Below are 58,724 nucleotides of genomic sequence, written 5' to 3'. Positions count from 1 at the left end.
AAATAGTATACATATAACTTTATTTTCAATTAGATTGATGTTAAGTACTTCCTGTATGGGAAACATAGATTTCTGTCCCTCCAAAAGTCACTTACAATAGAACACTCCACATAAAATGGAAAAAAAAAAGTATGTTGAATCTTAATGAAAATAAAAATTCTTTAAAACTTTATAAAGCATAAATTATACATACCATTTCTTGAATAAAGAAGTATTTTGTTTCCTCATGTATAGTTTATTGGGTCTAGTTTGCATATTTAGTCATAAAAAATGTCTTTTTTTTCACTACACCAATATTCTTTCATTGAAAAACATTTATGAGATGTCTTTTACATAATCTTTACTGTTCTAGGTGCAGGGAACACAAAGGTGAAAAAGATAGTTCCTATTTCTTTATTTCATATATATACACACATATATATACATACACACACACTCCCATATATGCAGACAAAGACAAATAGAAATATTTATGAAGAGATATATATCTTTAACGGCTTTTATTGCACTCTCGAAACTATAGCAAAGTGACATAACAATTAGTCATGATAAATCTGAAGGTATCATGAAGAGAAAAGCAAATTATTTTATTCTAAATGACCATTAACACTCCTCTATCCTATTTTTATTTTCCAGATGATTCTGAGGTGGAGGAATCCACTGGGTCATTTCAGGTATCTTCAGCAAAAAGAAAATGCATATCCAGTAGAAATTGGTGAATAGATATTCAATAATTTCTATGATCGTGATCAGACTGGCCCCACAAAATAGACCCAACTGACCACCAAGATCTGCTGTAATAAAACCAGTAAAGATTGAATGTCATTATTTTTCATAAAAAAAAACAAATATTATCAGAAGTTAAATTAGTTGAAGCAAAATATCATCATAACTGAGATGAAGATTGGTTAATTTTATTTTAACATTTGATACAAATAAGGTAATAGCAATTGGTAATATCAAAGCAATATTCATACAAATCATCATAAAAAGCAGAGAAGAAAAGCAAACATAAAATCTGATTCCAAACATGTAACTCTAAGACTTTGGAGGATATAAAAGCTAGGTAAATTCATTAGACATTCTAGATAATTACAAACTCATTTTTAGGTGCTAAATGAAGAGCAGAAAAGTGCCATCCAGATGGCACTACTGGATGATAATGTTTTCCAGAAAATTAATTTCCAAGCAAGTTGTGACATCAAGTGTCAAAACTGTATTTCTTTTTATGCATTCATAATATTGGCTTTAAACAAAGTATATTAACACAACATTGCCTTTTTTGATATTTTTAAATTGATACTTATATTTACTGTTTGTGCTTTTTTATTGTGGTGAAATATATATAACATTAAAACTACCATGCTAACCACAGTACTGTGGCATTAAGTACATTCACATTGTTATGCAGCCATTCCATTATCTTTATCTATTTCCAGGATGTTTTCATCTTCCCTAACTGAAACTCTGTATGCATTAAACTTTAACTCCTCATTGCTCCTCTTCTCGGCCCATGACAACCACTCTTTTCCTTTTCTGTCTCTGAATCTGACTACTCCAGCACCGCTTTCATAAATAGGTTACATTATTAACCATTATCTCATTGCCCTAAGCCATTCTTAGGACCATTCTGTTTTTGTAAAGTGCGATAATGAAGTATAGGCTTCTCCAAGAGCTTTGGCGAATTGACATATTTCCTCCATATTCAGGGTCTCAGCTGCAATGTCTGACTGCTGTCGCTTTTGCCTGAGTCTAAGCCCTTCTTCTGTCTCCGACACGGCTTCCTCTAAGATGCAGTGAGATCTAGGAAATCAGCCACTATGTTTATTAGGGACTGTGTGGAGAAGGCAAGTGAGCAGGCAGTGATTGTAAACGAAATGCCTAATTTTGCTTTCTCAGGTTCTTCTTTTTAAGCCACTCTGGGATAGAGCCCTATGTGGAGGTATGCGGTGGCTGACATTTACCTAGGTGTAGGATAGATGAAACATTCTACAAGAGTCACTTGATGAGGGATCTAACGGTAAAGTTTGATGTGAGTGTGAGTGGAGATGAAACACCACCAGCCTTTTCTTTATAAAAGTCCATGTGAGGTTGTACAGTGTTTTCTAGGGAGCGGAAATATGACAGATTTAAATAGCAGCTGAATGACAAGTTTAATTGAATTCTTGTCCTCCATTGATAAGCTAAACCTTAAATATGAAAGAAAAAACTGATAAAAAATTTTTAAAAATAAGGAGCAATTAGGCCAGGAATGGTGGCTCACGCTTGTAATCCCAGCACTTTGGGAAGCCGAGGTGGGTGGACCATGAGGTGGGCAGATCACGAGGTCAGGAGATCGAGACCATCCTGGCTAACATGGTGACACCCTGTCTCCACTAAAAATACAAAAAATTAGCTGGTCATGGTGGCAGGCGCCTGTAGCCCCAGCTACTCGGGAGGCTGAGGCAGGAGAATGGCGTGAACCCGGGAGGCGGAGCTTGCAGTGAGCCGAGATCGCACCACTACACTCCAGCCTGGGCGACAGAGCGAGACTCCGTATCAATAAATAATAATAATAATGATAAGGAGCAATTAAATAACACTTACCAAGTAACTCAGGCACACTCACTGCCTTTTGCTGCTGGGTTATCTTATAGTTTAGGTCACTATAGTTAATTTCAATTTTTACAAGATTCTCTCTAGGGATAAAAAATAGAGTTAATATAGCTTAAGATTGTCAGCATTACTTTTAATTCCCATCTAATAAAAGTAATATTCATTTTTGTTTTATATGTTATTTAATGTTAAACTGGACACAGGATTGTTTTTATATTAATCACCATTAGCAGGATGTAGAAGGCATTTTGTCATGTGGTTTTTAAGAAAAAATAATTTTCCCCAATAATTTTTCTGTACCTCATTCCTGAGAAACTAGAAAAAGACATTAAATGTAAATATCTACTGAATAAAGTATTTACAAACATTTAAATGTGTGTTTGTTTTTCATTCAAATCTTGGTTCTGTCTTTTATTACTTGCATGACCTTCAAGAAATCACATTGTATTTTTTGAGTCATGGTTTCCTCATGAGTAGTCAGGATTTTAGAGTTGCGCTCACAGAGTTGTAGTGAGGTGAAATTAAATTATGTATATGCAAAATTGACACAGAGCCTGACGTATATTGGGTGTTCGATGAATACTAATTATTAACTATATGTCATTAGTATACTTAGGCAAAGACTCTGTTTTCTTAATGCCTGTTTGAAATCTTTATACGTGACCAGAGTGGCTAAACATCTTTTAAAATGATATTTATAGCTCGTTACATGGTCTTGGAAGCCCTCACTTTCTCTATCTCCAGCCCAGACTCCTACCTTGAACTTCAATAATATATTCAGTTCACTCTTATATTTCTACTTGGATGTCCAATAGATGTTCCAACTTTAGCATGTTCCAAGTCAAATCCTTCACATTTCCCTTATTTATAGTGTAAATTTTCAAACTCCATAGCGAGTTCATCAGGAAATCCCATTTTTTCTGTTACCTTCAAAATATATCTGGACTCCTACGACCTCTCACCCCATTCAAAGCTACCACCTTTGCTCAAGCCTTCATGACTTCTCACCTGGATTTTTGCAATAGCTTGCTAACTGGTCTTTCTGTTTCCAACTTTAATGCACCCCCACTTCAACAGGAAGGAAAGTCCTTCCTGACAATAATCCACAGACCTGAGAACAACCCTCCCTGACCCTGGCTTCCCCAGACTGCTTTTCTGCTGCCACTCCCTCACACTGCTTTATGCCATCTGACAAGATCAGTGATCACCTATTTCCATCCCAATGGACAGAAGCACAGCAAGGCAGGATTTTTGTCTTTTGTACACTGAGGTATCCCTAATGCCTAGACTACTCCTGAATCTTAACAAATAATAGGTTGTTCCTTACCTATATGTAAAATGGACAAATAAGGGAGCAAATTAAAGATGAAAACCAATAAATGAATGGATCAATATTACCCTCTCAGTGTTATAAGCTGAATCTGAAACCAAGCACCTTCTGATTTTAAAACGGCAATAATAATAATAGTATCCATCAAGCATGGATACTATTAGCAGTTTCCTAAATTATGTGGTGATCTTTAACACGCCTAAGGAACATGGCTGTAAATCACTCTTCTTAATGTTCACCATTTTTGAAATCAATAATTACAAATATACTTAATTCAAAATATATCATTAATATGTTTACTTAATTTCCATTGGTTTAACCCTGAGTAACAGGAGAATGTACTATGTTTAAGTAGATAATCAGGGACTGCAGTAATATTTACAAATGATAACCCAGTTCCCAAAGTAATGGAAATAATAAAGTTGTCTTGGAAGTCCAGAAATTTTAGTAATATTCCAATCTCTTTGGCCTCCATTGTGCTCCTAATTTGCATGTGCACTGATAATGTTGTTTAATTTTCCAAGCACAACATTCAGAATCATTTCCAAGCATTATCCACCTGCGATTTTGAGAGAAGATAAATTATTCCCCTGCAAAAATATTGTGATATTTGCTCAACTTCTCTCAGGCAGTTGTTTTGTCCAATTGTGTGTGTCTCACTGAATCTGTGCCTCATGGCAATAGTGAAATTGTTCAGGATTTAACAGGATTTAAGTCCAAAAATATTTATTTGTGTCAGGAGAAGCACAATTATAAAATAAAAACTAAATTGTTTGTTCTATCACAAGATAGTTTTTAAAGAGCTTCCAGATGCTTGAGCAGGAGTGCTGCATTAGAGGAATTAATTAATTTGGCGTAAAGGAGATAATTTTGTACAATTTTTATTTCAAAATTTGTTAAGTTAAAACAGAACAATTTAAAAAATTAACTTGTTTTACTGATGAGCTTGGCCTAACTTCAGACACAATTTACCCTTATCTTCAAGGGTAAACTCCACACTGCCTGCTACGGTCAAGCTAAGCCTCTCAACAGGTTGAGGTCCAGCAGCAGCCTCATGAGGCCTGGATTGACCATGAAGTAGCATTTATTTCGGTCCCAGGAAGACACACATGCAACTTCATGATTAAGTTAGGGGCTGCTTCTTTTAAAATGACTGCTGTTAACATTTCACATTTGCCGTCCTGACAACCTGCATTTCTGTTTTCTGATTTACCATTCTCTGATTTCCAGTACCTTTGCACAAACCAGTTATTTAATTATATGTGTGACTTCTGTCTCTGTGTAGGAGCTGAACAATCCCTGAATCCAGCCACCTTTGTTCAGCTGCTTACCTTAGTCTTCCTGATAATGGCCTCTACTATTTAAAACCATGTAAGATCCCCACATGTACATTATGTGATAAGATTAATTGGAGAACTATTCGTAATTATATGGACAGGAAACAGAAAAATATTGGGTAGAGGAGGGCAGTTCCCTAGCAAAGGCCCACCCTCAGGCTTGGATACCATGGCTCTAAATGAGAACAGGCATTTCTGTTTTTGCACCCAAAAAATTGCCTTTTGGCCTACTATACCCCTTATCCTGCCTCCATATGAAACCCAAACCCCAAGCTCTGGAAGATACCAGCAGACCAGAAGATGAACAAACCAGTGATGGCAAAATGATGCGGCAGAGAAAGAGAGAAGAGGAGGCACATCTGAACACCAAGGGGAGTTCAGCCAGGGGTGTTCAGAGAAGAGTCTAACCATAGGCTGCCCGCTTCCACGCGAAGATCGCAATCCCTCTCCATCACTCCTTCTGGCTCCCGATCCATGTCAATGAGAGCCACCTCAACCACACAATAAAATCTCGCACTCATCCTTCGAGCCCGTGTGTAATCCGATTCTTCTGGGTCACTGGGCAGGAGCTTGGGATACAGAAGCTGTCACACTGGCCCTCTGCCCTTGCGATAAGGCAGAGGGTCCATTGAGCTGATTAACCCTCCAGCCATCTGTAGACAGCAAAGCTGAAAGAGCTTTGCAACCCTAGGGTTGCAGACACCCACCCCTAGACACTACCATGGGGCAGGAGCCCAAAGCGCTCCCCCGGCCTCTGCACCTGCCCCTCTGCATGCTCTCCATAGGAGTTTGAGCTGTGGGGACACCGAATAGGCAAGCCACACCCCTTTTGCACATTCTGCAAGGGGAAATCAGAGAACTCTCCCATTTCAAGAATAATCTGAGTTTTGCGGGAAAAAAAAAAGAAAAAAACAGCATTCCCTAAGATCCTCTTGTTTCATACACGGCTTTCTTTTCTGATTCACCAGTATGTCTCCAAAATCATGCCTACTTTCTCTGCATATTAAATAATTATGAAACTCAGGAGATTTCTATCAACCAAAAGACACAGGAAATGCTCTTCTAAGTCATATTTAAATATATCAGGAACAATATTAAAAGCAAATCAGTTTCCCACATTAAAACAAAATATATGAATAGATGTCTGTGCTGGAGTTGGAAGTGTAAACAAATATAATTGTACATTTTACAGCTGTTTATCATTTTATCTGCTGTTTGGAATCACTCCATTAGCCCTGTTTTGATGAAAATACTTTTTCTTTCTGATCTGTAAAGACCACTTTATTATCTTAGCATTTACATGGGAATATCTTTTTTTATTGTATTAAAGTAAGTACAAGGCTAACATTGGAATCAAAGCATGCTTTCCAAATTATGTACGCATCTGTGAAAATGTACATCAACCTTAAGTTAGTTAACTTATTTTTATTTTAATAGATATAACTACAAACACCAGTATACTATATATATTGCTGCTTCATGTCCTAGTACTAAAAATACAAAGAAGAAACACAGAGAAATGCTAAAGTTGCCTCCCTGTTAAAAAACAAAGAGTTATTTATAAAGCTTGATTTGTAATGTTTAAGAGGCAGTATGGTATAGCAGAAAGAGGACTAATTTAATTCTCAGTTAATCAGGGGGCATGGAATCATGTATCTGGGTCGCAAAGATATGGGAACCAGCGTTAAAGTTCTTGGGCATAACTTCTTTCTGGGCCCCTGACTACCTTCATAGAACCATTTCTTAAAGTACGATGGCCTTCAGTTTCCTCTTCTGTAAAAATAGAATATTAATTTCTGTTTCATCTACCTTGTACAGTTATTAGAAGACTCAAAGTGTATAATGTACAGGTAGGAAATTTTCATATTTTAAGGCATCCATTGTTATCAGTCAACATTATTATTTTCCCCAGTTTGGGCAATAAAGGTTTGATCATGAGAAAATTACTCACACAAGCATCATTTTCCTCTTCACACAATTAAAGTAAGGAGTTGAACGATATGATCTTATCTACTTTTAAAATTCTATGGTTTCATTGTTAGTTCAGTGAAAAAAGCTATTGCCTCCCTTGATTGATCAGAATTTCATTTCCTAAGTCTTTGAGGGTTTTCAATAAAGAAAAAAAAATCTATGTTAATTATCAGTAGTTTAAAAAGCTAGTAAGATTACCTGATGTATTTCCGGCTTTGATTCAACTTCTTGGAAAGATATTTCAAAGCTTTTTGACATGGAAAAGAGGAATAAGAAATAGTGGCAGGGTATTCTGTTTCTTCACAAGAAACAGGGCAGCTAGAGTTATGTGTGCCCACTGTACATAACTCCTTAAGTTCAATGTGGTCTGAAATGAAAATCAGGACAGGGAATTCAGAGAAGAGAAATATTTCATCACGGGTAGGGTAGTTTTATAAAGTTTATCATTTCACTTTCAATGTTAAAAAAAAGTGGTTACCAACAACAAATGGTGTTTATATATTACTCTGAATGTAGCAGAAGAGATACAATATAAGGCCTGGAAGTTTTTATCTTTGAATTTATTGAGTCACTGGATTGGGATCTTTATTGGATTTAAGAAGTTATTTTCAGGAAGTATCTGGGTCTATTTCTGTAAAATATCAGATATTTGGACAGAAGAAAGATGGAAAGTGTGTGATTTCATGTCACTTTGAGAGGGACAGTCAAACAATCCTGCAAACCAATGTCTCAGGTTTACACTAAACATCTTCAGATTTCTCTCAACATACAGTGGTATGAAATGTGCTCCTGGGTATTTGCAGTCTCTTATTTCTGTTGGCCCGGTCACTTCCAAATCAACCCCTGAGGTTCTCTGTTCAATGTTCTCTCTTGGCTCCTTCAGAGCAACCAGGCTATCCATGCAAATGCATACTGGGAAAAAGTCTCTGCAGCAGGCAGTGTTTGTCTCCAGCTTCCCTTTGGACCACCTCCCAGTGCCCATTCTCACTGCTCCTCACCCATGCTAGATACTCAGGTTCTTGTTTTTCCTTTGGCTTTGATACTGAAACCCTTTGTTCTCATGAACCAGTTGTTTACCAAGACCTCCTGGTTACCGACAAACTTTGGGTTTGTTTTTCAGACTCTAACTTTGACTTCTCTGGGAGATAACTTTTGCATGCATCTGCTAGTTCTTTAGCACTGCTGGTAAAGACCACCACTCTTCCTCTACACTCATATGCACTCACACACTCCCATATACACATAAGCTCACACACACACACACAGTTACACACATATACTCTCATGTACATAATACTCTCTCGCACACACAAACACACACACTCTTCTGACCCCCTTATCCCACAACAGTCCCTGCTGAACTGCATGCATGGTTTTTTTCTCCAAGCTCTCGCTCCAGCCTCCAACAGGGATAAGGAATCAGAAGAAATATGGCAACATCATTTCAAGTCTATCAGTTAGTAATATGACTTTTGCATGTTCAGTCTGTGATCTACATAAAAAAGAGATTCCTTCTACCTATAGCCATACCTTGAAATATTTTACAACCATTGAAAAGAACCTTTTCAATCTATTCCTGCTATCCTGGAGATATTTCCACAATGGGTTAGAAAAGCAAGTTATATAGAAGAGTATATACTGGGATTCTGTTTTAATAAAACAACCAATGGCTTCAAGTGATAAATATGGAGATGTGTATGTGCAGAAAGTGATGGTAGGATATACTAAAGTGTTAGCAATTGTTCCAGGTTAAGGTAAAAGGTGTGAAAGCAAAAAAAAAGAGGGGGCTCTTTAATAACAACTTGTCCCCAATAAATATGGCATGTACAGTTATAATTACATTTATGAAAAAATTTTATATGCCATGTACATACAATGAAATGAATGAATGAAAGATTACTCCCAAACAGTGAGAGGAATTCTCAGTAATAAAACTTCCACTTATTTTTACATGATTTCCTTTCTATTCTGTAGTATTTTAACTATTCACAATAAACATGTTTTATTTGTGAAACAATAAAAAAACAACTAGGATGTTTTGATTATAGAAAAGAACAAAATTTGAAAATTCAGATGTGTCTTAGTATCAGAGGGTTTTTGTTTGTGTGTGTGTACTGCCTGTGTTTGTTAGCTACTATTTAAGAACACTTACAAAAAGATCTTCTCGTATATACTATATTCTGTTTAATTTCTGGGCTATCCATAGTTCGACTTAATGTCTTGTATTACTTTGAGCAACTTTAATATAAATCCTGAAAATAAAAGTAAATTAAGCACTTACCAAGTACAGGAGAAACACAGTTGAGGTACTTTTGTAGGCCACATTCTATCCCATTTCCTTAAAAATAATAAGTGTAACATATAGAGACTTCACATTTTGTAAAATAAGTGATCTAATGACAAAAATACCTTTTTTACCTACATCTGTCCATCCATTCATCCACCCACCCATTCATCTATATGAGCATTACAATATATCTTTCTAGATATGCTGTGGGAGGGGGATGTAAGAGACCTGAATAAAAATATCTGACATGTATATAGACTGTATTCTGTGCCAGGCACTATTTGAACCACTTACATACCCCTTTCATTCTTACAGCAACCCTATAAGATGGAATTATTATCCCTTCCTCCATTTGACAGCAGAGTAGAGAGGCTAGGTCACTTGTTCAAGATCACCTAGGGGAGAAATTGTGGAGCTGGCATGAGCAGCCTGGTTGAGATCTGGCTCTTATTCCCCCTGCTCGATTGCTTCCTTGAATGCTTGCTTCTCACCCATGGTTCTGGAAAAGTTGCAAATTGTATGAAAAGGAGGCCCCGGAAGGTAAGTTTACAGTCACAAAGGAAACAACTTCGCAACAGTGAAATCTTCAGGCTTGGTAAGACATATCCATGATCTAATTTGTCTTTCAAAATTAAGAAAAACTTGGTGTGTTGTTTTAGACATTTGAGACCATCAAATTTTAGCCTTTGGGAGTAAGTATTGGGGCCCCACCCTGATAACACAATTTTCTTTTCCAGAAATCTCTGCTATGATTTTATAATGTAAAACTTGTCAGTCGAAGTTGTACTTGGCAAGTGGATAATTTTCCAGTGAAGAATTTCATAAGAGTGGAAAACAATTTAGTGACACGTTGATTTGCTATGTTTCAAATTAAGTAAATATAAACATAAAATTCAAAGAAATTTAGGACTGAACTTCTGGTGATTTTGTCATTAGTTGTCATTTTAGGCTGCAAAGAGAAGGAACAGGCTTAAGAATATAATAATTTTCTGTGAATGGGTTAGCAGCATCTGTAATTACATTTAATAATACTTAATATTCCATTTGTATTTCAATACTCTATTCCTCCCAGACCTTTTGTAACCCTGTAAAAAACACTTAACTGTCTAGTTAAGTAAGGGGGCAGTTAGTCTTTACTTACCAGGAAGAAGAAAAGGCACACATCCACATTGCTTTTTTATGTGCTGGGCTTTGCATTCCTTCAAGCAACCAGAAGTGCTGTAGTTGCTAAAATTCTGCAGCTTGATGTTAGGATTGCATTCTCCCCAAGGGTATTCTTGATGAACTGTCTTAAGATAAGATAAATACTTGGTTCAGGAGATTTATTTACATCAATTTTCCATCAAGAAGCTGATACACATTTTTATTTTACTCTCAGAGCTCATTGATTTCCAAAACCAAAATTGGTTACATTTGTCTATTTTGCCTACTCTATTGATCTGAAATTCCCTGAAGCTAAGTATAATAGTGATCCTTAAACATATATCCCAAATGTGAATTAATAAAGTCAGACACACTGAGTATTCTAGAAATCAACTCATATAAGGAAAAAAAGATCACTTACATAAATGTTATATTAGTGTAGTAATCAGCTCACCTACAAGACAGCAACCAAAATCACATTTTAAAAAGATCCTTTAACAAGCAACTATTATGTGCCCAGCAACATGGTGTTGCAGAACTTTCTCCTTAGTTCAGCTAAAACTGAGCTCCTGTCACATGACCAGGAAAGATGAGTCTCGCGGACACATAGAAGGGTAAGGAAATGGAATTTATTGAGTAAAAAGAAAAAAAAAAAAAAATGACTCCTTCAGGCTGTTTTAGACTCGAAGGTGGAGTTTCACCAGGGGCCATTGGCTGTCTCTTGTGTCTATCAATGGTAAGTGCTTTCTTTGCAGTACTTCACTTAAACTTCCTTACTATGAAAGGAAAATATTACCCCTGTCTCATTTGTGCAGAGAGGAGATGCAAATTCGGGAAGCTAATTAAAGAAAGTTACTGAGCAAGTAAGTGGCTGGCAAACAGAAACCTACCAGACCAGCCTGACTCCAAGGTTCCTGCTTTTCCCACTAATTTTCTCCTTCCCAGATAGTCTCATTGAAGAATCATGGCTCAGCAACTTAGGTACCTTTTTATACTTAATGACCCTTTCCATTTCTAATGAAAGGTAAAGTTACTTTGGATTTGATAGGCTTCCCAGCTTTCACTTGTATCGTTTCTGTTTCCACTAATCATGTACCTTCAGATAAAGGAAAAGAATCTGAAATGAAATTTTGGAATTTCTAATGGTGTTTTACAGGCATGGGAGAAAGGAATTTCTAGTGAAAAGCATTACTTATGTGTTTGATGCATTCACTACCCCACCTAATTTCCTCAGACTCGACTTCTCTGCAGTATTTACCTTCACTTGGCGGATGGTTACCCTTGCGTGCATTCCCACAGGTGACAACAAGCCTAACCCATCAAACTGTGGCACCGTCTTTGGTGAATGGATAGCAAAGATGATCCCAGCATCAACGAAACCAAGGTCTGGGTTATCAGTGAATGCCTCCTGAAACAAAAATATGTTTTTGCCCAAATCGCAAATTGACTATATCAGTTCTATACAAGTTTAGGATTTCATTTTATCATCTCATGATAGCATTTGACTAATCCTAAATATTTTATGTTATATTTCAATCTCTTTTTGCCTAAAGTGTGTGAAAATTAAACATCTAAGATATACTTTAGTGGTTGAATCTGTGGAAGGAAAATATCTTGGGTCCCTTCAAGCTGGGGTCTACTCAGGGCAGTCCTGAAATAATTGAGGCTTGTCTCATTATTTTTCTTGATTGACGTCTGGTAACCACAAAGGGATCCTGAGTGAAGGTGACCTGGCCTGCAGCAGCTAGCCTATCGGTGCTTGGTACCAGCTTGGGCACCTTATAGCCCAAACCAATAGGATGATTGCTGAAGTCCAGGAATTCTTTCCTCCAGGGATCCCTGATCATCCATTGTTTTTCATTTGGGGGTCTGAGGTTCATTCGCTGTTCAAAAAAAAAAAAAAAAATTCCTTTTGTTGTGGAAGTTTCCACTTGCTTCCATCAAGGAAGGTGAACCTGCCTGCTTCTGCATCGGCAGAGAGCAGTTTTCAGCTTGGTCCCCATCACTAGGTGAGAAAACTGGTTTGGGATTCTTTCTTGCAAATTCTTTTTAAAGAACTAAAGTTAGCATTTACAACCAACTGGTAGTAATTTCTGCTTAAACTTAGAGCGCTCAGAAATCATATAATTTGTGTGATCATTGTTAGTTTTGCTTAACTGTTTTGTTGTTTGTTTCTGTCTTGTTGGATTTGTGTGTGTGTTTTGGCTCTTTCTCTCATTGGATTTGACCAACTCAGAATCCTCTAGCTCATGAGTATGGAATTTTACACTCCAAAGAAATAGAACACCTTGCTCCCCTAAGCCTTTTGGGGCATTCTCAGGTGACTGAGAATCACATGGAGGTGTCTGGGAGGAATGCTCCCTAAAATGTGTAGTGGCTCTAAATAAGTATCCCCTTAGAAGAATATACTTAGGGTCTAATCTCAGCTGGCAGGTGCATAGTAGGAGCCGACCCCTCCTGCATCTTGAGCCCCTGACACACTGTGCCAGGGAGCCGCAACACAAGAGGACCAATCTGGTTCAGGGGGTAACAGCCCTGAAAAGCTAGGTCTGTTAGCAGCACATTTTGGTCAAACACACGTCCAAACTTGGTTAAATCCAAAGGGGAACTCTAAATTATGGGGAACAAGGCCTCTGAAGTGGAAAGAAAATAGCAATCAAAAGGAAAAAAAAAAAGGAAAGATTTTTGATTTTGACTAGTAAAGGGACTTTATTTACATAACAAAACCACCTTTTTATCAGCCAGACCAAACTGAAAGAGCAATGGCTGTACTTGTGAAATAGCAGAATTTTGTCCTAGCTGAAATATGGTAATGAGATCTAAAAAGAATTTTTTTAAAGGAGCTCTATGGTTCAAAGTCAACTTAATTAAAAGATTAACATCCCAGATGTGTGTGTGTGTGTGTGCATGGGTGCATGTTTGTATTTAAAAGGCCTTCAGGTTTTTGGGTTTTTTGTTTTTCTCTCCTAAGACTTTGTCATTTTTTTTGAGCGAAAGTTTTTTGTTTTTTTGGTTTTTTTCCTTCAGTTGACTGAATTCTGTTTTCATCTGAGCTTTTGACTAAAATAGTTATTGCAACAGAGGCTACTCTTGGGTTTTTAAGGAAGAGAGTAATTTAGACACTCAGAAATGTCTTTGTTAAAAAAAAAATAAGTGCACTGTAAAAGCATCACATGGTCTAATCTCAAAATAATTCTACTTTTTTTTGGAGACCCAGGATTCAATGTGAGCTCTGCTCAGAGCTTAGAGATCCAGTTAAAATATAGGTAGTCCCTATCTAAATAAAACTGGTTTCCTTATATAATACTGTGGTAGAATTCTATAATTTTAGGTTAGATTTGGCTCAAAGAAAATTAAAAGTATCTCCCTCTAGCACCAACAGACTTTTTCTCTCTGTACCTTATGATATAAAGTTTTCTATTTTATTTTCACCTAAGTTGTTTCATTTAATAAGCAAATTTAAGGCTATTTAGCTAACAACTGCCTAGGGTTGCAAAACAGGTTATCAAGAATCTGAAAGTCTAAGATAGGAAAAAAATAATAAAAGGGTCTTTATGAATCTATAAAATGTACCTTTATTGGCATACCTAACATGTCTATGTATTTATATGTCATGTACACAATGTTTCACTATAGAAAATATATAAAAGAGCTCTAATTAATTGGCTTAAAGAAAAATAAAAGTGTTTAAATCAAATATTTTATCAGGAAAAAAGAAAGGACTAGTCAAATTCTTTTTCAAGTTTATGTAACTTAAGTAAAATCTTTAATAAAAAAAAAAACCTAGCTTTAAAATTACTGGTAAAGTAATATCAGAAATATCTTAAGAATTGCCAGCATACTTTTTTTGTTTATATTTATTAATCAGACAATTTCAACTTATCCCTGCCAAACACTATAAAATGTCAAAATTTGGCAGAGAGGTTCCAAAACTATAAACCTAGCCCCAAACAGAATGATTGTTGCTTATGCAGTTTTTAATAAATAAGATATTGATATTGGTTTAATGAAAATAGCTGCAGCTTAAATTTTCTAAGATTACCATAACTTCCAGTCTTGTGACTTTAGGCAGCCTATTCCACAGGCAGTAAAGGAGGTTTGTTTTGGAAAGAACTGCTATTGTCTTTGTTTCAAAGCTAAACAATAAATTAAGCAAGATGGAGTCAGTTAGGTCATATCCTTTTTACTGCCTCAGTTATATTTTTGCAATGGCAGTTTCATAACTTTAAATCATGACTATTGCAGTTTTCATAAATAATCTAGGTGAACAATTAAAATAAAAGAGTTAGGTAAGGGATAAATACTTGTATAAAAGTTATCATAATTTAGAATATAAAATTATGTTAATTTAATAATAGATATTTCATTATGTGGGTATTTTCCAATAAATATATATTAGAGAAAAACAGTCTTGCTAAAAAAAAAAGTGTGTCCTTTTTAAATAAAGATAAACAAATCTTGTCTAATTCAAAGCTTATCTAAAGGTTATGTATAACACAATTTAAAAAGAACAAGGAAACAAAAAAGGATGTAAAGAAAGTTATAAAAATAAAGAGGCTTTTTTGTGGTAAGACAGCTTAAAGAGAAATAATATGGTAAATTTAGTCCTAAAATAAAATGACTGGTTGTTTAAGAAAGGAGAGGTGTTCAGGACAAGCCAGAAAGTCCAAGCATGTCATTAATAGTCAGTGGAAGTAACAATAAAGATTTAATTTTTAAAAAACCAAAAACTTTAATATGATCAAGTTGTCACATTATTATTAAGTTTTCGTTCGCTTAGGAAAAACACTGAGAGAATTTTTTTTTAAATAAAGTTATTATATCCATGTATCTTCTTGTATGTGCTTTTAGAGTCCTTGTGACGTTAAATTACAGGGCTTTGACTCCAGGGTGTAAAAAGGACACCAAGTCCTACTAAATCGTAAACACTAACAGCAATTAAAGCCTCATCTTCAGGCCCCACAGCAGACTCCAATCAAAATAAAATGCATTCCTGGCCAGCACAGGAACTCACACCTGTAATCCTAGTACCTTGGGAGGCTGAGCAGGTGGTTCACCTGAAGTCAGGAGTTCTAGACCAGCCTGACCAACATGGTGAAGCCCCATCTCTACTAAAAATACAAAAAATTGGCTAGGCATGGTGGCACATGCCTGTAGTCCCAGCTACTTGGGAGGCTGAGGCATGAGAATCACTTGAACCCATTCAGCAGAAGCTGCAGTGAGCCAAGATCATGTCACTGCACTCCAGCACTCCAGTTTGGGTGACAGAGTAAAACTCTGTCTCAATAAAAAAAAATTAAATAAATAAATAAAATGTATTTTTGAGACATAGGGCCAGAAACTAAAGCCATTCAACTCCTCAAGGCCACGTGACTATTGAGGAAATGGTGGGCATGTGAGATTGCAAGTGACATTAAGAGACAAAGTAAGTTCAGTTTCTCTATAAATTAATTATGAACATCAAAGGCACAATGACTCAAGACCAGCATATGGACTCCTGTGTCAGATTAACAAGGTTTTCTTGAAGCATTAACTAACTCCTTAATAAAGATCATAAAGGTTATAAAAGGCTTATGGAAGTTATATTTTATGGTCAAGATTAAATTTTATAGATTGTTTACAAAATTTTGAAAAACAAATTTAATTGGCTTCATGCTGTTTTTATTAAGGCTTCTTATTTGGAAAATTAAGTCTCCTCTCTCAAAGAATGAAACTTTTTTCTTTTTTTAAAAAAAATTCTTGAGTTATCGCTTTGGTTAAATGAATGACTTTACAATGACCTGTAATCCTATTTTATAATATCAAGTGTTTTAAACTTTTGATATTTGATGATCTTTCTAAAATCAAATAATAAATTATGTCTTTTTCTGACCTAATTAATCCTTTAAGATATTAGTTTCCCTAAAGTCCAAAAATGACATAATTTGGCTTACTTGGTATAAAAATTATACAGGAAGCATTGTCAAATATGAAATTGTGTTTAGTTTTCATTGGGCTGTATATAAATGTTATTGGTATGTGTTCCAGAATTAATGGAAAGGCCTGTAATTCTGATATGACTTAGTGTACATTATCAATAATAATCATAATCATTATGTTAAAACGATTGTGTACCATCAAGGTAACAAATTTCCTTGTCAATTGTGTCTTTGACTATGTCTGCTCTAGAAACTTTTATCATCCAAGGACAATTGTTCTCATGTATTGGTCCTTGTTAGAAGGTGTTTTTATAATCAGCTATAAAACTCTAACAGGTGCCCTTAAATGCAGGTTTCTGATAACTTTGGAGATTGTAACATCAGAAAAGAGGAAAAACTTTCAGGACTCATGGAGAGCTAAAATGTTCATGAGTATTAAGCAGAACAAGAATTAACTGCATGGACTCAAATAATCTTTTTGACTTTTTACTTAAAATGTTTGCTGATCCTTTGTTTTGTTTTTCAGAGTCTTAAAACTTTTATTTTGAGCTACTGACAGCTTTTAACAATTTAGTATACTCCTATGAACAAAATGTGGAGCTTACTCAATTCTCTCTGCCTGATTTCTCCAGAATTTGGAAACTATTTGTGAGTATTCTTAACTTCTGGTGATACAATTATTTGCATAAGTGCAATAAGAATCTGTTTTCATTTGTAACAGGACACAATTGGAGAAACTGGTTATTTTACCAAGGCTTTTACTGGAATGGTGTGCTTTCCTTTAAGGACTCAAACTTGGCTTATGAAACCAATAATGTCCTTGGAAAAACTGACCTCATATTTTGTGTACAGAGTCTCTGTAAAGGGTTTCTGACCTGTGGTAAGTAAAGAATGTCACTTTCTGACAGGCCCAGAAGCTCCAGGTTTATCTTGGAACCTCAAGTGGAGAGCAAATTCACCCAACTCATAGATGCTTGATGGCACAAATCCATGGCTGAACTTGGCTTTTAAAACGTCTTATCTGAGATTCCTTCTATGGAACAAAGTTCCACCAAAGGCAATTTAAAAGCCTATGTAAAAGTAACTTTTCTTGCTGCACTGTATACAAATAGTTTGGCAAAATTAAATAAAGCTAACTATTCCTAATATGATTTGTCTTTAGCAAAAATGTGAAATTTTATGTCCTAATTAATCCTTTAATTAGGATTAGAGAAGAGAGAAAAATTATGTTTCCAAAACTATAGTACACCTGTTGTTAGATTCTAGTTTTGCCCAGTGTTTTTCAGTTTTTACTGTTTTTTACAGTTTGGACCAAATTCTGATTTTTCTTGGCTACAAGCCTTCAAAATAGTGTTTTCAATTTTTTTCTTTTTTTTTCCCTATTTTTCCTAATTTGGAGTCCCTGAAAACTAAGCTGTGCTTTCTTAAAGTCCTGCAAACTGAAGCCTGTCAACTTAAACTTTAGAAGAAAGTAACAGTAACCTATTTGCATACATAGCCACTTTTCATACCTATCTACTGATGTACAGACTTCAAAGTAATGTGGACTATATGAATTTTTCCAGGATTATTCTTTTGTTTGTTGTTGTTTTTCTCCCTTCCTCCCCCTATTTTCTCTTCATAGAACATGAGACTTTGCAATCTTCTAAAAATAAACTTTTGGGACCTACCCATCTGGTAATAAACCATCCTAACCATGAGAAAATCAGATGAAAACTGAGACCAGAGACGCATGTTCTCCTAAAATGCTTCCTCCTAAAGACTTTTTTTAAAGGGAGTAGACGAATGGGAAAGGAAATTATCTTGGGCCCCTTAAAACTGGGAGCTGCCTCCCATTCTATTCAAAGTTATTCCTTTGCTCACTGAGACAGATGCTTATTCTGATTGCCTCCCTTGGAAAAGCCAATCAGAAACTCAAAAAAAAAAAAAAAACACACAACCATTTGTCTCTCACCTACCTATGATCTTGAAGGCTCTTCCCTGCTTCGAGTTGTCCCCACCTTTCTGGATGGAACCAATGTACATCTTAGGTATAATTGATGTCTCACGTCTTCCTAAAATGTATAAAGTCAAGCTGTGCCCTCACTACCTTGGACTACCTCAGGACTTCCTGAGGCTATGTCACTGGTGCCTGTTCTTAGCTTTGGCAAATAAACCTCCTAAAATGATTGAGACCTGTCTCATCATTTTTCTCGATTGACAATCATTTCTCAAGACCTCTATAGGTTTCCATGGATCACATTTCATCTTACATAGGTGCAGGTAAGTATTTACAATTACTGTTAATGATCTTGTTTCCTCTGGCCTTAGTTTCACCTAGTTGCCTGTTAGTTGCTTCCTTCTTAGCTGCTTTCTTTGACTCATTTGCTTACAAAATCATTTGGCCCTCTTCATTTTGCAATTAAAATCCCTGCCTTTATGTAAAATTCAAATTCATTTTCCCATAAGAGTGAAGATTTACACTATTCTTTAACACTAATGTTCTTTTTAATAAATCTTAGGTCAGATGAAGAAATTTAAGACTAAACTTCTGGTGACTTTGTCATTAGTTGTAATTTTAGGCTATAAGGAGAAGGAACAGGCTTAAGAGTATAAAGAATATAGTCTATGAATGAGTCAACTGCATATGTAATTACATATAATAAACATACTAAATATTCTATTTATAATTCAAAACTCTATTTCTCCTGGCCCTTTTGTAACCCTCTAAGAAACACTTAACTATCGAGTCTGGAGAAATATCTCAATGTTATTTACTTATGGAACATTGCATTGAATTTGTAGATTTTCATTGCATTCTAAAAATATTTGGAAAATTCTAGTTTGTAAAAATTGATAATATAATGTTCGAACTGACCTTATGGCTAATATTTGAATGACTCAAAAGTATTAATCAAATACATTACAAGTATAGGTAGGTACATACATTAATGTTTGCAGTGTTATGTTTGGACATAAAGAAAAATATCTTGAATGGGATACAAAAGGAAGCTATGAAGAGAATATTACTGGAAATCTTTAAAAGTAGCCAAAGGCATGATTCACTTGGATTGGGAGGTGAATTCAGGAACACCAAGTTTGTTTTCCATCTTGGTCATTAATTGTATAATTTTTGGATACTTAATCTATCAGCATTTTAGAATCCTCTTTTATAAAACCATAATAATGAAGTACAATGCCTTTAAATGTGTAATACTAGAAGTGGTTATGTAAGACAAAAGGTCAAAATTAACTAATCTTGGGTGGGAGCTATACCAGGAAACCTTGAAGAAAACACCACTGCATTTCTTAGGTGTTTGAACATCTGCCTCCCAGGGCTAAACACTTAGAACTTATTAGGTCAATTACAACTTTCCAAAAGCTGGGCTTGTACAAAATCTATTCACATAATATTCCTTATATAACCAGGATGTTTTCCATCACTTTTCCAGATGTACATTCTATAGTTTGTTAAATGTGTATGTAGAGTTTCTTTCTAAAACATGTTGTCATATTTACAATAACATATTTCTAAAATTATTGTTAAATGCAAAGAGTTCTCTTAAAATAGCTACATACATTGCAACTTAGAATCTCTGGGTTTCATTATTTTGTGGCATGAACATTCCCTGGAGTCAATCATTTAAGTCAATAAAAATCTCCAGTTTATGCCTCAAAATTTTGCCTGTTTAATTTCTAAGCCAATAGTTATATAAAATCCTTAGGAGTCTAGATTAAATTAACAAAAACTGAAATAATATCCAATGTGTGGGAGCTCTGATATGGACCAATAGTCTGATCAAATTTTTGGAACCCCCACCCATTCTTGTTTGTCTTGAACCTGGAGAAAATTCAGTACCTGATTCACACTGAAGAGCAAGCTCAAGCCTCTTCCAGAGACACTCACTTTTCTCTTTGCTTGGATAGTTTCACCATGATTAAAAGTAAAACAATTTCCATATTCAGTGAAGACATGTCCAAAATCCTCCAATATGTAAATGAACCAAAAAAATCATCAATTTGATATTTTTGTCACTTCTGAAGTTTGCTATAACTTTTCTTTCTTTAAAGCACAAATATCTAACAAGACTGCAGAAGTATCAGAGAGAATAGTCTGATTTATATGTGTTTTCAATGATAGTTTTTTTTGGCAATATACATTTATCAACTTGCATGTGATTATTTAAAGGACACATTTTTATATAAAATTAAGCATGTGTTTAAAACATTTTTAAAAATTACTTTTTTTATATTTTCCTGAAGATGTATGGAAATGTGTTTTTACCTGTGGAGCACTACTACAGCATCCTTTCTTGGAGGAGCTACGCCTTCTGTAACCTGTATGGTCACAGTGTGGCAGTCAATCACATGACCCTGCTCCTTTGGCCCTCTTTTCCCAGCCACTACAGAGTTGTGCATGGGACACAAGCTGGGCCAAGCTTAAACCTCACCTTCTTGCCTCAGTGATCGGTTCAAGAATTGATATGTGGGCCGGGCGCGGTGGCTCAAGCCTGTAATCCCAGCAGCACTTTGGGAGGCCGAGACGGGTGGATCACGAGGTCAGGAGATCAAGACCATCCTGGCTAACATGGTGAAACCCCGTCTCTACTAAAAAAACAAAAACAAAAATCTAGCTGGGCCAGGTCGCGGGCACCTGTAGTCCCAGCTACTCGGGAGGCTGAGGCAGGAGAATGGCGTAAACCCGGGAGGCGGAGCTTGCAGCGAGCTGAGATCCGGCCACTGCACTCCAGCCTGGGCGACAGAGCGAGACTCCGTCTCAAAAAAAAAAAAAAAAAAAAAAAAAGAATTGATATGTGTCCCAAGTAGAGCTAATCAGAGTCTTCCGTGAAATTAAGTGGATACTGGAGTGCTAAACTCTGATAATGAAAGTCTAGGGGCAGTCAGCAGCCATTTTGGTGAGATGGGGAGAACTCATACAGAAAGAAGCCAACCAGAATTATGAGAAGGAAACAAAGGCAGAATCTTAAAGATAGTCTTGGAGACCATTGCTTCAGCATTTTTCTGAAGCCAGACCTACTGTTGGAGTTCCCGCTTAGTTAAGCCAACTCATTACTTTTAGTCTTCAGTCTACTAGAATAGAAATGGGTTTCTGTAATATGCAACTGAAAAGTTTCTCTAACACGAAATTTCTTGGTGGTGAGTTAAACATGTTGGTGAATAAAAACAGCATAAGAGAGCTTACTTTCCAAGTTTAGAGTTTAGGTCAGAAACTCATCTCTGTGAAATGTCTCTCAGGCATTTTTTTCTGCTTACTGTGTGCTAAGGTGGCCTACCAAAAACATAAGAAATTGTATCCAAGAACCAAGAATTTGTGTTTACTTAGACTTCCTTAACAACACAGGTTACGGAATACTGATACAGGAAATATGGCATCAAATTGCCTATGTAGCTGTTTATTAATAGATTGTAGATATATCTAGTATTTTATCTTAAATGTAGATTAACTTTATAAACAACAGGATTTTGTATTTGTTATGTATTTGTTTTCTATTTGTTATGAGTGAGTGTATATTATATAATATATAATAGTTATTGTTATATATAATATATAATAATAATACATAAATTTTTCATAAACTCTAGGATCCTCTTATTTTCTGTAGTCTCTAATGCAATACCATAAGCATATAAGCAGAGTGATAGATACTTGGTGATTATAAAAATACTATGTTGGAATAGGTTGTTTGTTGATGAATGGAAAAAATTCAAATATCCTCTTGTGCTAAATTGTTTTTCTTTTGGAAGGACTACACTACAAGAAAGACAATCAAGTTTTCTCTTTTCTATCTTTCCTTATCGAACTGCTTGAAAGAGGAAATTTGTCTCATGTGTATTCCATACCCTCGATATCATAAGGCTGAGCTAATGAAATAGAATCTTTAAGGAAATTTGGATTGATTCACCATGGGAGTAAATGCCGTGGGAGCTCAATGTGAAACAGTGCAGTAAAGGAACTTATCACTTTGATTATATTTGAAGAATAGAAAATCGTTACCTTTGGGGTACATGGCTTTCCAAAAAAATCACAGTCCAACAAAGTGCTGTTGTCGAGATAAAAACCTTTGTTCCTGATAAATTCTGCAATGCTGAAGTTTTGGTGACTTGCAGCAAAATTAGTAGCCTCTGTAGAGCCAGTGAAATTGGCAGTAATTTCTCGAAGGTGGAGGACTTTGGATACAATGTGCCATAAGAAAAAAATAACACCAAATTTGGCTACAGCATCTGTTTGGAACCTGTTAGCAGGAATGAAGGCCATAGTTAGAATAATGAAAATGTATAATTATCTAGAAGAGAGATACCAACATCTGGATTCTATTAGCTTCTTCTTTCTCCTACACTCTCCCTTATTTGCAAAACATTTAAGCAAAATTTGGTTCCTAAGAAGTCTTTGACCCATTGTGCAATTAATCTTTTATTTGCACATGTAGTTTCGTTTACCTAGAATATACCCCAGACCTTGATCTGGATTACACCTAATGGATCTTCAAGATTCAATTTAAAGGAAGAGGTGGGAATGCATAGTTGTTAAAAATGCATTTAGGAGCCAGATTTCCTGTGTGTGGCCTTGTCCTGTGTCAGCTTAGCTAAATTAGAACTGCATTTCCCAGCATTCCCATCCTTGTATATATATGAATTTCACTGTCGTGCAGGAGCTGTGGTAGCTCACCCACACTGCAATCCATCTGCTGACTCAACTTGCTGGTATTGGGCAGCAGCCGGGACCACAGCTCCTCTAGCTCCTTTGTGACCTCTTCCTTCAGCTTATTCAAATACTGCGTTAGGTAAGAGTGCAACCTGGTAAAGATGACAGCTATCCTGCAGGTCATTCACACCATCAAGACTGGAGGCAGTGAAAAAGAGACCTACATTTTGAGCTTGTATTTGTTTCCCCAACTTCATATCCATTTTCCCTTCCTGCTGGCCCTGCTTACTTCAGCCCCAGCACTAGTTACAGGCAAAAGACTGTACGAAGACTGCTTAACCACCTCCTGCAACGAAGTGGGACTTAATCCCTAGAAAAAAGCCCTTTATTCTGTCATTCATGGTGATCCTGTTTCTCCAGTTAGGTTCTAATTGTTACAGTCGTTTAATGGTATGACTTAGCTAATTTTTTTCATTTCCCTGTGACTTAAGTTTCCTCTCTTGTAAAATCTGTATATATTAATATAACCTACCTCAAAGTGTTGTTTTAATGATTACATTAATTGTTCTTAAAATGTTTAGATAGCTGCCTGGAATATAGTGAGTGTTAGGTAAGCACTTATTAAATAAGTGATTCATTCTGGCCACCAAAGCAGAAGTAATCTATTTAACTTAACAACTGTATCACTTTCCAATTCTCTTATTTTGTGGGGCAATTTTGTTTTGCATTCCATATGGTTCTTTATTTGCATGCCTTCCATTCCTTTACAAACATGATCAGGACTTTCATATTTTGGATATTAGAAATTTTGAAACTGAACAAATGTTCTCTCTTTAAATTGACTGCTAAAAGCATAGAACGGAATGTATATTCCAGTCTTGGTACGTATCTGGGGTATGTGGTTTGTATGTTATACCTGAACCTCTTTTGTATCCCAGATTTTATTTCTATTTTCCTTTATGTTATATATCTTATTTAATATATAAATATATATATGTGTGTATATATGTACATATAAAGAGAGAAGAAAATAAAAATATTTACTCTAAAATATATTTTTTGACGTATTTTGAAATGGCTGCTACAGGGTCAGCTAACGGAAGTGACCTTGCAAAGCTGTCTTTTATGTGGAAAATTTGCATCTGTAGAAAACGTCCATTAATGCAGCCCGGCCTCCTCTTGCTAGGCATTTGCTAGGTATAGGAGATATTGAGATTCTGACATCTTTAAAAGTCTAAAAAGAAACATTTGCCATCTTGTCTCTCTGAAGAAGTCATCATCTATATAACAAGGTCACCTTCGCTAGGCAAACCTCTTCCTTTCTCCCTACTATAACCTGTATAACCTGTCTTGCTGTTAAAACCTGCTTTCAGTCATGTTCTGAGCCCACATCCTTTCTGTAATCTCATGATGATAAATAAGCCTCTGTATCTGGTTGGGATGTTGGGCTTTATTCTGAAGGCTCATGTGTATACACATTAAATATCATTGTAAGCCTTTTCTTCTATTAATCAATCTGCCAAATGTCACTGATTTTTCAGCATATCTTTAGGGGACCAACACCCATGACCCCCACAACATATACATATAATTTTTCTTTCAAATTCAAGCTATATTGAATCCATTCTCAGTCAAGGCAGGGCATACACAAAACACAAAAATGGAGAAACAACCTCAAGCCAACATTACATACTCTTTAAGTGATGAAAAGCTGTTTTCATAGTCAATATCTAATATTGTAGCTTATTAAACTGGCTCTGATCCTTGCAAAGCTAGCCCAGGTCCTAAAACTCTGTAAATATCCTCCTCAGACTTCCTGATTCCAAGGTCGTCTGTCATGGTGGTGTTCTGTCTAACTACAGTACATCTAATAACCTTGCTTTTCTTGGTCAAAAGTATTTGTTGGATCATTAAGGAATTAAGAGTTTACATCAGCAACAGATTTTGGCAGAAGGATGGTGTAAACCCTGTATTGAAAGATGGGCCTCCAAGCTAGTACAGGTTTCCAACTCCCAGTGATGGACAGGTTCCCAGCAATCTGCTCCAAAGCCCTACAACTGTGAAATCCTGCACAGTCAGAGCCAGTACTCCCTGACAGATGTTCATTGGATTATATTCAAAATCATTATGCAGAGAAGTAAAGGAATTACCATACATATAGGAGGAATGAATACAATCAACCAAAAGGTTAAATAGGAGGACATCTTAAAATATTTTTAAGCTTTTTTATTATACTAATATTTGAGACCGTGAGAGTAATTTATATAGATTAATTAAATTTAATAAATAAAGCCTAACCATATTAAGCCAAGGAAGAAAATTTTTTTGTGAGAAATATTGTTTTGCACTGAGTTTATTTTCAATTTTGTTTCATTTTTTGAGACAAGGTCTCAATTTGTTGCCCAGGCTGTAGTGCAGAGGCATGAACATGGTTCATTGTAGCCTCAACCTTCTGGGCTCAAACAATCCTCCCACTTCAGCCCCCCACTTAGTTGGGACTACAGGTGTGCACCACCATGCCCAGCTAATGTTTGTATTTTTTTTTTTAGAGACCGAGTTTTACCATGTTGCCCAGGCTGGTCTCGAACTCCTGAGCTCAAGCAATCTGCCTACCTTGGCCTCCCAAAGTGTTGGGATTATAGGCATTAGTCACTGCATCTGGCTTATTTTCAATTTTAATTTGAACTTTAAAACTCTTCTAAGCTTTCCTTTCAAAAACCTTGCTTAGCTAGAATTTGCCTTACTCTTTAATTTAACACAACTGGTAAAGAGCTTAGTAGAAGAAAATAACACTAAAAGTATCTTAATTTGTTTGAACAATTTAACATCTGGTAACCAGTTATTAAATCTGTCTTTCTCATGTATATCAACGGTTCTAAATGTACTTCCCCAAATTATGTGACCCAAATGATTAAGTTTCATCTAAAATCCAAGTTGATGCCTGACTCAGGTCTTATTTGAGCCCTGCCAAAGCATACCCATTTCTTGTACATTTTACAGTTAAGTTTATGGAGAAAGAAAATGAGGAACAATGTCTGCCTTTTGTATTCTTCTTTGAGCAAATTTTAACATCTTACCTTTCTCTGATTAACTAATGAAACCTTTGATATGTCTTTATATTTGTATGAGAAGCAATAATTTTACTTTTGGTTAAAAATCCTTGATCAATTTTTTCTTGCATCAAACAAATTTGAAATAAACAAAAAATCACAGTGATTATAAACATGAAGACCCAGTACATGAGTTCTCATAAACAATGGATCAAATAGCATCAGTAGTCACTACATTCAATTATTATCTCTGATTTTAGTGGAAAAAAATAAAATTCTGAAGTTTTTACCAAATTAATAGAAATTTTTGATGAATTTTGTGATAAACATATTTTAGTGAAAATTTCAGACACAAAGACATTTGAAAAGCACTAGAACTGATACCAAAGAACCAAGTCACAAATATTATTAAAAGTTCTGGAATTTTTTGTGAAATGTGACTTTTTATTAATTTCTGCCAATTGTATTCTTAGGAGTTTGTCTTTCTGTATAACCATTGCTTCGTGTGAAAGAAACTTTTCAAAATTAAAATTAGTAAGTATTCTTTAATCAACTACAAGTAAAACTAGACTAATATGGCTGTGCTCTGGAACATGAACACATGGATAAAGTTAATTTTGATGAAATCGTTGACAAATATTTATAAAGAAAGGCTAAAAAATGGAAACACAATGCTATTATTCATTTCTGTGTAAAACTAAATAAAATATCTGAGGGGAGTCCCAATCATTTTAGAGGTTTATTTTGCCAAGTTTGAGGATGAGCCTGGGGAAAAGAAAAAAATCACAGAAATATCTGTGATCCCTGATTTTTCCAAACGGGATTTGGGGACACAATATTTAAAGTGGAAAGAGTGGGCAGCAGGGGAAAAAGGTAAGAACAAAAAGGGAGGGTAGATAATGGAGGCAAGCAGCTGCATTCTTTTGAAGCTTTGATCAATTTCACTGAATTTACATTTTACCTGTGAAAGGAGTGGATAGTGGAATAGTCAACTACGTATTTGTCTGGTGCTCACTGAATCTTCATTTTTATATAGGATAAAATAAACATAGAGTAGAGGAAGAAGTCAAATATGCATTTGCCTCAGGTGAGTAGAGGGATGACTTCTAGTTCTTTGTCTTGTACCTGTGAAGATAAGCTGTTGATTTATATTCTTAGGGTGAAATTCAGTACAATTTCATTTTACGATAAGGATCTTGGGGCCCACAGGATATTTCCTGTGAGAAAATTGTAATAGAGGGCCCCTGAGAAGGTATGGGCCTTCTATCTTTGTGGTTATCTGTTTAGGAATAAAATGGGAAGCGGTTGTGTGTGACGCAGTTCCCAAGCTTAACTTTTCCCTTTGACATAGTGAGTTGGGGGTCCTGAGATTTTATTTTACTTTCACAACTGGAACAGATTTTAAAACCTATTTAAAAATATATATATATATATGTCAGTGTCCAAAAAGTATTAATGCATTACTTTTTCTTATTTTTGTATTATTTTATTTTTTAACATTTTTATTGACTTGAATATACATAGGCCATTTTCATTATTTGTTTGATTTCATGACTATTACCAAAAATGATTTTGTCACATAGAGGAGGGAAGTATTATGAAGTGATCTCTGACATACACTTGGTACAGGCTCCTGGTTCCCACTGTGAAAAGTAAATCCTTTCTGATAATCCAAAGTCATTTGGCAAAGTTTCCTCATCTCAGGTGTCCATTTTGTACTCACAAGGTGGTTTAACAAAAAAAGCGTAGAAATTGGGATCTATCAGCAGACTTTTCCAGTTTCTAACTTGGTAAACTCTAAGTAAATTGCAGTGTTAAGCTTTACTTTTTTTTCAATAGAATTAGAGACTATGCAACTTAGAACAATGGCCTTCAAACTAGAATGTGCATATGTCTGAGTGTTCTCCTGCACAGAGAATTTTAAGGAAATAAAAGTTCCCATCCTCTTTTTACAGTGGTTCTTCTCCCACGTATAAAAAAGTGTTAACCTGTCACCCATCAGAAATCTTAACATAGAATGCGCATACTGGTGTGTAACAATCTCAGGGTTCCTAATATGGACATACAAATTGTATTTTGCTTCAGGGAAAGACTCCTTTAAGAATTAATCAAAGCTCCTAAAATCTTGTCTTGGCCTGTCATACACATATTTGCAGCCAGGGTGAAGCTCTGCATTAGACACAGGGTATTTGACCCTTGCTTAAGACTAAATTTGACGGAGTCTTAAGTAGAATAATGAAAGTTGTTATTTTTAATGTAACTAAACTATTTGTTAAGACTTCCAGATTTGGGGTTATTTGAATATAATCCACAGATAAAAATTTTAAATAATTTCTACTGGTGTATTTTAGTCAATAAAGTAGTTAAAATCTTATGAAAATACACGAAATGTTTATTCCTATTACAGTAAATCCTTATCCTATTTTATCTCATAAATATAATGATATATAATACTTATATTTGTGATAATATAATTTGATATAAAATACAATATTTTTCATCTCCTAAAAATAATGAATAAATTATTAGGGTTATGGCTAAAAATGTAGACATATGCAAGTGCATATGCAAGTTAAATACACAGTTTTTCAAAATTTTTTATATAGCATATTAACTAAAATGTTTGAAGATCATTGCCTCTGAGAACTGAAATGATAGATTTCAGCATTGCTGAGCAATGCTGAATATAATGTTTAAAGTGGGACTCTGAATTATCTTTCTGTAAAATTGTACTTTGGGAGTTGGAGATATCTTTAATGCCTGTAAACTGATGTTGTTTTAGGTTTTTCTTCCCTAAGGAAGAATAATTTTCTTATAATTAAGAATTTTCCTGTTCTATCATTATAACCTCTAAAAGATTAGATCTTTTTTTGTTGGTCTGAATACTTATATCTAACTGAGCTAGGAACAATCATTTTTTTCAATGTCGTCTAACACAAAAGCTATAATCATTGATTTGGGATTTGAGCTATGCAAAATGGATTAGGTTTTCATACTAAAAATTATGAAAGTACTTAGATCATAGGCTATTAAATATTTTTAGACATCTTTTTCTTTTAATTTAGCTGTTTTCAGTTACAACTTTCCCTATAAGCACTGTTTTACCTGCATCCCATTAGTTTGGTATGTTGTGTCTTCATTTTCATTCATCTCAAAGTATTTTCTAATTTTCTTTGTGATTTCTTTGTTATTTAGGTGTGTATTCTTTAATATTTACATATTTGTGAATATCCCAAATTATTTTGATTATTGACCTCTAATTTTATTATATTGTGATTGATAAACATATTTGAATACTTTAAAATCTTTTCAACCTATTTTATCCTGTACATGGCCTTGTATATGGTCTGGTCTATTCTAAGAGAATGTGCCACGTGCACATGGGAAGAATGCATACTTTGCTACTGTTGAGTAAATTGCTCTAAGGATGTTTGCAAAGTCTAGTAGGTTTATAAGGATGTCGAGTCTTCTATGTCTTCTGTTTCCTTGTTTATTCTCTGTCAAATTGTTCTATTGATTACTAAAAGTGGGGTATTGAAAAATCTAACTATATAGGTTAACTTATGTCTCCTGATAGATTGATCATGTATTCAACATAAAATGACAATTTTTTATATCAAGTAACATATATTACTTTAAAGTCTATTTTGTCTGAGATAAGGATATCTACTCTAGCTTTCTCATGGTTGACATACTTTTTCCATTCTTATACTTTTAACCCATTTTCGTCTTCAATTCTAAATTGTCTCTCCTGTACACAGCATATAGCGGGATCTTTCTAAAAAACAGTCCATTCTGATAACCTCTGCCTTTCTATTGGATTGTCTAATCCATTCTAATTTAATTTCATTAGTAATATAGTTAGATTTGCATCTGCCATTTTACTTTTTGTTTTCTCTGTCTTATGCCTTTTTTCCTAAATATACCTTGACTTGTGGCAAAACTATATCAATCTCTGCTTCTATTTCACATGACTTTTCCCTGCTGTATCTCTGTGTGTTCTCTCCTCTCCCCGTAAGAACTTCAGTCATTGGATTTAGAGCTCACCCTAATGCCGTATAACCTCAACTTATCTAATCATATTTGTAATGGCCCAATTTTTAAATATGATCATTCTGAGGTTCCAGTAGACTTGAATTTGAGGAGATACTATTGAAATGTTTCTTTTTTAAAAGAAAAGTTTGCCTTTTAAGATAAATATTTTTTCACCATTTATGGTTGGTTTTTAGGGGATAGAATTTATGGACTTCCTCACTTTGTCATTCTGGAAGTAGTATCTACATTTTCGTTCAGTCAAGGATAACAGCAACCAATCTTTTGTTTTTTTTAGAACACATGCTACTTAAAATAGTATGAGGCAATAGTATTGAAAATCATTTTTTGGGGGGAAAGGATTGATTTGTTTTGACTTGTTAGGACCTGGACATGGATCTTGAGTTCTTGAAATATTGACAGTCATACAAACAAGCTGTAACATCTACTGTATATGGAGCACCAGTTCTAGAAGTCCCCCAGGAATGAAACACAATGGAGTACTTATTACCTTATGTAATGTAACAACAAATATGTGAAGTAGATGATATTATCTTATTTTATAAATATAAAAATTGACACTAAGAAGGCTGAGTGACTTCCCTAATAACTAAGTGGTGGGTCTTAAGAAGCCCTCCTTTCTCAGGCAAAAATCCTATGTGTGATATTTCAGGCTTCACCACAGGCAATTACAAAGCATTGCCTGGAAGCCTAGTGGTGGAAAGTTGCCCTCCTCTAAGCAGATTTGGTGTACAGTCAATAGACTGCAGTTTTCTTGAATAAGTTGCAGTCAAGGACTCAAAACAGTGACAGTAGAGCATTGAATCAAGTGTAACCCTCTTCTAAGCTCAGGGCTCTTTGCAGCTGCACTGATCACAGACCCATGGAGTTGGCCTTGCTTCTACTACATTAAATAGCTCGTCATATGTACATCAGAACATTTTATATCTTTATGTGTTTGCAAAGTAGTTCCCTCTTCCAGTTCTTCTTCATCTCCACTTAGAAAGCTCTAGTCACCTTTTAATACCCAGATTTCCATAACACCCACGATGGAGACTATTAATCTGTTCTGTGGGATTTCAGAGCCCTTGCACATTGTTTTATTTTATTGCGCAATTACCATATTGCACTGCGATTGTTGATGTTTCTCTTTTCTGCCAATGAATTAACTTCTAACATGCAGAGATCAAGACTTTTACATTGGGCTGGACGCAGTGGCTCACATCTATAAATTCAGCACTTTGGGAGGCGGAGGCGGGTGGATCACTTCAGCCTAGGAGTTTGAGAATAGTCTGGGCAATATAGTGAAACTCCCATCTCTTTTACATCTATTTAATGATAGGATTTGGGATGTTACCTAGAATATGATTGTGGAGTGAAGGAAGAAAAGAAGGAAAATAAGTGAAAGAAGAAATTAGTGAATTCTTTGATCCCTTAAATTTGTGCTTTTAAGTGCAATTTAAGAACTCCAGTGGTTTTACATATGATAATTTCCACATAAGAAAACTCTTTGTCAGTCATCCAAGAAAGATTACACTAGCAAGTTTATAGGAACTAAATATTTTTAAAAAACTAATTTTACCTGTTCAAATTACAAAATGTCACAGCTGGGAACTCCATCTTTTCCACATACTGAACCTCAATGGACGTTGTGGTTGGCCATGTGAAGTAGTTGAGCAAGCGACTGTAGATCTGCCATGTCATGAGTGAGACTGAGCCCAGAACCACCACCAACCAGAGCATCTTGCGAATTTTGCTCCGGTTCTGAACAATATTGTGTATCCCATGAAAGGAAGTAGAGATGGCAAAGTCATGGTCAAACTTCTTTCGTTCAGTGGGAGATGGCAGTGGTTTCTTTGAAAGGCAAAGCTTTATCTTTTCTAAGAGTCCTTAAGGTTTTGCCCATAAAATGATTAAACAAAAAAAAAAAGTAATTAGTTAGGAAACCTTAATGCTATCTGTAAAAAAACACAACTCACATAAATTAAAGAGGTGACTCTTTTATGTGTAATTCATAGAAACTAAAAATTCATCTTTTGTCGTATGATTTATTCAGGAATCAAGAAGTATAAGTGTTGACTACATGGGTTTATTGAGAAGATGCTAATGCTATTCATAGAATGGCTATTATTAATGCAAATGTATTAGTGGTATGGTATTAATAGGTGACTTCTAGCTTTGAAACCAATCCATCTTCAAGGGGTTGGTTACAACAACTCATAAACTTTAAATATTAATTCTTATTTTTTAAATGTTCTTTCTCTTTGAAAGTCCTTTGGAAGTCATGAACAAAATCAGGCTTATTCCTCTGAGAATCATAAGTATGGCTAAAAGTAGTCTGTTCTTAACTAATGTTTGTCCTATGATGGTATAATTTATGGTAAATGTAGCTTTCTTTCTTGTTTAATATACAACTATTTTATTTTTTGTTGGTTGTTTAGTCAGAATGTTCAGTGTTCAGTTGTAGTGTTAGTTTAGTAATCTATTTTCTACCTCTTCAGGGAATGAATTCATCCTTTCAAGTCTATCAGGAATCAATCAATAATATTTATTGATATTCACTGGTAAGAACCAGGGAAGGTAACACTACATTTTTTTGGCAATATATGATATGTTGAAAATTTTCTTTTGGTTAAATTTCTTTCCATTTTTTCATAGGAGAAGAGGCAAAGAATCCCTCTGTTGAGGGAAAGGTGCAATACAGGTAAGAGCATGAGATGGGCTTTGCAGTGGAAGATCAGGTTTCCAGCCCATTCCTCGCCTCTTATAACCTGCACAACTTTGGCCAAGTTTCTTAGTCTTATACCTTTTCTGTCAAATGGCAGCAATGGTATCTGCCTTATGAGTTTGTTATATTAAATATGATAATACCTGGAGAGAGCTAAGCACATTATCTAGATCATAATAAGTACTCAAGGGTATTAGCTATTTTTATCTTTCTGCTAATTTAGTGGTGATATAGTAAATAGCAAAATATTCAGGAATTTTAAAAAACTTTAAAAGTGTCTTAAAAAATTAGTTCTTAATGGCTTTATATATGTTCATAGTTAGGTGAATTAACTTTTATATGCTTTGCCCAAAATAATAATTTTGGAATATAGGTATTCAACTATCCAGCATTAATTTACTTACAAGAAGTTTAAAGCTCCATTTATTATTAAATCATTATTTAATACAACATAAATAACCAATCAAGTAGCTAAACTTTTTATTCAGTTATAGGACATATGCTATAAAAAGGTGTCTATTAACATTTTCTAAGGGAGTTCATTTCATGCACTTACAAATTATATGATTATTTTACAAATTATGATTATTATTCACTAAGCAGGAGAGCTTGTATTAATATAATTAGCTTGAAGTTGGACTAAAATCTTAGAATAGCACCCTCATTAATGTTGTTTGTACTATAAAATTAATGAACATGTATCAACTAGCTGGCATAATCCCAGAGAAAAATCAGAAACAAAAAAAAAGTTATTGTTACTAATTAGCAAAATATATTTAAATATGCTCTTTTGTGTATTCTTTAGTCATGACTTGCAAACATATGTGAAGAATTTACTCTGATAAAAGAACAACAGTCTCTGGATAACTTGTACCCTTCCTACAATAGGGATCAAAACTATTAGAAGGGGAAGACTAATCTAGTAACTAGCTACTGACAAAGTGTGACTAGTTGCAAGCATTACTCAAAAACATTTAACTTTCAAGTTTGCCTGTCAAAAATCAGCCCATTTAATATAGATCCAATCCTTGACAATTGGTTTGGGCTTTCTGGAGAAATACCAGCTATTTTCTAGTGTTTTAATAGAGTTTTATTATTAATATTGTTTTAGGTGAATGTATGACTGTCAGGAAGATTAAAATTGGTTTAATAAATGGTCCACTAGTTTGCAAAGCAGAAACTTCTTACTTGCCTGACTAAAGTATATACAGTGTAATTATGACAGGTAGAGCTTGCATTGAGTGCTGATCAACATAGAAGCATTCTGAGGAATATCAAATAAGTTTTGTTACATTTTAAAAATAAAACCTGCAGGCCCACGATAAATAGAAACCAAAAGAAACAAAACAAAACAAATAAACAAAATCAGATTCTAGCATATAGTAATATTTTAAAACTATTTTTGAGTCCCTTATACAAATAACATTTTTTCTAAGTAACAAACTATTCATTTTTTTAAATTTATATTAGTTGTATTGTGTTCAAGTAACACTGGAAATAAAATTTCCCAATGGAGAAAAAAAATCCCTCTTTTCTTACTTCTGGCCTCTGGAAATGAAAATTATTACTGCTCTGAGGAGTCCACTCTTTACTCACCGTTCTCAGCATACACTTTTGATTTTTCTGTCTGCTCCATTTGTGACTTCAGTTAAGCAAGAGTCCTCAGGGTAACCCAATTTTCATCAATAACAGTATTCATTTTGTGGCCTTTATATAAAATACAGCAGTTGAGGTTGTAAAACATGGAAGCAATTTAAATGTTTGTGTTGCTATGTTTGGCCTCATAAAGCACATAATATGAACCAAAAAATGTTGACAGAACCAGGTATGGGCATTTATGAACTGATGAGAAGCTAACCCAGAGTAAAAGGCAAAAAGTATCATTAGGAAACCATTTCCTCACAGTTAAAGGGACAATTCCTATCAAATATCTGTAGTTTAACAGTGGCCCCTGACCAGACTAGTTGAAACTCCAATGCCTCACCTGGGAACGTCTTCTTAGCTTTTCTTTTTACCTTTGTCTATATTCAACTTCAAATCAAAATGCAGCTGGAACAAATTTTTTTATGGGAAAGATGTCTTCTCTTGTTGATGTTTCTTTCTTAGTATCAGAAGCTGTTTCTAACAGGAATAATAGCCAATAAATATGACAAAATAAAACACCAAAAAATATCTGCTCAGGAAGCAATGATTACTGAAAACAACAACTTACTAAAACATAAAGGCTAATTTTTTTTTATGTGAGCACTTCTGGAAAATTGTTAGAATTTATTATATTGAATAATAAACTGAAAAATGTGCCTTATTGTGCATAAAGGACACCATCTCTTGACAGAACTCAGTGATTGCATGTATCTCTACCTAATAGAGCTTGTTAGAGTCACGATTTTATAAGCATGTCACCATTAATCATTAATATGGTTATGTATATTTTGCATATATTTGAAAACTTGTAAACTCAGCACTATCAGTTCAAACTAGTCTTATATGGAGGCCAACTAATTCCAAGTGATGTAAGTAAGGAACCTGGCTAGAGGTCCTCAGTCATCAAGTAAAGATTTCAGGAATAGGATCAATTTCACAATATATGAATTTCTCCATTAAAGAACTCTTCTTTGGGGTTAAATTATGTATTAGTCTGTTCTCACACTGCTGATAAAGACATACTCGAAACTGGGTAATTTAGAAAGAGGTTTAATTGACTCATAGTTTCACATAGCCGGGAAGACTGCACAGTCATGGTGGAAGGTGAAAGAGGAGCCAAGTTAGGTCTAACATTGTGGCAGGCAAGAGAGCTTGTGTAGGGGAACCTCCCTTCATAAAACTATCAGATCTCGTGAGACTTTTTCATTATCATGAGAACAGCATGGGAAAGACCTGCCCCCATGATTCAATTAACTTCCACAGGGTCCCTCCCACAGAACATGGGCATTATGGAAGCTATAACTAAAGATGGAATTTGGGTGGGGACACAGCCAAAACATTTCATTCTGCCCCTAGCTCCTGCCAAAACTCATGTCCTCACATTGTTCAAAACAAATCATGCCTTCCCAAAAGTGCCCTGTCTTAACTCATTTCAGCATTAACTCAAAATTTCACAGTACAAAGGCTTACCTGAGACAAGGCAAGTCCCTTCTGTCTATGAGTGGGTAAAATCAAAAGCAAGTTAGTTACTTCCTAGATACAAGGGGGTATACGTATTAGGTAAACACACCCATTTCCAAATGAGAGAAATTAGCAAAAACAAAGGGCTACAAGACCCATACAAATCCAAAATCCAATAGGGCAGTCATTAAACCTTAAAGTTCCAAAATGATCTCTTTTGACTCCATGTCTCATATCCAGGTCATGCTGATGCAAGAGGTGGACTCCCATGGCCTTGGGCAGCTCCACCCCTGTGGTTTTGCAGGGTATAGCCCCCTCTTGGCTGATTTCATGGGCTGACATTGAGTGTCTGCTGCTTTTCCCAGTGCATGGTGCAAGGTGTTAATGGAGCTAACATTCTGGGGTCTAGAGAACAGTGGCCCTCTTCTCACAGCTTCACTACTGAGTGCCCCTGTGGTGACTCTATGTGGGGGCTCCAACCCCACATTTCCCTCCTGCACTGTCCTAGCAGAGGTTCTCCATGAGGGCCCTGCCCCTGTAGCAAACTTCTGCCTGAACATCTAGATGTTTCCATATATCATCTGAAATCTAGGTGAAGGGTCCCAAATCTCAATTCTTGACTTCTGTGCACCTACAGGCTCAACACCACATGGGAGCTGCCAAGGTTTTGGGCTTGCACCCTCTGAAGCCATGGTTTGAGTTGTACCTTGGCCCCTTTTAGCCATGGCTGGAACAGCTGGGAAACAGGGGACCAAGATCCTAGGCTGCACATAGAAGGGGGACCCTGGTCCTGGTCTGCAAAACCATTTTTTCTTCCTAGGCCTCTGGGCCTGTGATGGGAGGGGCTGCCATAAAGGTCTCTGACATGTCCTAAAGACATTTTCCCCACTGTCTTGGTGATTAACAAATAATAAAAGGAAAGAAAGCTTCTTCTTAAACTTATTTGCTCAAATGTATTCCTCTCTTCTGTGATATTTAAAAACAATAAATGTATCTGCTCTTTCTCACACAAATCCGGTAACTCCTCATCTCTCTTTTACTTTAAAATGAGCTTTTAAACACTTTTCTCCTTCTCTATTTAGCTTTGAAAGTACTTTATTCTCACTTCTACCTTATTACTGATTTTGGTAAATTTAAATTCCATCTTCTCTGTTGAGTTAGGAAATCTCCTTCCATTTTCCCTCATTTCCCTTATTTGAAATCAAACCCAGTGTCCTCTTCAGAGTTATGCCTTGCTTCTCCTTTGTGACCTCAAGTTTCTTAACTTTCTAAGATATTTCATTGAAAACAAATATGGAAGTGCCCACTTTCCTTCCTTCTATTTCATCTGCTCACTAAAGTTGTTTTGAATAGCAAATGTGTTTGACAGATGTAGATTTTCATTGAGAGGGACTTGTAAAAATGTAATAAGAAAAAAATTTGAAAAGAGAGATTTCAAATTTTCTTCCTCTCTCCCATACCACCCAAATACTTACACACATAAAGGTAGGTAATTAAATGAAAAAACCAAACCAAGTGAAAATCTAGAGAGTTCTGAAAAACTGTTTTCCAATACCTCTGAACAGATAGCATCAACAACAACAACAACAACAACAAAAACTACCTATTAGTGTTAATAAATGCAAAGGATGAAATTAAAAAGCATGCATAGAAAAACAATGCAACCAACCTTTTATCTGACCCTGCAATTGAAATTAGAGCCTACACAACATTAAAAACAATATGCAGTGTCTAGAGAAGTATATTCTTTCTGACTCATTACCAGTTATATAGATACATAAATGTGTGTTAGTCAAATATTTCCTGTTAATTCTATTTTTAAAAAATTCTTATGCGTTTTAATATAAATTTTGATTCTGTTAAACTGGCATATATCTAAAGGTATAAATAAAACTTTACTATTTTTAAATTTAGCTTTAAATTAAAATTGTATAATTTATTTTCTGTTGGGGGTGGTACATGACCATTACTAATGCTACAATTAATCTTCTTAGATTTAGACAACAAGATACAGCCTACAAGGCCTGTAAACAAAGATAATTTAAGGAATGCTTTTTTAAACATCTGAAATAGATATTTTATTCTTAATCTCAGAAGGATAAACAAAAGCAACCTCACAGCTTAGAATGTTTTTAAAGTAATAAATGGTTCAGTGGTGTCTTGCTTTGGGTCTATAATAATACAAAAGACAGAACTAATAGGGTTATTTTCTGTTATGACTATGCATAAGTGTTGTTGGTTAGCATTTACATTACAATATTTTTATAGAGCTCTAGGAGGAATAAATTAGCCAAGGTATATATATTCAAAGCAAACAAATTTATGCATCTGAAATAATTCCATGTAGTGAAGAGAGAGACTACAAAATATCAAATCCAATACTTCTTAACATTCCCCACCCTCATCCATTTAACAAAGGAAGCTCAGAAATAAGGAGAAAGAATGTAAGTTCTACAGAGGAAGGGCTTTTTGCCTGTTTTGTTTGTTTATCTATCCAACTGCAAAGAAATATGCTGCTCATTGAATGAGTAAGTTCGTCCCTGGACTGGGTGCGGTAACTCGCACTTGTAATCCGAGCACTTTGGGAGGCCAAAGTGGGCAAATAACGTGAGGTCAGGAGTTTGAGACCAGCCTGGCCAACATGGGGAAACCCTGTCTCTACCAAAAATACAAAAATTAGCTGGGCCTTGTGGTGCACACCTGTAATCCCAGCTATTCGGGAGGCTGAGGCACGAGAATCACTTGAACCCAGGAGGCAGAGGTTATAGTGAGCTGGAATCAGACCACTGCACTCCAGCCTAAATGACAGAGCAAGATTCTGCCTCAAAAAAAAAAAATTCAAAAAAAGAAATTTGCCCTTTTTTATTATGCATTATGATGAAAATTATTGTAATTTTAAAAACATTTTATTTTAAAAAGTGCAAACTTAGCCTGGCTCAGTGGCTCATGCCTGTAATCCCAGCACTTTGGGAGACTGAGGTGGTTGGATCACAAGGTCAGGAGTTTGAGACCAGCCTGACCAACATGGTGAAACCCCATCTCTACTAAAAATACAAAAATTAGCCAGGCGTGGTGATGCACATCTGTAATCCCAGCTACTCGGGAGGCTGAGGCAGGAGAATTGCTTGAACCCAGGAGGCGGAGGTTGCAGTGAGCCAAGATTGTGCCACTGCACTCCATCCTGGGTGACAGAGCAAAAGTCCTTCTCAAAAAAAAAAAAAAAAAAAAAGTGCAAACTTATGGCAAAGTTACAAAAACTATACAAGGAATACCCACATATACTTTACTTTAATTCAATGATTTTTAACATTTTCCCACACTTGCTGTATCTTCATTATTAAATGTATGAACCTCCTATCTCTTAAGCAGGATATCCTACTGCATAAATACAATACAGTAATCTCACTTAGAAAAAATTTAACTTTTTTTTTTTTCCTGCCACAATATTTTTAATTATGTACAAAGGTCTGACATGGCACCCAGGGACCCATTTCACCCACTGCTCTGTTTGGCCGCCAGTCTTTTGTCTCTCTCTTCAGCAATGGTGAGGCGGATACCCTTTCCTCGGGGAAGAGAAATCCATGGTTTGTTGCCCTTGCCAATAACAAAAATGTTGGAAAGTCGAGTGGCAAAGCTGTTGCCATTGGCATCTTTCACGTGAACCACATCAAAAGAACCAGGATGCCTCTCTCTGTTGGTGATCACACCAATTCTTCCCAGGTTAGCACCTCCAGTCACCATACACAGGTTACCAGTGTCGAACTTGATGAAATCAGTAACCTTGCCAGTCTCCAAATCAATCTGAATGGTATCATTCACCTTGATGAGGGGATCGGGGTAGCAGATGGTGCGGGCATCATGAGTCACCAGATGAGGGATTCCTTTTGTGCCCACAAAGATCTTTCTCACTTTGCATAACTTGTACTTGGCCTCCTCAGGTGTAATACGATGTACAGCAAAGCGACCCTTGGTGTCATAGATCAGGCAGAAACTCTCCCGTCTTGTCAATGCTGATGACATCCATGAATCCAGCAGGGTAGGTTATATCAGTTCGGACCTTGCCATCGATCTTAATGAACCGCTGCATGCAAATCTTCTTTACTTCATCTCCTGTCAGGGCATACTTAAGTCTGTTCCTTAGGAAAATGATGAGGGGGAGACACTCTCTCAACTTGTGGGGACCGGTGGATGGACGAGGAGCAAACACACCGGTCAATTTATCCAGCATCCAATGCTTTGGAGCTGCTACCCGCTTCAGATGCTTCTTGGGACCACGAGCCATGGCTGCGTTAGGCAAGGAAAGAGGACCTCCGTCTTCTGGTGAATGTAGAAATTGCGAAAATTTAACTTTTATACAGCATTTTATTTAATGTGCAGCTCATATTCAAATTTTCCAAATTCTTCCTCAAATTAAATTTATGATGTTTAATTTTCCTAATCCAGAACCCAATCAAGAATCATAGCTGACTTTTAGTTTACATGTCTATTTAGGCTCATTTAATCCAGAACAGTTCCCTAGACATTAATTAATTTTTTTAATTTTTTTGTCTTGTCATTACTTTGCTATTTTCAAAGAATCCATCTCAGAGGCTTTGCAAAATGCCTCTGAGATAAGAGTTGTTTTCTTCTTCATGATTAAGTTCAGGTCAAATGCTTCCAGTAGGAGTAATACATAGGCGATATTGTATCCTTCACAGTGCACATACATATCAGGAAGCATGTGATCTCAGGTTCTCCTATATTTGGTGACAGTAACTTTGATCTCTTGATTATGGAGGTGTCTGCAAAATTTCTACTTTGTAAATGAAACTTTTTCTTTTTGTAACTAACAAGTAATCTACAGAGGCAATTATTTCAGGTTAGAGTATTTTGTTCCCAATTTTTCACACATGTTATTAGCGTAAATCAAAGAATCCTGTCTGAAATAATTACTTTTATGGCATTTCAAAATGATGATTTTTCAAATTCTAGCATTCTATTTGTTGGCACTTGTCTGTACGAAAGAACTTCATCTTCTGATGTTCCTAATTTTTAAACGTTTTTAAATGTATTTGTGGACTCATGGATTATTTCAATATTTTATGCATTATAACCTATTTTGTGGTTACTCATTTAATAAATTCTTCAAATTGGCACCTTTTTTAGAAGGACTAATTAAAATAAGTTTACTCATTGTATTAGTCTGTTCTCACACTGCTAATACAGACATACCTGAGACTAGGTAATTTAAGAGGTTTAATTGATGCACAGTTCCACATGCCTAGGGAGGCCTCATAATCATGGCAGAAGGTGAATGAGGAGCAAAGTACCATCTTACATGACAGCAGGCAAGAAGACATGTGCAGGGGAACTCTCCTTTATAAAATCATCAGGTCTTGTGAGACTTATTCACTATCATGAGAACAGCATGGGAAAGACCCACTCCCATGATTCAGTTATCTCCCATCAGGTTCCACCCACTCTTTTAGAAAACAAAAAACAAAAAACAAAAACGCGTTCTTGTCACAGGACCAGAAAATGTTAAGCACACAGACACTTTGAATGGTGAGGGGGAATGGAATTTATTGGATGAAAAGGAAAAATAAATCTCACCAAAGCAGGATAGAGTCCTGTTAGCAGGTTTCCCACCTCACAGATTGAATCCCAAATCCGCACCCAGGAACAGGAGAAGCCAGGCTCCTCTCCCCTGCAAACAGCATGCACTTCCAAGACTCCATCCCATCCTCCCAGTGCACAGGTGGACATCATTTAGAAATAATCAGTCAGGAAAGGATAGGCTTCATCCGGGAGCAGCAATGTGGTTCTTCAGCCTTCAGGCTATCTTAGGCTTGAAGGTAGAGTTTCACCGGAGGACCCTTGGCTACCTCCTGTCTCTATCATTTCCCCCTCTAAAGAAGTATACCTAACTGCCATTGGAATAAGGATAAGGACAAAGACTCATCTTAACTGCTTTCTTCTGACAGGGGGCGCTGTTTGGGGAAAACGGCAATCAGAGCTCCCACAGAAGCCTATCAAAGGGTCCCTGGCAAAAAGGGCACTCATCCAAGTCTCCGGTTGCATGAACTTTTGGAGTTTGATTGCCTAAAGGCGAGAAACAAACCGGATTATAGAAAACATGTATCAAAACAAAATGGGGGTGGGGGTGAAGACAGCTAAAAAAATTCTGAGGCCTTTTACCAGCTTACACAGGGAGAGGGAGGCCAAAAGCCTAAGTGGTAGAAAAATCTTTTACCCTTTAGCCAGCATGTCAGGCTTCTGGGTTCCCTTCCCCTGAGCCCAATCCTAAGCCAACCAGTTTAAAGTTTGAGAAATTAACTCTCCTCAGTTTGGAGAATGCATCTGGGGGAGGTGTCCCATAGTACGGAAACACAATTATGTAACTGTGAAGACAGGATAGAGGAGAAACACAAAAAAAGAAGGATTTTTTTTCAAAGTGGTCCTAGAGACTCAGGATGCATTTGAAAGGGGTACAGACGGCCAGGTGCAGTGGCTCATGCCTGTAATCTCTGCACTTTGGGAGGTTGAAGCAAGCAGATCACCTGAGGTCAGGAGTTCAAGACCAGCCTGGCCAACATGGTGAAACCCCATCTCTACTAAAAATACAAACATTAGTTGGGCATGGTGGTGCACGCCTGTAATCCCAGCTACTCAAGAGGCTGAGGAAAGAGAATCGCTGGAACCCAGGAGGTGGAGGTTATAGTGAGCCAAGATCACACCACTGAACTCCAGCCTGGGCAACAAGAGTGAAACTCTGTTTCAAAAAAAAGAAAGAAAGAAAAAGAAAAAAGAAAGGTATACAGACTGATGATGAATGGCTACTCATCTACAAAAAGGGGAGCAGATTCCTCCTTACTTGTATCCCCAAGTCCCAGAGACTGTGACAGGGTGGGTGACAAAGCGGTCTTCACTTGTGTTAACAGGGAGTAATGTGGGTGGGAGTATTCGCTTTTACCCTTGGACACCCTATCTCCCCTGCTGTCAGTAGCCTTTGGATTCTCCAGACCTCATTTATGCCATGGAGACTAGTGTGACCCTTATTCATGAAATGGGAAGCTTGGCATTGTGCCTTTTAACTGCCATTATCATCTGCATCTAGGTCCTTCAGATCTAGTTGTTGTTGTTGTTGTTTTCCCCTAGGGCTTTGATCTGAAGCTTGGAATTGAGTTTGGGACAAAAATGTGTCTCAGGGGCTAGCGTGGATTTCTTATCATAAGCCAAATGCTTAGGTGAGGCTGTAGAATTGAGTCCTCCTCCAACAAGGAAAAGGACGTCTTGTGACATGCCCAGATAACTGGTGGCTATAGTTATCCTTGCTAAGATTTGGGTGCATGGGGCTTGGCTTTGGTTAGCTCCCTTGGTCTTACTTTCCCAAAAAGGAAACCTCCAGGTGATGGGCATCCTATTTATTCCCATCACCTGGCAGGATTTGCAGGCTAATTACTCAGAACTAGAATGTTGATCCAAATTTTTGACATTACCCAGCCCTTTTATTCCTTCTGAGCTGTAGTCGGAGATTACTGGTTGGTTCACAGGAAGAAGCAGGGTTACTCTAAAATGTAGGCAAAAACTTAAAAACAACTGAGTCTAGAATTTAATAACAAATGTATGATAAGTTTTCAAACATAATTTCTCTCTCTCCAATCCTCAATTTTGTTTAAAAAAAAATCATTATAGGACTGAGTTGTTTGTAAAATAGACTTTAATCTTACACTTGGACTGATTATTTGCATAAAGTGCAGAAGGAATAACTATTTCTATGTAGGACTTTTACATTGTCTTTGATGGAAATCTGTTCCACAGGGAATCTCAGATAAGACTTTTTAAAGCCAAGCCCAGCCATCAGTTTGCATGCTCAAATACCTGTGAGTTGGGTAATTCTCTCCTCTTAAGGTCCCAAGATAAACTTGGAGCTTCTGAGTCTGTAAGAAAGTGACATTCTTTTCTAACTACAGGTCAGAAACCCTGTAGAGGGACTGTGTAGACAAGGGTATGAGGCCAGTTTTTTCAAGAAGCTCTTACTGGCTCTGCAAGATAAACTTGACTCCTTAAAAGGAAGCATACCCTTCCAGTGAATGCCTTAGTGAAACAACCAGTTTATCCAATTCCACCCTCTTTCAAAAGAGAATGGATTCCTATACAAACATCTGTATTGCCACAAGTTAAGAATATTGACAACTAGTTTCCAAATTCTGGAGAAGCCAGCCAGCCAGACAAACATGCTCTGTATTTTGTTCACAGGAGCATACCTTACTCAATTATTAAAGGTCATAAATAGTTCAAAACAAGTTTTCTTGACTCTGAAAAAAAAACAAGGATTAGCAATATTCCAAGCATAAGTCAAAAAAATTGCCTCAGTTTGTATGGATTCATGAATATTTTTATTCTTCATGAGTTCTGTATGTTTTCCCTTTATTCCAAAGTTACCAGAAACCTGTATTTGAGAGCACTTGTCAGAGTTCTACAGCTTATTATAAGCCATCTTTTGAAAAGGATTAAACCAAGAAAATTGTCTGTGAATAACAAAATGTCCAGGTTAGTTACAGTTAGAAACACAATTGACAAAGAAGCATGGTTATCTCTGTCATTTATAATTATTTAACATAAAAACCTTAATTATAATAGCATATACTGAGACAATAGAATTTTTAAAATCCCATGCAAATTTGAAACATATATTAGTATTATTTACCAAAATATAACCTAAAGAATATTGAACACCATTTTGGCAATCTCATATACGTAAATATGTCAACTAATCCTGTTTTCCTCTCTTTTGGATACTCCAGGGATTCTCTGAAGCATCCAAAAGCCAGGCATCAGGAAAGACAATTTTGAAACTGAAGTTTGATTTTGAGAAGCCTGTTAAATGTGTTAGAGGTTTAAAACACTTGATATTATGAAATAGAACTCCAGATTACCTTAAGTTATTCATTTTGCCAAAATGATGAATCAGAAATTTAAAAAACCAAAAACCTTTTATAACCCCTCACAAATTTTACTTAAGAGCAGATTAGTGCCTTAAAAGAACCTTGTTTTGCTTTTATTTTAATGCTCAATTCACAAGAAAACCATATAATATCCTTTTGAATTTAGTCAATATGTTCAAATATTGAATTTTTGCAAGATTAATTTGTACGATCCCTTTACAACTTGTTTGGACTTTTAGCTTTATCTTATCAAATTCAAAACAATCTTTTAAACCTAAGGAAGAACTTATATTTCCATTCTTTCTTATACTCTTTTACTAAAAACACATCCTACTGTTCTTATACAGCTTGCGTGTAAATCTATTTCCAGTAGTTTCAATTACATGTTATAATGGTTACTCCTAGCAATTTTTAACTGTAAAACTTGGTAAATTGTTTTGATTTTGTGCTAGGTGTAAACAAGATTTGACTCCTTCCAGCGTAATTAAGGGCATGGTTAGTTCTATATGTCCCCAGGCCTTACCAATTGTGGAGCAGGCAAGACAAATAGTTCTCAAAACCCAAAAAGCAACACTTGACCTGCATAATTTAGTCCACCTACTTATATTTTGATGACATCTGCACTTTACCAATAATCTTTTAGGCTGTTTAAATTTTTTGAAGATTAAAGTCATGTGAACTGAAAAGTACCACAGCTTTTATTTCCCCTTTTTAAAAATATTTGATCCAAGCACTTATCCTCTTTTAAGCCAATTAATTAGATCTTTTTTTAAAATAGAGATTACACACACAACACATATATAACTACACAGACAGGAAGAAGAAAATCCAGTAGCCATACAATGTTTCATTTGCCAACCTCCTATTTGGATTATTGGTCCCTTTAAGAGGCAGGGCTAGGAAAACATGCAGCTTTTAGAGCCTAATAGGCAGGCATTACTGGGAGGCAAAAAGAGATTTTGAGAGGGATCTATCCACTTTTAATTCCTGGGGTTCCATGAGGAAGACAGAGGTCTCTCCCCTCTCATGTGTGCATTAAAATTGGTAAAGCAAAATGGAGAAAAATAATACAGCTGACTGAGAAAAAGCTGTTTTCCAGCAAAGCAAGATCTCAGAAGAGAGAAAAAAAAAACATAAAGGCTTTTTAAATATACCTATAACTTAGATATTCATCTTTAATTAAGCTAAACACTCCTTAAGAAAATCCTTTTAAATCCCCTATTACTCTACTTTAGCCATAACAAGAAGCCAATATTTCCGCCTTTCAAACTTTACCAAAGCCTCAGAGAAAGAAAAATCCAAGGCAGTTCATGGAGGAGAAAAGAATCAACAAATAGCAAAGTTACGCAGATATCAAACCTGAAAGGACTCAGTTGCTAAGCTAGGATTGAACCCGGGTTGTGCGAAGGCTAAATAAAGCATTGCCGTGGGGTTACAGGTCATGCCCCCAAGTCCATAAACCAAGATGGAGGCCTGCAGCAAAGTTCACTGCTGACCATACAGAAAGTCATGCAAAGGCCTGGAGTGGTGGCTCACACCTATAATCCCAGTACTTTGTGAGGCCCAGGCGGGTGGACCACCTGAGGTAAGGAGTTAGCAACCAGCCTGGCCAACATGGTGAAATCTCATCTCTACTAAAAATACAAAAATTAGCTGGCTGTGGTGGTGCATGCGTGCCTGTAATCACAGCTATTTGAGAGGCTAAGGCAGGATGATCACCTGAGACAGGGAGGTGGAAGTTGCAGTGAGCCAACATTGTGCCACTGCACTCCAACCTGGGTGACAGAGTGAGACTCCATCTTTAAAAAAAAAAAAAAAAAAAAAAAAGGAAGTCATGCAAAGCACGCCAGATTGGCTACAGCTTAAAGCCAACCTCATAAAGAATTTGTCACAATTAAAACTCTGCAGAAAATATAAACAATGATCCCATCACTACTGGCCTAGCAAAATATCTTCCAAAAGGGGGGAAAAAAAAAACTTGCTTAAGTCAGCTCCTGACCCATTGGAGAAAAGGAAGACTGCTTAAATGCAGGGCTGTGTTAACTGAGAAAAGAAAAGATGCCTGTGGAAGAACCTCTTATTCTTATGCAAATAGTTTCCTCCACAAGGGAGATAAATTTAATTGCAATCAATCAGAGTCCAATTCCCTGGCCAGGGGAGGGAAAGGCTCCATGGTTGCATGGCAGGGAACACTGACCAGCCTGCTGTTGGGCACCCTTGAGCCATGCAGCCCAGCCCTGGCAGGGAGGATAGCGGGGAACCCACCATTTATTTGCCCATCCTGTGCATGCCTGCAGTCATTGGGGTGGAGTGGTGCACAGCTTCCTCTCCCCTCAGAAGAGGTCCAAGGAGAAAAAGGCTTAGAAGCAAAAAGAAAAAAAAAGATTTGTTGGTTTGCAGGGTACTCACCCTCATTCCTCAAGCCCAATGTTGGCCACCAAAAATGTTGTAGAAAAAACTGGGTTCTTGTCACACAACCAGGAAAAGTTAGGCACACAGACACTTTAAAAGGGGAAGGTGAACAAAATTTATTTTATTAAGCAAAAAGGAAAACTAACTCTAAGCAAAGCAGTAAAGAGTCCTGTGAGCAGGTTTCCTACCTTACAGATTGAATCCCAGGTCCCCACCCAGGAACAGAAGCCAGGCTCCACCCCCCAACAAATGACATGCAGTTCCTGAGACTACACCCCATCCTCCCAGTGCACAGCTGGGCATTATTCAAAGTCAGTTGGGAAAAGGTGGGCTTCATTCAGATTGGCAGTCTGGTTTTTCAGCCTTCAGGCTGTTTTAGGCTGGAGGGGGGGGTTTCACGGGGGGGGGGGGGTGGGGGGCGGGTGGCTTGCGAAGGGTAGTGGGACCCTTGGCTGTCTCCTGTCTCTATCACCATGACATTTGGGAGCTACAATTCAAGATGAATTTTGGGTGAGGACACAGCCAAACCATATTATTCTGCCCCTCACCCCTCCTAAATCTCATGTCCTCACATTTCAAAATAAATCACTCAACAGTCCCACAAAGTCTTAACTCATTTCAGGATTAACTCAAAAATCCACAGTCCAAAGTCTCAGTCTGAGACAAGGCAAGTCCCTTTCACCTATGAGCCTGTAAGATCAAAAGCAAACTAGTTACTTCCTAGATACAATGGGGGCACAGGCATTAGGTTAATACAACTATTCCAAATGGGAGAAATCAGTCAAAATGAAGGGGCTACAGGCTCCATGCAAGTCCAAAATCCAGCAGGGCAGTCAAATTGTAAAGCTCCAAAATGCTGTCCTTTGACTCATGTCTCACAGTCAGGTTGTACTGATGCAAGAGGTTGGTTACCATAGTCTTGGGGCACCTCTGCCCCTGTGACTTGGCAGGGTACATTCCCCTTCCAGGCTGCTTTCACAGGCTAGCATTGAGTGTCTGCAGCTTTTTCAGGTACACAGTGCAAGCTGTCAGTGGATCTACCATTCAGGGGTCTGGAGAATGTTGGCCCTCTTCTCACAGCTCCAATAGGCAATGCTCCAGTGGGGACTCTGTGGGAGCTGGAACCCCTCATTTCTCTTCTGCATTGCCCTAACAGAGGTTCTCCATGAGGGCTCTGCCCCTGCAGCACACCTCTGCCTGGATATCCAGGTATTTCCATACATCCTCTGAAATCTAGGCAGACATTCCCAAATCTCAATTCCTGATTTCCCTGCACCCACCAACTTGACACAATGTGTAAGCTGGCAAGGCTTGGGAATTGCACCCTGAGAAGCAACAGCCTGAGCTCCCAGTTATCCCCTTTTAGCCACAGCTGGGATGCAGGGCACCAAGTCCTGAGACAGCACAGAGCAGCAAGGCCCTGGGCCTGGCCCATGAAACCATTTATTCCTCCTAGGCCTCCTTGCTTGTGACAGGAGGGGCTGCCATGAAGATCTGTGACATGCCATGGAGACATTTTTCCCATTGTCTTGGCAATTAAAATTTGACTCCTCATTACTTATGCAAATTTCTACAGCCCACTTGAATTTCTCCTCAGAAAATGAGTTTTCCTTTCCTATGGCATCATCAGGCTGCAAATTTTCTGAACTTTTATGCTCTGCTTTCCTTTCAAACATAAGTTCCAATTCCAAACCATATAGTTGTGAATACATAGAACTCAATACTTTTAACAGTACCCAAGTCACCTCTTGAACACTTTGCTCCTTGGAAATATTTCTTCCACCAGATGCCCTAATTCAACTCTCTCAGGTTCAAAGTTCCACAGATCTCTAGGGCAGGGGCAAAATGCCACCAGTCTCTGCTAAAACATAACAAGAGTCAGCTTTGCTCTAGTTTCCAACAAGTTTCTCACGCCCATCTGAGACCACCTCAGCTTGGACTTTATTGTTCATATCACTATCAGCATTTTATTCAACAATTCTCTAGAATGTTCCAAACTTTCCCACATCTCCCTGTCTTCTTCTGAGCTTTCCAAACTGTTCCAAGTTCTGCCTGTTACCTAGTTCCACAGTCAATTCCACATTTTTGGGTATCTTTACCACAGCACCCCACTCTACCAGTACCGATTTACTGTATTAGTCTGTTCCCATGCTGCTAATAATGACATACCCGAGACTAGGTCATTTATAAAGGAAAGAGATTTAATGGACTCAGTTCCACATGGCTGGGGAGGTCTTACAATCATGGCAGAAGGCAAATGAGGAACAAAGTCCCATCTTACATGGCAGCAGGCAAGAGGACGTGTGCAAGGGAACTCCCCTTTATAAAACCGTCAGATCTTGTGATATTTATTCATTATCATGAGAACAGCACGGGAAAGACCTGCTCCCATGATTCAGTTACCTGGTACCAGGTCCCTCCCACAACATGTGGAAATCACAGAAGCTACAGTTCAAGATGAGATTTGGGTAGGGACTAAGCAAAACCATATCACTCATTTTCCACAATTATCTATTAAAAGTAAGTAATGTAAAATATGTTTTGGAAGAAAAGACATTGATAATTTAATAATTCAAACTTGTAATGCTTTAGAATTGGGTTTCCCAATTTAAAACACCAACATATTTAGCTGTAGAAAAGGAGATAGAGTTCCTGATCATTATAGCTCTCGATAATTTGAGTGGTTACGAAGAGAAACTTAAGGCAACATACAGAAATACTATCTTCTGGATGGTCTTTTTAAATAACAATTTACTTATGTTATATTTATTTTATACTTTTTTATCATATATACTACAAATGAAAACCCTAAACTTCTTGAGTCAAAACAGAAGTGAATCACATACTTCCTATTTCATTATTCCATTTTTTGTACATGACTGTAGCTAGCAAGATGTTGAACATGTCCAATTCTTCTGATTTTTACTTTCATGTACTGATTGCATCAAATGTTCATCCTTAGATCTTTAAATGTAGGAAGCAACTGTTTTTAAAAATAATATGCACAGGAGTAATATACATAGGAAAATATTACATGCCTGTGACATCATTATCAACAAACATTTACTAAATGTGTCATGGATATATCCTAATCATTTGTACTTTTTTTTTTTTTTTTTTTTTTTTGAGATGGAATCTCACTCTGTTGCCCAGGCTGGAGTGCAGTAGCACCATCTCAGCTCAGTGCAACCTCTGCCTCCCAGGTTCAAGCGATTCTCCTGCCTCAGCCTCCTAAGTAGTTGGGATTATAGGCGTGTGCCCCCATGCCCAGCTAATTTTTGTATTTTTAGTAGACATGGGGTTTCACCATGTTGGTCAGGCTGATCTCGAACTCCTGACCTCGTGATCCACCTGCCTCGGCCTCCAAAAGTGCTAGGATTACAGGTATGAGCCACTGCGTTCCACCTCATTTGTACTTTTTTAAAAGCCCATACCTAGCTGGTGTGTTCAGTCTTTTGAAAACGAAAGGCTTTTGAGAACTTGTTGATGAATTTCTAATTCCAGTTCTCCAGTTTGTTGGTCAGTTACTGGTTCGGTTTGTGGGAGGTTTCTGTTTGTCACTTGGCTGCAGCCACACCATTAGTGGGACAGCTTCAGTTTAAAACAACTCCATGGTTTGCCATAAATATTGAAAGTATTTCTATTATTGGTAAAGAGAGGGGAAAGGACTCCATTAATGCTTAACTTGTAGGCCCATTACCTTGCCAAATTATGTGTCCACACAGTACATGGTATCATGGGTCAAGGTGACTCAGACCAGGTTTCTCCAAGTATTCTCCCTGCAGTTTTATGTTTCTGTTTTCTCAACTCTGATCTCTTATCTCTGTGTACTAGAACATCAGGGAGACATTTACCTGATTGTCAATCATTTAGAACAAAAATATTGATTTGTCATCATTTCCATAACTTTGGGCACTGTTCTAGTAGAGGGTTATTAGTTGTGTGGTAAATGCCTTTTCTAAAAAACAGAGCAAAATAAAAGAAAAATAATTCAAAGATCACAAAATAAACAATAGAGCATTGAAAAGGCATAGTTCCTGGGTGATAATATAACATAAATGATTGACAATTTTTTCTGATGTAGATTTTACACACTATAGTAAAATAGTATTTCCCAAGATTCATGTCCATCCAGAACTTGAAATTATGAACTTATCTGGAAATAGGATCTTTATAGTTACAATTATTTAAGGATATCCAGGTCCTGCAAAGAGTAAAATAGTATTTCCCAAAATCCATGTCCATCTGGAATCTTAGAATGTGACTTTATTTGGAAATAATTTTTTGTTTGTTTGTTTTGTTTTGTTTTGAGACAGAGTCTCACTCTACTGCCAGGCTGGAGTGCAGCGGCACGATCTTGGCTCACTGCAACCTCCACCTCCCGGGTTCAAGCAATTCTCCTGCCTCAGCCTCCCGAGTGCACACCACCACACCCAGCTAATTTTTGCATTTTTAGGAGAGACGGGGTTTCACTATGTTGGCCAGGACGGTCTTGATCTCTTGACCTCGTGATCCGCCCGCCTCGGCCTCCCAAAGTACTGGGATTCAGGTGTGAGCCACCGTGCCCGGCCAAGATTTTTATAAATATAAGTATTTAAGGAGCTCAAGACCCTGAACTTAAGGTGGTTCCTAAATCCAAATAACTGGTGTCTCCATAAGAGACCAAAAAAGAGAAGAAGATTTGGACACAGAAACGTACAGAAAGGAAAGCTGTGTGAAGATGGAGGTGAAGTAGAGGTGAAGTTAATGCTGCCGCATGCTCAGGAAGGCTAAAAGCTACCAAACGCTGCAAAGGGCAATGAATATATTGATCAGCTGTGTCAAATGCTGCTGAGGGGTCAAGCACAATAAGGCCTGAATATTGACCATTGATTTCAGCAATGTGGCAGTATGAAATGTTCATCCTTAGATCTTTAAATGTAGGAAGTAACTGTTTTTAAAGATAATATACACAGGAGTAATATACATAGGAAAATATTACATGCCTGTGACATTATTATCAACAAACATTTATTAAATGTGCCATGGATATATCCTAATCATTTGTACTTTTTTTTTGTTTTGTTTTTGAGATGGAGTCTCACTCTGTTGCCCAGGCTGGAGTGCAGCGGCACCATCTCAGCTCACTGCAACATCTGCCTCCCGGGTTCAAGCCATTCTCCTGTCTCAGCCTCCTAAGTAGCTGGGATTATAGGCATGTGCCACCACGCCCCACTAATTTTTGTATTTTTAGTAGACATGGGGTTTCACCATGTTGGTCAGGCTGATCTCGAACTCCCGACCTCGTGATCCACCTGCCTCGGCCTCCCAAAGTGCTAGGATTACAGGTGTGAACCACTGCGCTCCGCCTTAGAAAAGTGGTAGAAGCAAATAACAGACGACTGTCTTGAGGAGTTTTACTACTAAGCAAAACAATAAAATGGTGCTAACATGGCAAATGTAACCAATAAAAGTTTTTTCATGAATTAGAGACATAATACCATACTTATAAAAATATAAATTCATAAGTATAAATGCCCTAAAAAGTAAAAATGTGGGAGGAAGACGGCCTATTTATCAGAGCATAATTCTTGAGGAGTTCGATGAATCATGATTTAATGCCCAAATAGAGAGTTTGGCATAGATAGTTCATTTGTGATATGAACATAGGAATTCAGATTATTTGGGAATACATACTAGGAGGCTATCAATATCAAAATGATAATATTCCTCTGATTATTTGAAATTTCTTAATGAAAAAGATATCAAAGTAATCAACTGAAAGTAGAAATAGAGGTTTGAGAGAGAGGTTAGGGTGTGAAAATTGATAAAATCAATGATCTGGTAAGTCAGGCACAGTGGTTCACGCCTGTAATCCCAACAGTTTGGAAGACCAAGGCAGGTGGATCACTTGAGGCCAGGAGTTTCAGATTAGTCTGGCCAACATGGCAAAACCCCACCTCTAATAAAAATGCACATATGGTGGCGTGCACCTGTAGTTCCAGCTACTCAGGATGCTGAGGCACAAAAATCGCTTGAACTTGGGAAGCAGAAATTAGAGTGACTGGTGATTGTGCCACTGTACTCCAGACTGTGTGACAGAGAGAGACGTGATGCTGTCTCAAAAAACAAAAACAAAAATAAAAGAATGGTCTCGAAATGTAACACGTGCTGTCCTAGCAATGTGGAGAGTCCACTTGACATTCATGGTTATGATTTTAAAGTGAACCTAGTAAATTTGGTTTTGAGTTTTTGTTCATTTGTTTTTTTCTCCAGCCACATTCAGTTGCCAGAGAGCAGACACCGAGTCACTGGAGAATACAATTTAGCTAGGATAGAATTTTGGCTCTAGAAGTGTGACCAAGTGAGACAGAACAAGGGAACTGAGAGTAAATGGCAAGAAGTGACTGAAATCACTAATCATTAATCACCGAGTGCAACAAGGTGAGAGTGGGGCAAGCACATTCAAGGGGTGAAGGACAGAGAAACGGTAGTTAGTTCAGTGCATCAGAGATCCCAGAAAGATTGCTGAGGTCAGGATGGTAAAACAAATAAGCTGTAAACAGAAAGATGGTGGGCAGAAAATGGTATGCATGAAGTTAAAATTACGAAGCGTGACAGTTATTTGTTGTAGAAAACTCCAGGCTAGAGCCATCCAATAGAAATATAGTTCGAGGCACATATATAATTTTGGATTTTCCTGTAGATGTAAAAGAAAGAAATAAGTAAAATTTAATTTTTTTTTTTTTTTGAGACGGAGTCTTACTCTGTAGCGGAGGCTGGGGTACAGTGGTGCAATCTCGGCTCACTGCAATCTCCACCTCTCGGGTTCAAGAGATTCTCTTGCCTCGGCCTCCCCAGTAGCTGGGACTACAGATGTGCACTACCATGCCCAGCTAATTTTTGTATTTTTAGTAAAGATGGGGTGTCACCATGTTGGCCAGGTTGATCTCACAATCCTGACTTCAGGTGATCCACCTGCCTCTGCCTCCCGAAGTGCTAGGATTACAGGCATGAGCCTGGCGACAGAGCGAGGCTCTGTCTCAAAAAAAAATAAATAAATAAATAAATAAATAAATAAATAAATAAATAAATAAATAAATAAAAATAAAGAAAGAAATAAAGAATGGCTACTCCATAGGCAGAGCAGTGGCATGGGCTGCTCAACTGAGTATTCTTATAGTTATTTCTTGATTATATGCTAAACAAGGAGTGGATTATTCATGTATTTTCTGGCAAAAGTGTCAACAATTCCCAGAGCTAAGGGTTCCTCTCCTTTTTAGACCATTTAGGGTAACTTCCTGATGTTGCCACGGCATTTGTAAACTGTCATGGTGCTGGTGGGAGTGTCTTTTAGCATGCTAATGCATCACAGTTAGCGTACAGTGAACAGTGAGGACCACCAGAAGTCACTTTCGACGCCATCTTGGATTTGGAGGGTTTGGGCCGGCTCCTTTACTGCAACAAGTTTTATCGGTGAGGTCTTTATAACCTGTATCTTGTGCCTCCTATCTCATCCTGTTACTAAGAATGCCTAACCTATTGACAATGCAGCCCAGCAGATCTCAGCCTTATTTTACCTAGCCCCTGTTCAAGATGAGGTCACTGTGGTTCAAACACCTCTGACATCTCCCGTAAAAACTCTAGCCCCACTTTTTCCTTCTGCCTCCTGGATGAAAATTACAATACCCAATCACCAGTCACTATCTGTTGCATATCATCATGCTTCTTCTTGTATTTTCTTTTATTTTACCAAGTTTGCACAGTAAAGGTAATTTCCAGATGAGACATCAAGATTCTAATGTGAGTTAGGCAGTGTTTCAGATATCTAGCAGAGAACTTCTCAGATTGTGTTCTATATAATACCAGTTCAAAGATACATTTCTTTGATTTTTTAAACGTCACCTAAATTTGAGATTCACCATGCATTTTGGCAACTTTAAAGGTTTTAAGAAGATTTGAAGGATCTAAATTGGCTTGTGTACAGCCAGCCTTTGATTACAGAAACTTTCCTTTATTACCCCTAATAAATCAATGGCAGAAATTCTGTTTTAGACCGCTTCCTAAAGTGCTGAGTTAAAACTAAAGCATATTAACAAAACTTCATAGGCAATTTAGGCACATCATAATTCTCAATCCATTGATGAGAATAGATATTAAGGCACAATCTATTGATTGAGAATTTTGATGTGCCTAAATATCAATTGAGATTAGTGCTCAACTCACTGACATTCTAGGTAGTCTTATATTAGAATGAAGGGATTTTCTCTTTTCCAGGGCTGCTTGTGATATTCCTGAAAACTAGTTTATTTTTATTTTAGTGGGACTGTAGATTATGTACTTATGCAATTTCCTTCTTTGTGTTGGCTGCTAGAAAACTTGGGGCCAAATTTTGACCCATGTCTAACAACTCTCTTGATTCTTACAGATCATGTTGTAATAATCTCATTCCTGGCTTAATAATATTTACTACATGCATTTTTATTTTGCCCTATTCTCCCTATCTTCCTGTTTCTAGCTGCATTTTCTCATGTCAATCGAAGGTATATTTGAAAATTTTTAAGTACTTTTTTCTTTTGGAACAGGAAGGTTATAAACAAATAATAATATTTTAACAAATTATCTTGTATGCATTTTGTTTAATGAGCCCACTCTTCTTTTAAAGAAGTTTTGAAACATAAGGGAATGATCATTGCATTGTTGGAGCCATGAGACTTTTAAATGGCTTTGTCCCAATTTCACCTCTAATTAGCTGATGCACTTAGGCAATATTTTGAAATTCTCTGGACTTCCGTTTCCCATCTGTGAAGTGAGTCAGTTAGAAATAGACAGCCTTGGTTAAAGATTACAGACCAAGTCGTTTTGGCAGGAGACATAAAGCAACTTCTGCCAGCTGTAGAAAGAGTAGAAAAAGATGGGCTAGCTTTAGTCAGACATAAGGAAGAAACAGGGCTGAGCTAAGATATGTGGGCAATTAGAGTTAGCTAACAATTTGGTTGTCATTTAAATAGATATTATCTTATAGATTTGTTTGTTTGGCAGAAGAAGAAAAAAATTTTATTTAATCAGAATTGTTTTTAAAAAGACTCATTCCCAATATCTGAAGTGAAATGAATAGATAGAAAAAATTCAAAAATGGCATCTATATTATTCTTCTGTTTTAAACATTTTTTTCTGAAACTAGCATAAAAAAGGGTTGAAAAATTACATGTTGAAAATAATTTGTTCCCATTAAATGGAAATATTTTTGCAGGATTTCGTTTCAGAATTTTAGCCAACTGCATTGCACATGCTTATGACCAGAATGTTCTACTGCAGTAGGTCAGAGCTAATTAGGAGTTTTCCTCTCTCCTCCCAGCCTTGAGAGTGCTTCCATGTTGGCAAAAGAAAGCTCCATTACATTTCACCAGTTATACAAGACGATATGCATTTGTTTATATGCCTGTCATCAACCAGTACTTCTCTAACTTCTGTTCTAAGCAAATGAGAAAAGAACACAGGTGAGTTTCATAGGTATATGACTGTTCACACCAAGCAAATGCTGGATGTTATCACTGTGTTCTATTGGAACAGATGTTTTAGGATTGTATGAATAGACAAAAGAGTTCAAGAAATTGAGGCATCACACGGCTCCGTCATTGTAGACCAGCAAGACTCAGAAAACCTGTGTTAAAACAGTTGTAAATAGTCACACTGTGGCTGATACCTCAGTTTCAATAGAACATTAAATTAGATTTGTAAATTTAAGCATATTGAATGTATTATTTTATTTGTATGTTTTTATAAATTTGCTTTGGAATTAAAATTCTGTAAAAAGTACAAAGCATCTTTTTATTTGATCTTATATTCACCCAGATCTGTGCCTGGCTAATTCCTCACCATTTGGATTCCACTGGAGTCTCCCTCTCAGAGGAGCTTTCCCTTCACCTTCCTTCTCCACTATTCCCTGTTCCATAATCCTGCTTTTTTTTTTTCGTAGCCCTAATTGTGATCTAAAAATCATCTTATTTTCTAATTTTGTTCAAATATATTTTTAAAAATTATTATACTTTATGTTCTGGGATACATGTGCAGAACATGCACGTTTGTTACATAAGTATATGCATGCTATGGTGGTTTGCTGCACCCATCAACCCGTCATCTACATTAGGTATTTCTCCTAATGCTATCCCTCCTCTAGTCCCCAACCCACTGACAAGCCCCAATGTGTGATGTTTCCCTCCCTGTGTCCATGTGTTCTCATTGTTCAACTCCCATTTATGAGTGGGAACATGTGGTGTTTGGTTTTCTGTTCCTGTGTTAGTTTGCTGAGAATGATGTTTTCCAGCTTCATCTATGTTCCAGCAAAGGACATGAATTCATCTCTTTCTATGATTGCATAGTATTCCGTGATATATATGTGCCACATTTTCTTTATCCAGTCTATCATTGATAGATATTTGGGTTGGTTCTAAGTCTTTGCTATTGTGAACATTGCTGCAATAAACAAAGGGGTGCATGTGTTTATAGTAGAATGATTTATAATCCTTTGGGTATATATCCAGTAATGGGATTGCTGGGTCAAATGGTATTTCTGGTTCTAGATCCTTGAGGAGTAAATAATATGTAGGAAACACTAAACCCTTCCTTGTTATTATATGAGTCTTTAGTTGTCCTATTGATTTTATCCTATTAACTTTAGGTGCATTTCTTCCAATTTGGCTGCTTAAGCCCCAGGCGTAAAGCAAATTTGGAACTAGCAAGACTCATTCTTTTACAAATACCTTACTTCCTATAGACACTAATGAAATTGTCATATGGGTCAGATTCTGAATATTGCAATTTTGTCTGTGTAACAAGATAAAATTTGAAATCAAAGTCAAATTAACACGTAATTTCTGTAAACATTTAATTTCCTTATTATGCAAGGGATAATTAAAAGTATTTCTAGATTTACAGCAGTGTAAAACATAGGGTTTTATCTTTGATAAAGAAGACAATCAGGAAAGATATGTTGTCTAACAGTTGGGAATGATAAGGCAGCCTGTGTAGGAGAAACAGTAAAGACTTCAGAGTGAAAGAGTTCTTAGCTTGTACCCTCACTCTGTCAATTACCAGCCTTTCTCAGAAAGGCTAAATGCATGACCATGTGCAACACCCTAGCAAAATGTCTGACACGTGGTAGGCATTTTGAAAACATAGTTCCTTCTTCTTCTTCTTCTTCTTCTTCTTCTTCTTCTTCTTCTCCTTCTCCTTCTCCTTCTCCTTCTCCTTCTCCTTCTCCTTCT

At 36.7% G+C, this 58,724-nt stretch overlaps 1 protein-coding gene and 1 pseudogene across 2 annotated transcripts; both read right to left on the bottom strand.

Moving 5' to 3' along the window:
• Positions 1-475: 475 nt before the first annotated feature.
• On the bottom strand, positions 476-34,721 carry ASIC5 (acid sensing ion channel subunit family member 5). Its single transcript, XM_023228109.2, has 10 exons — positions 34,631-34,721; positions 31,889-32,195; positions 22,577-22,814; positions 20,420-20,545; positions 11,922-12,071; positions 10,662-10,809; positions 9,515-9,571; positions 7,432-7,600; positions 2,587-2,678; positions 476-794 (listed from the first exon to the last, which is right to left on the bottom strand). Exons 1-10 carry the CDS (start codon positions 34,668-34,670, stop codon positions 604-606), a joined length of 1,518 nt encoding a protein of 505 aa, XP_023083877.1. The 5' UTR covers positions 34,671-34,721; the 3' UTR covers positions 476-603.
• A 4,851-nt stretch (positions 34,722-39,572) lies between these two features.
• Positions 39,573-40,450, bottom strand: LOC111553362 (annotated as a pseudogene). Its single transcript, XR_002734928.1, has one exon. The product of XR_002734928.1 is annotated as a 40S ribosomal protein S4, X isoform-like (transcript).
• Positions 40,451-58,724: the final 18,274 nt, after the last annotated feature.

The sequence above is a fragment of the Piliocolobus tephrosceles genome, chromosome 3, assembly GCF_002776525.5.
Source record: "Piliocolobus tephrosceles isolate RC106 chromosome 3, ASM277652v3, whole genome shotgun sequence".
NCBI classification, from domain to species: Eukaryota; Metazoa; Chordata; class Mammalia; order Primates; family Cercopithecidae; genus Piliocolobus; species Piliocolobus tephrosceles.
Note: the sequence above shows the minus strand (reverse complement) of the source record. Positions and strands in the feature narration are given on the sequence as shown.

Excerpts from the sequence above, each read along its gene's own strand:
- ASIC5 (XM_023228109.2), bottom strand. The coding sequence starts at position 34,670 with ATGGAGCAGACAGAAAAATCAAAAGTGTATGCTGAGAACG. Across the intron at positions 32,196-34,630 it reads AAAAGTGTATGCTGAGAACG|GACTCTTAGAAAAGATAAAG; the intron begins GTGAGTAAAGAG and ends CAAAACCTTAAG. Across the intron at positions 2,679-7,431 it reads CAAAGCCGGAAATACATCAG|AGAGAATCTTGTAAAAATTG; the intron begins GTAATCTTACTA and ends TTTTATCCCTAG.